Source organism: Diceros bicornis, chromosome 2 (assembly GCF_020826845.1).
Source record: "Diceros bicornis minor isolate mBicDic1 chromosome 2, mDicBic1.mat.cur, whole genome shotgun sequence".
Lineage (NCBI taxonomy): Eukaryota > Metazoa > Chordata > Mammalia > Perissodactyla > Rhinocerotidae > Diceros > Diceros bicornis.
The window spans coordinates 89,252,894-89,317,642 of NC_080741.1; the positions used below are offsets into that span (position 1 = coordinate 89,252,894).

At 52.4% G+C, this 64,749-nt stretch overlaps 2 protein-coding genes across 2 annotated transcripts; one reads left to right on the forward strand and one right to left on the reverse strand.

The window, feature by feature from the left end:
- Positions 1–6,203: 6,203 nt before the first annotated feature.
- On the reverse strand, positions 6,204–10,220 carry CFAP92 (cilia and flagella associated protein 92 (putative)). The gene is given in 4 exon segments (XM_058568057.1): positions 6,204–6,479; positions 7,057–7,253; positions 9,904–10,002; positions 10,005–10,220. Coding segments are annotated over 4 exon segments (729 nt in total). The 5' UTR covers positions 10,162–10,220.
- Positions 10,221–20,765: 10,545 nt separating this feature from the next.
- EFCC1 (EF-hand and coiled-coil domain containing 1) lies at positions 20,766–60,290 on the forward strand. Its single transcript, XM_058566281.1, has 8 exons — positions 20,766–21,687; positions 23,230–23,522; positions 50,513–50,670; positions 53,481–53,625; positions 54,680–54,845; positions 56,691–56,831; positions 58,367–58,436; positions 59,286–60,290. Exons 1-8 carry the CDS (start codon positions 20,971–20,973, stop codon positions 59,420–59,422), a joined length of 1,827 nt encoding a protein of 608 aa, XP_058422264.1. The 5' UTR covers positions 20,766–20,970; the 3' UTR covers positions 59,423–60,290.
- Positions 60,291–64,749: the final 4,459 nt, after the last annotated feature.

The following is a 64,749-nucleotide window of genomic DNA, read 5'->3' on the forward strand; positions in this document are numbered from 1 at the left end:
GGCTCTCCAGACACCTAGTTTAATACTCCCAGCGAAAAGACCAGGCCAAATCTTTGTACTTCATGAGGACCCTTCATATTTCATTTATCCAAACAAACGTTTACTGAGCATCTACTGTGTGCCAGGTACAAAGGATTTGGTGATACAGAAGACAGACAAGCCGACATTTGGGTGGAGACTAGGATATAAATGCAAAAACTCCAAGTAGTGATAAGTGCTATGAAGAAAAACATGAGAAAGGGTTGGTGAAAGATGGGGGCAACCCTACTTCAGATGGGGTGTTTAGGGAGGGCTGCTCTGAGAGGGGCTTACTAAAGATTGGTGAGAAGGGACTGGGCCTGTGAAAGTCTGCGAAGAGAGGGAACACAGCACAAAGGCACTGCCGTGGAGCCTGGCTCAGCTGTCCAGGGCATGGACGTCACAGGCAGGCAGTGAAGGGGAGCAGGCGGCAGGGCCAGGACCACGACAGACCTGGGCTGTGGGGAGGCAGTTGGATTTTATGCTAAATGTGATGGGAAGCCACCCGAGTGTTTCAGCAGGGGTGAGGAGGATTTGATGGAAGCTTTGAGAAAATCCTGGCCTCTGTGAAGATCTCGCAACAGGGAGACCCACTTCGAGGCTTTCTCGATGTTCGAGAGTAGATGGTGCAAAATGGGCAGGTCCAGATGCAGTGTAGATGTCAGAGGGTGCTCAGTCTCTCCCGACACTCTTTTTGAGGCTAGACAGCTCCTTTGGCTGTTTCCAGTGAGGCATGGTTCTGGGGCCCCGGCCTGGATGGACAGCCTTCTAATGGTTGTCTTCTGCACCCAGACAAGGGTGGCACATGTCCCAATGCCCGTCCCCATCCTGTGGCTTCTCTTTGGCCTTGCTCTCCCCTCCCCACGCCCGGCCAACTGGACAGATGAGGGGTCCAGTGGGACAAGAGCCCTGGACTGGGAATTAGACTCGGAGTGCAGTCGGCACACCAGGGCCCTCCCTGCCTCTCCTCTGGACCTGAGCTTCTCCATGTCACGTGGGGGCGGGGCAGATGGGCCAGCAAGACGGATTCCCGTTGGGCCTGAGTGGTCCCAAAGCATTCCTCAAGGGCCGCCTCTTTCAAGAATTATCTGATTAGAGGGGAGTAAAGGAAGGGAACACAGTTTTTGAGAGCCATTTATGTCAGGCTCTCGATGAGGTGCTGGTTGGGTTGGGTTTTTTCCTTTTCTCAAAGAAAACTGAGTTGGGCCTAGGGCCCAGGAGTTAGATTCGTTTCTAGATTCTCACCATTCAATGCTACACAAGACAAGGTCTTGGGGTAGGGGGACAGATATTAAGCAAGTAAATAAAAAATAACTCAGAGAAAACGTATGAGAAAAGGAATCAGGATGACAGGATTGAAGGAACTCGTGGAGATCAAGAGTTGGGGGGTTCCTGGAAGAGGGTTCAGGCCAGCTGGACAGCTGGCGCCACAGCCCAGCACATGGTGTGTCAGCGCAGGGTGTGCCTGACAGAGAGAGGCGGCCACAGGGAGGGCAGGAGCGCCGGGAGATCAAGTCACAGAGGTCTGCGGGGCCTGGGTGCTGCGGGGCCTGGTGGGGGAGTGACAGCTCTAGTTCACCTTGTAAAGGCTACTCGGACCGCCTCTAAGTGAAGGAAGGACTGGGTTGAGCTTGGGGAGGAAGGGGGAGGTGGCAGGGCAGAGGAAGCAGGGGACCAGACAGGAGAAGAAGATGGTGGTGTGGGCCAGGTGGCCGGCGGCCATCTGAAGAGGCAAGTCCCTCTGCTACACCCTACCTGATGTGGCCATAACGTCCCCCTTCTTCTGGTCCCCTCAGAGAATGGCCATTAGGGAGCAGGGTCGGGTTTGAGGTTGTGCGCCCCCTCTCAGGAGGAGATATCTAGGGCAGCTGTTAACCCGTGACTGACGAGGAGAACGTTTCAGGATTCCCAAGGTTGGACAAGCAAATAACCATGTGAATAAAATTCTGTGAGCCTTGCAAAGGTCACAGAAGGCTCTCCACCAGGCTTTTCAAAGGTGTCACAACCCCTGGGGGGGCCCCTGCCTGTTCTACCTGTCAGCCCAAGGGTGCCGGGGCACAGACACTTTGAGTCGGGACCCGGGAGGGTCGGTGCTGTGACGGGAGACACAAGTGCACTGAGCTGGACCTGAGTGGGAATCCCACCTCGTTCAGCCAACAAAGATTTACTGAGGGCCTACTATGTGCCAGGCCCTGTGCAGCAGTGAGGTAGACAGGGTCCCTGCTCTAGTGAGGGTGACAGGCCTGAGACAAGATAATTTCAGAAAGTGACAAGTGGTATAAAACAAAGTACTAGAAAGTGACATGCGTGGGGCACCTTGAAATGGGGTCAACAGCAAGTGCTTCGCTGTCTTTTCCTGGCCAGGGATTATTGGAGATGGTACCCCGTCTCTCTTGAGCCTCAGTTTCCTCATCTGGACAGTGGAGGAAGAAATGCCACCTCCCACAGGATGGTTCAGTTCCTGGCAAGTGGGCCGCGCTGCATGGTGCCCCCAGCTGTGTCTGCTGAGCGTGGGGCTGCAGGCTACTCTCACACCCTGTAGCGCTTTAACTTCTCCCCAGGAAGAATATCTCCACAAACGGAGGCTGCTTGTAAAGCGAGATAAAGCCAAGATGCCCGTGAAGGATGCAGTGCACACGCACTACACCGGCAACACCATCCATCTCTTCCCGACACAGTCTTGCACTCGGCTTGTCCTCAAAGGTCGTCTCCACTCGCCATGCAAAGATGAAGAATTTTCCTGATTTTTTTGGGTTTCCTGGTGCATACTCCTGGTTCCACTCCTCTTTGTTGTGCCTGCCCTGTTCAAATGACCTCCTCTGCCTTGGAACAACATCTCTCACTTCCTCTAGAATGCAGGAGAAGAAAGAATTGTTGAGTCAATCAAACAGAAATACTTACTGAATACCTACTATGCGACAATCACTCTCCTGGTGCTGGAGATGGATTAGATAGGCAAGGCCCCTGTCCTCCCGGAGTTGTTGCCGAGGGGGCTGCTTCAACATACCAGGAAACTCAGACCTCAACTGGCAATGGCTTCTTCCAAATAAGACCATTAAGTACTTGACATATGTCTTTCTGTTCAATCACACTTGACTTTAAGGAAGCCATTACCAATCGGATGCTAACTTTCCTGTGGTCAGAGAGCTGGTCCTTAAGCCAGGACCACACCCAGAGCTCCTTGTCCCCAGCTAGGGAGATGACCCCTCCATGTCTTTCACTTCTGTCAGTATGGGGCCTTGCATACACGTGCCAGCAACCAACATGTGTGGAATAAGGAACGAGCAGAGGTAGTGAGTGAATGAATAGAGATTACAGAAGCTACAAGAAGGACGCGCGAAAAAAAGGTGGAATTGGATTCAGTGTCCAAGGATAGATAAATTTTGGAGAAAGGGATGAGGCTAAGAGCCCCCTAGGCATGGCCAAATGCCTAAAGGCAGGCCCTACAATGAGGAAAACTCTAGCATCTTCAAGGACCAGGGGGTGGACCAGGTGTGAAGGTGGGGGTGGCAATGAGAAAGAAGCCTTGGGGAACAAATAATAAGATGGCTTCAAGGCAGGACTCAGAAGTCAGACTCGGTTCCCCAAGGCACTGGGCAGCCATGAAAAGTTGCAGAGCGATGAAGTGCCAAGGTCAAAGGGGTGATAGAGAAAGGTCAAGGAGCAATGGTAGGAGAGAAGAGACAGGAGAAAACCTGGGTGCAGAGAGAGGAGCCAGCTGAGGGATAGAGAGCTCCAGAGAGCGACACACAGGCAGAGACACCAACTAGGTGTTGGGTGGGGGGATGGCCAAGAGTGGAGGGCAGAGCCAGAGTCAACTGAGACGTGGGAGGCTTCCAGAATGAGGCAGTCTTTGTCCGATCCTGAGAAGCCAAGAGGCTGAGCAGATTCAACAGAAGAGAAATGCTGACTCTTGATTGGGATGTTCCATGTAAGACGAGCAGGCTGAAAGCTAACAGGTTCCAGCTCACGACCTACGGTGCATCCCTATAAATCTCCTATCCCCTTGTAACATGAAACAAACCTCTGATGGTGTTTCTGCACTCCCAAGAAACAAGAGTTGCAAGAAGATATCTTTCTAGATGAAAAAGGCAGGACTTAAGACAACATGCACACTAAACTTGTTTTTATTTTGTTTTTTTTTAAATATGTCAGTTTATTCAAGTAGTTTTATATACAGCATTTTATTTTATTTTTCCCCCCAAAGTCCCAGTAGATAGTTGTATGTCATAGCTGCACATCCTTCTAGTTGCTGTATGTGGGACGCAGCCTCAGCATGGCCAGAGAAGCGATGCATCGGTGAGCACCTGGGATCCGAACCCAGGCCGCCAGCAGCTGAGTGCGTGCACTTAACCGCTAAGCCATGGGGCCGGCCCCTAGACTCGTTTTTATTAAAATTATGTATCCACATATAAAATGCACAGGGAAATGTTAGCAATGACTGTCTCTGGTCAGGCATCATGTGATTTTGATTTTTTTCTCCCTTGTGCTAGTCTATTTCTAAACTGTTTTACAAAGTGAACATACCCTGCTTTTACTAATGGAAGAAGATGATTTAACATGAGAGCCAGCGACGCCAGGCTTGGGATGGGGCTCGAGGAAGAGCAGGTGCTGTCATTTCAAGGACACTCACAGCAAAAGGCCCACGGGCCCTCCCTGCAGGGCCTAGAACACCCTTCCTCCTTCCTGGTCTGGCCGGCTGGTTCCATTTACCCTTCCAAACTTGGATCCCGTGGCCCCCCCTCCAGGAAGCCTTCCTGATACACCCCCCCCAGCACCACTGCTCCAATGTGAGCCCATCGCAGGGCAGATGTTCACCAGGAATTCTGGCTCAGCAGCTCTGGGGCAGGCCCTGGAGTCTGCATTTAGGCGGCACTCCAAGTGCATCTGATGCAGGTGGTTTAGAGCCCACACTTTGAGGACATGGGTCTTTCCTTTGGTCCAAATGAGAAGAGTCACCTTAAATCCCACTTTCCCACACAGGAACCCTTCAATGAGTAGTTTAGGTATAAACCAGTGATTCTCAGCCTGGGGCGATTTTTGCTACCTGCCTCCCCCAGCCCCAGGGGACACTCGTCAGCATCTGCAGAAACTGTTGAAGGTCGCAGCTGGGAGCCTACCACTGGCGTCTAGTGGGTAGAGGTCAGGGGTGCTGCTAAACGTCCTACAGAGCACAGGACAGCCCCCCCCCAACAAGGAATGGTCTGACCCAAAATGCCAGTGGTGCCCGGGGTAAGAAACCCTGGATATACATGAAAGAGTGAAAATCGGAAGCCCCAAGCCCCCAATTCAGAAAGGCTCCTGGAGAAGACAGGCTGGAAAACCGGAGAAAGCAGAGGTTTCCCAGTCACAGAAGACTGGGCTCTGACTCTGGCACTGGCACTCACCTCAAGCAAGCGACATCCTCACTGTAAGATGGGGATAACCGTACTTGCTGGAAGCGGCTGGCAACAGCAATGAGAGCGCCACAAGCCATCAATTCCAAGATGCGCATTGCTTTTACCCCAACTTCTCTAAAACTGGGATGAATCTTACGACTAACACCCTGGCATAGTTTAATTGGCAGCATTTTATTACAGTTTTTAAATTCTCTACAGACAAGGCACACCCTCCTTATTGCTTATGCCTGGGGGGACGGCGCCCATCACCCTGCCTCGGGGGCAGATGACCAGAGGAGGCAGGACAGTGAGGTCACCAGCTAGTTCAAGATGGACACGGATTGAATTCAGCTGTCTAGCTTCAAAGCCTGGGTCTTTCCACTCCTCCCAGCTCTCTCCTTGGGAGTTCAAAAGGAGACTTCTGGCACTGATAAAATTTTTACACAAGTAAGAATCTAGAGGGTCTATAAGAAAATATTAACATGGTTGTCTCGGGATGGTGGGGTTTTGCAGTTTCCCTTTGTTTCCTCTCATTTTTTTCAGGGAATACACAATACTTGTCCAGGGAGACAGGCCAGTGGTGGGTGCTCACATTGGCGCTGCCCAGGGACAGGAGGTCCCAAAAGGTGCCAGAGGAGGAGGTGACGGCCACTGTGCACGCACACAACCCTGCTCACTCTCAGCCACAACTCTACTGGGCGGCATGTCCTAACACCCGCGCACCTCCTGGAGGGATGATGGGTCACTGACACAGAAACCAGTGTGTGCGCGGGAAACTCAGATGAAGGAAACAGGGGACGCTGGCTTTTATCCTGTTACTAAGGAGAAGCCACGAGCCTCCAGAGACATTTCAAATAAAACACGAATACCTGACTTACCAAGAGCTCCTGCATCTTCCAAAAACCCAAACGTCTCTGATAGATACTTCCTAACTTTTTTCAAAATATTCTCCTTAGTGTCCCAGAGCCTCAAAGTTATTCTGTGAAAATTTGTTTTCTTTAGTAACTCCTTTGTCATGTTAATGTTAAAAGTTTGGATCCATGACACCCAGACTTTGTCTCCTTCATGCCACGGCCTCACGGTCTGTGTAAAAGAACGACATCAAGAGACATTCAGTGTGGAAGGTGAGGAGGATCAGCAGTGTGAGTTGAACCGCCGCCACCAGCCTCGCCCTTACTGGCAAGGAAGCCAGGCCCTGCTCTCCACCTGCTGACTTCTGTGCCTGTCTCTCTCCCAGCTCCCAGCTCACATCAGGAAATGGGTGTCATGGACCGGGCCCATCACACCTCTGGGCTCCTCGGCGAAAACAGAGTCAAAGCAATTACCTGCAGATAGTGTGCCTTCCAATGACTTCCAAGCACCGATCCAGAGCCAGGCCACAGGCAAGAACATGCATGCATGTGGGTAGACGGGTGTGCACACACGTGCACTCACACAAAGACATCACAAGAGCTCCAAAATCTTTTGAAACACCAAAGAAATTACTAGGTAAAAATAAATCGAAAGTCATGTAATTGGTATTATTAGGTCAGTGCAGATTCTCATTTAGTAGGTCGGGGGTGGGGCCCAAGAGCCTGCATTTCTAACAAGCTCCAGGGGAAGCAAACATACTTCGTAGACTGACTATTAGACTCTATGCTATATGCAAGGCTACACACACACACATCTTTACTTCTGAATCCAGGAACACTTTGGCCACCGCTGGAAACAGCACAATGTCAACTTTTTTAGGCTCTCCATCATGCGGCAGAAGAAAATACTCAATGTGGTAGAAACGGCGAAGCTTTGCAGCAGGTTTGTCCGTTTTAGGGCATTTCTTACGTTTTTCAATCAAACTTGTATATTTTCCTTTATCACCTAGAAGATATAGATTTAATAGTGAGTCTTGTTTTAACCTCACATGGAAAAGCAGACCTGTTTCCACAGTTCCCTGGAACCAAGAAAGAGCCCGGTGCTGTGGGAGGCCACATACACCCATGCTGCTTGCCTGACTTGGGGGTAAGATGCAGGGCCAGTCCTCCCAGCCAGCAGAGTAGTGTTACCCAGCCCACCGACCCCATAAGCTAGGAACTGCAGCCCTGCTCAGAACAAGCCTGACGTGTTCTCTTCAGCTTACAGGAAGCCACGACAAGAGGAGGGAGGAGGTGGCTGAGACATCCAGTCAAAACCATTTAACACCAGTTGAAGGCAACATGGCAGCCTGACTTGACCTGACAGAGACCCTGCAGCTCAATATACGCTCATTGTAATTCATTACCATGCTACATAACACACCCACCAGCGCCATGACAGTTTACAATTGCCAGGGCAACGGCAGGATATGACCAAATAAGGAAAGAAAAGAGGTGGCACCCTTGATCCCCTGGCAAGTCTGCCCAGTTCTCTGAAAACTATGAATTTTCCTCCCCTTCATTACCTGGACCCCTTATTACAGCTGCTTATGCGCCCCACGAGCTGAGAAGTTGATTTGTGAACCTGGTTCCCACTTCTCCATTCTTTGGCCATTGAATAAAAGCTTCTGCCATTGACTGCTCAGCTTCGGTTTCATTTCAAATCCGCAACTCCAAACAGAAAAGAACCCTCCAGGGAGGGGACAGATTGCGGGTACAAGGCCCACCGGTGGGTCCCTCCTTGGAGCTCCTCCGAATATGGGTTGGAAGTCACCAGAGTGAGGTCAATTTGGTAACAGTAGCAGGACTGGGATGAGACACCAGGGTGCAAAATTTCAGTGCATGACTCTGAGAGGGAGCATCTCCTTAAACTTTTCACCTTAGGCGATTCTGCCTCACCTGCCTCACCCTAGACAGTAAGAAGCTGGTTAAAGAAAAAAATCACGGCACAATGTGATTTGTGTAACAGCAGCAACATAAACAAGGTTCCGAGGTGCAACAGAGGAGGCAGGAGTAAACTCTGCCCCGGAGTGCTGGGAAAGCTGCCCAGGGGACCTTAGCAGAGTCTTGTAGGAGCAAAGCAGGCAGACCTTCCCCGCAGAGGGCAGAGGGATGTCTATTGCAGAACTGTAACAGAAAGAACTTTGAAACAACTTAAATGTCCACCAATAAGGGGTAGGATAAATTAGAGACAGACAATAGAACACCATATGGGTGTTTAAAACAAAACAGCCAAGTAAAAACAAGTATGCTCATATCCTCTAAGATACCTAAGACATACTGTCAAATTTTTGTAAAGCAAGTTGTAGAACAGAATGTGTAGGATCTCATTTCTCCTAACTAAACAATTTATATAAACATTTATAAACAAATCCATAAATATTTAGGTATTGAAGGAAAAAACCTTGAACCTAGAATTCTATATCCAGCCAAAGACATGTCCTTCAAAGATATTGGCATGATAAAATCACTCCCAGGCAAGCAAAGTCTGCTCAAGTTTTGCTGCACAGAGATCTATTTTGTAAATGCCTTTGGAGGAAGTACCAAAACAAGAAAACAAGCCCAGCAGATGCTACAAGAGATGTGAGGATCAAAGAGGATCAAATAAGCACTGCTTTTCTTTTGGTTGGTATTTGCCAGATGTCTTTTTCCAGGATCTTTTGCTTGAAAGCAAAAGACCCAAGATAAAAAGCATCATTATGGATAGAGGAGGTCAGACATAATGACAAAAAGTTCAATTCACCAAGAAGATAGGTCAATTCTAAACATGGTATACACCTAACCGATAGTCTCCAAAATAGCTGGGGCAGCAATCGACAGAACTACTAGGAGAAGCTGAAATTAATCATCATGTGGGAGGGGGCGGGGACAGTTCAAGGAGACCAAAGAAAAATCGGATCAAAAAGTGGAGTACTTTTCTCTGCCCCTCATCTTGGGCAACCACGTGACCCGCTTTGACCAATCAAACATTAACAAGTGGGAGGTGCCCAGAGCCTTGAAGGATGCTTGGGTGACTGGGCTTGCCCTCTTGTGTGCCTCTGCCTTGCTATAAGAATGTGTCTGGGCCAGCCCACACATCCCGAGGAGGATGAGAGGCACATGAGCCCAACCTGGATCAGCCCAGTCGCTCATCCAGGAGAACAAGGGATTCCTGTTTGAAGCCACTGAACTGGGGAGCTAGTTTGGGTTCATTACACAGTATTTTTGTGGCTATAGCTAATTGATATACCTTTACACTCAGAGATTTTGCTTCAATACATCTGAGAATCCGTATTTTAAACAAAGAATTAAGTGATGCACAACCAGCTTATGGGAAGCAATGCCTTAACCTCTCCGTGGTTTATTCATCTGTAAAAGGCAGAAATAACACCACCTACTTCTTAGAGTTGTGGAGACGATTAAGTATGGGGAGCCCATATTACCACTTACTTGCCTGGCCCATAGAGGGCCCCCTAAACTTGCAATTTCTTTTCTGACCTCTGCTCCTGGGCATCAGCCACCCCACTTGGGGGAGCCAGTGGAGGGTGGAAGGAGCACAGGTGCCCTAAACTCCTGGGAGGAGGTCATTAGCGCACCCTCTTTCTGCAGAGGGTGTGGGAATCTGCTCCAGCACTTACCGACATTCACCGGGAAGGTCAGGGAGATGCTGAAATGCCAGGGGATGATCTGGGGCACGTCAGAGTCGCCAGTGCTGGCAGGCCCGTCTGAGGACTCGGACCGCTGCACTGGTGGCCAGAACCTGACGCCTGCGCTCTGGCCTTCAGGTGCTCCTCCACGCCACCCTCGCTCCCGGACTGGTAAAAGCTGCCCGTGGAGACCATGGGCCCCATGCTGGCCCTGTCCTCGTCCTCCCACTCCCTGGAGCGCACTGACATGCTGCAGAGCACCCCCAGGCCCGGCACTCCTGGCTGGAAGAAAATAAGAGCACTGCTGTCACCGCCCTCTGCTCCCAGGAGGTAAGCCTGCCTCTTTCCCCACCACTCACACTCCTCCTCCTCCTCCTCCTCCTCCCCCTCCCCCTCCTCCTCCTCCTCCCCCCCCTCCTCCTCCTCCCCCCCCCTTCCTCCTCCTCCTCCCTCCCTTCCCTTCCCTTCCCTTCCCTTATCCTCTTCTCGGTTGAACCGCCAAGGCCTCAGACGCTGCCTGGCACACAGCAGGCAATCAATCAACTTCGAGAATGAAGGGATGACTCACAGAGAACAGTGGCTGTCAGGAATCATGATAATGAGCAACCCCAGTTTCTCCAGCTTGAGTCTCTGGCCTCCCCCCAGCCCCCGCTGCTCCTCTTTTCACAATCGGAAGTCAGTCATCTGGCACTTCTGGAATGCCTCCCCCAGGCGAGTGCGTTCCCCAGGAGCCACAAGGGGCGGGGGGAGAATCCCCAGAGCTTCCACTCAGAGAGGCCTCGGCGACCTGCGCCAAAGCACAGGACGCGTTTGCCATTTGGGGACAGGCGAAGCAGGCCAGGGGTCAACATGTGCAAGCGCCCGGTGAGGTCAAGGAGGGTGAGAACCCCCGAGCGAGACACGCACGGGCATTGAGTGCAGGGCTCAGGGGCACAAGCTCAGGGTCCGTGGAGGCGGAGCCCGGGCTAGACGGCCGGCTGGAGCGGCGGGGCGCGGGGTGGGGCCGCGCGGTGCTCTCAATGCGCCGGCGGTACCTGCGGGCGGATGCGCTGGGCAGCAGCCCGAGCTCAGGCCACGGCGTCAGGACACAGTCCGTCCTCGGGGCAGGGAGGCCAGTGGACCTGGCCGTTCAACCCGGCTGTTGAACGGTTGCTAGGAGACGGGCGGGGCTCCGGCCCCGGGGGGCGGGGCTCCGGGGCGGGGCTTCCTGTCTGCCGCTGGTCTCAGACCAGTGCACAGACAACGTCCGGCAAATAGGTGTATCCAAATCCGGAAACCAGCTGCCTTCATTGATCCACTCATTCATTGATCCACTCATTCATTCATCCACTCAATCTTTAAGGAATTCCCGCTCTGAACCTGAGCACCTATTATACGCCTGACCTTGACCTACAGAATGGAGAAGAGGGGTTGCTGGCTCTTCCCTGCGGCTCCATCAGCCCCCACCTCCCATTCTTAGATAAAGGCAAAGGCAACAATGGACTCCGCAAACTCAGATCACCCCACCCTACCCCACAGCTCTCTCATATAGACTTTCTGCTTCTGTCGCTGATGTCCTTCAGCTATCATGAGAATTCTGTTTAGTGATTGTGAGCCCCAACTCAGAGACGAGTAAACTGAGGCTTAGAGAGGTGCAGCGATTTGCCTGAGGTCACACAGCGATCATATGGCGGCACCGAATTGAAATCCAGGCGATCTGACTCCAAAGCCTGGGCTCGTCGGCAAACCGCCCCCTACCCCCCCACCCCCCCCAAGGCAGCTGAGAGCCCTGGCTGCTGCTCCCGATGTAGGGGACCACAGAACACCCCAGGGGCTGGGGTGGAGGGACACACCGCAGACGTGACTGGAAAGAGGGGTCAGCAGCAGGCTTCACGGAGGAGGTGACAAAAGCCAAACTTTGAGGTTTGCCAGGAAGTGAAAGCAAGAGAAGGCATTCCAGGCAGAGGGAACAGCATATGCAAAGGCCCAGAGAGGTGAAAGAGCACGGCAAGTTGGAGGAAGGGATGATGAGGCTGGAGTGGCGGGCCCGGGGGTGCCCCAGTACATGGCTGGAGGGCAGGCAGGGCGCTAAGACTATGGGCAATGGGGAGCCATGTTAGATCTTCTGTTAAGGGAGAGCAACTCCCCTCACCAGTAATTTGTTTGAGAGACTGGAAGCTGAGACTCCACACACACACTTAACTCTTGGGGACACTGAGGCTCTGGGCTGAGCTATGACCTACCCACGGTCAAAGAGCAAAGCTGTGGCACAGCTGGAGCTGAAAGCCAGGTCCCCGGCCTCCCAGTGCCCACCTCCCTAGACCACTCCCAGGGGCTAGGGCCAGTGCTTTCCTGAATACTGCCCACTGACTGGGGCCCTCCAGTATTCCTCCGGTTCAATCAGTCTAAGAAAAACTGAGCCTGGAAGACAGCTGTGAGGCCAAGTCACCAAATGGCAGTGAGCCCCCTGGGGAGGAGGACTCAAACTCTCACCACTAAATGCCATCACCACCCTGTCCATGCCGTGCCACCAGCAGCCTGGAGGCCACGGTCTATAAACTAGGAGGTGCCAAAAAGATGAACGCAGGGGTGGAAGAAGAAAAGGCTGCCAGTTACACCAGCTCCCACAAGGCCCCGTTAACAAGAGCAGGTCAGCAACGCCACCCTCCCTCGGACAGACCGCAGGCCTCCTGCTCCTCCTGCTGGCCTGAGCCTACTTTCCCTCCAAAGGGTCCTTGATCATATTACCACCCAGGGCAGCAGCCAATCTCCCCAGCATCTCTTGTGGCAACAGGCTCGAGCTCAGCGTTGAGAGGCCATAGGTCTGGGATACAGGGCCAATGCCCAACCCTCGATATGCATCAGAATCACCCAGACGCATGTCAAAACTTCAATTCTGAGGCTTCAGTCCAGACCTGTGGAATTGACTCTCCAAGGGTGGAGCTTAGGAACCAGTAACAGATTGTATTTTCCAAAGACAGCCACCCCAGTAGATTCCCTCCCACATGCTCTTCTCACAGTGTGCTGTCGTTACGCCTCCCATCCAGTGGTGGGTCTAGTCCCCTCCCCTTGAACCCAGACAGACCTTTGTGACTGCCTCAGACAATAAAGAACAGCAAAAGTAAGTCACACCATGTGACTTCCAAGGCCAGGTCATACAAATACCATGTACTTCTGCCTTGTCATTTGGGGGCACTCACTCCAGGAATCCAGCCACCATGTTGTGAGGAAGCCCAAGCAGCCACATGGAAAGCCACATGTAAATGTTCTGGCCAACAGCCCCAGCTGAATACCCAGCCCAGTGCCATCCTCAACCACCAGATATGTGCGAGTGCCAGACTTGATTCCGAAGAATGACTCCAAACGATTCCAGCCCCCAGCCTTCAAACCACCCTGGCTGACACCGTGTGTAGCAGAAACCAGCTGTCTCCACCATGCCCTGCCAAATTGCAGATTTATCAAAGTAAATTATTGTTGTCTTAAGCCACTAAGTTTTGCAATGATTTGTTGCACAATTATAAATAACTGAACAGAACCCATATTTTAAAAAGCTGCCTCCACCAAGATTCCATTGCACAGCCAAGATATGGAACCACTGCCCTGAGAGAGGTGGTGTCCAGGTCAAGACCCAGGGCATCATGGGATGGAATGAGAGCAAGGTCATGGAATGAGTGCCACCTGGTACTCAGGTGTGAGAGGTGGGTCTACAAACTTCAGGGCTGGAAAAGTCAAAGGAAAGGAAAGGGGGCATAAGTTTCAGTTGTCTATTGCATAACAAACTATCCCAAAACTTAGTGGCATAAAACAACAGCCACTTGTTATTTCTCACAATGCTATGGATCAGCTGGGTGGTTCTTCTCTGGTGTCATTTGGGCTCACTCACTGGGCTATACTCATCTGGAGGGTCAACAGGGCTGGAAGGTCCCAAATGACTACATTCACATGTCTAGCATTTGGGGCACCCCTGTTCCCCTCCATGTGGCCCCTCATCCTCCACCAGGCTGGAGTGGCTTCCTCAGATGCATTCTCAGGACAGGGTTCCAAGAGGGCAAAGGTGGAAGCTGCAAGGTCCCTTGAAGCCTAGGCTTGGAACTGGCACAGCGTCACTTCTGCCATACTCCATTGACTAGAGCATGTCCCAAGGGCCAGCCCAGATTCAAGAGGATGAAGAACAGACTCCACCTCTGCATAGGAGGAAGGGCCAAGTCACATTGCAAAGGGGCCTCCCATGGACAGGAGCAGTCTGAGGGCAATCTATCACTGGTTCCTTCTTCCTCCCATGGTGGGGCAGCCCCAACGCTTCCATCAGCACCTAGAGGGCTTTCTAAAGTTATCCAAGACTCTGGCAGTTGGAAGCATACTGGGAAACAGCTCCACCCATCTTCTTGCCACTCTAACCTAGCCAAAGCAGACTCTCTTTTTTAACAGGTTTACTGAGGTATCCTTTACATCATAAAACTCACCTACTTTAACTGTAGAATTCAATGATTTTTAGTAACTTTACCAAGTGATGAAATCATCACCATAAATAAGTTGTAGAACATTGTCATCTCCCTAATAAGACCCTTCATGCACATTTACAATTAATCTCTGTTCCCACCCCCAGCCCCAGGCAACCACTAATGTACTTTCTGTCTCTAAAAATTTGCCTTTTCTGGACATTTCATATAAATGGAGTCATCTAATACATGGTCTGGCTTTGTGACTGGCCTCTTTCACTTAGCATAATGTTTCTGAGGTTCATTCACATGGTAGCATTTATCAGTACTTCATTCCTTTTCATGGGTGAATACTATTCCATTGAATGCCATACCACACTTTGTCTATCCATTCATCAGTTAATGGACGTTGAGGTTGGACATTTGTGAAAAATGCTGCTATGAACATTCACATGCAAGTCTCTGCGTGGACAGATGTTTTCACTTGTCGTGGGTAGACACCGAGGAGTGGAATAGCTAGGTCACGTGGTAGTTTTATGCTTATCTTTTTGAGAAACTGCCAAACTGTTTTCCAAAGTGGTTGTACCATTTCACATTCCCACCAGCAACCTGTGAGAGTTCCTGTTTTTCCACATCCTGGAAAACACTTATTGTGCATCTTAGTAGAGCCATTCTCATGAGGGTGAAATAGTAGCGCACTGTGGTTCTATTTTGTATTTCCCTAATGACTAATGCTACTGAGATCTTTTCATGTGCTTATTGGCCACCCAGAGATCTTCTTTGGTGAAATGTCTGTTCCTATCTTTCACCCACTTTTTTTTTTTTTTTTTTGTGAGGAAGATGGGCCCTGAGCTAACATCTGCCAATCCTCCTCTCTTTGCTGAGGAAGACTAGCCCTGGGCTAACATCCGTGCCCATCTTCCTACACTTTATATGGGACACCGCCACAGCATGACTTGCCAAGCTGTGTGTCGGTGCGCGCCTGGGATCGGAACCGGCGAACCCCGGGCCGCCGCAGCAGAGCGCGCGCACTTAACCGCTTGCGCCACCTGGCCGGCCCCTCTTTCACCCACTTTTTGATTGAATTGTTTGTCTTCTTATTGAGTTGTAGTTCTTTGTAAATTCTGAATATGACTCCTTTTTTGGGCATATGTTTTGTAAATATTTCCTCCCAGTGCCTTGCTTGTCCTTTCATTTTCTTAATGGTGTTTTTACCATTGTACTTTGAAGTGCAAAAATTTCGAATTTCGATGAGGTCCAATTTATCGATTTTTTCTTCTTTGGACCATGCATTTGGTGTTGTAGCTAAGAAATCTTGGCCTAACTCAGGCCCATTTTTAACAGAGAGAAGTAAAACTTGGCGTCTGAACACTAAGCAGATCCACTAAGACTCCTAACAATATAAAAAAGCTTTGACACTAAAAATGGCCTGAGAACATTCCCAGACACTCCCGAGGACTGCACAGAATGACACAAACTTTCTGAAAAACAGTTTGACAAAATCAAGAGCTTATAAAATGTTCATACTCCTTAACTAAGCAATAAATCACTCAGGGTACAGAACCAACAGTGTTGTTTTAATGGAGAAAAACTGCAAACCACCTCCATGTGCATCTGGGGGGGGTGATGAAGCACCTCGCAGTCCGGTCATAAGAGGGAGAATGGAGCAGCCCGCAAGAACGTCTGCAAAGCAGTGTTAATGATGGCGCAGCTGTTTAGGAAGCGTGGTGGATGTGCAAAGAAAGATCCGGACAGCAGCATTTCAACTGTGTTTCTTTGTCAGGTTTAATGAGGTACAATTCGCGTCCTATAAAATTCACCCTTTTTAAGTATTTTGGCAGATGTATACAGTCATGTAAACACCACCCCAATGAAGACAGAATATTTCCATTACCCCTAAACGTTCTTTCATGCTCAAGTGCATGGAAAAGCTCTGGAAAGAAATACATCAGAAGTACCCTGTGGTCCCCGTTTGATGACACAATGGTGGATTATTTTTGCTTTTTAGCATTTTTCTGGGCTATGTAAAGACACTTTGAACAATATACTATTTGAAATGGCTCAAAAAAGACTGAACTGACTTCAGAAAATCATTTCTTTGCCGGGGCCTTTGCTCTCCCCACGTAGACCCACCCCCACCCCCAGCTCAGATGAAAGAGCACAGGGGACCTCTCAGTTTGCTCACTTCGAACTTTAAACAAAAACCTTGTGGGCCCAACTGGAATGGTTTCAGAGGCACCTGGTAACACTGCCCCACAGACAGACAGGCCTGACAGCGCACCATTATAAACTCTGACTTGCCCGGCCCCCGCTGAGCTGCAGGGGGTCGAGGCTGGGCAATGGCTGCATGGCAAGATATTTAAAGACTTTCTTTTCAATACTGACTGGCCCAGGAAAGTTGCTGTTCAAAGGATCCCTTCCCCAGAAGCAGTCGCACCTGCAGCGGCGGGGTAGGGTGAGCGCTGCAGGCTTACCTGGGCTGCCAGCTCTCAGCATTAACGTGAAATGAAATCCAATTCTTAGTCCAGAGCCCACTCCCAGAGTCCTGTTCTAAATGCACACAGCAAACCCCAAGGCGGTGGGGCTCTGGGCCCAGAAGCTCTTATGGTCCAGCTGTGGATCCAACCAACTATCAACATTTAGAGTCTCGCTGACTCCAACATCGCTGGGCGAAAGGATGCCAGAATCCCACCGATGCCAACTAGGGGGGGTTCCCTTTCAATGCAGTGAGTTCATTTCTACATGTGTGTTCATCCAAACCAAGATTATTAGTGCCTCGTTTATGCCAGGCCCCGTGCTGTGCTCTAGGGGGCACCAGGTCCCTGGCTTTGTGAAGCTCGGACCTCATGGGAGGCCCCCAAATAAATGGCAGTGTGGTGCAATGGCTGCTTTTATTTTATTTTTTAAATTTTTTTTGTGAGGAAGACCAGCCCTGAGCTAACGTCCGATGCCAATCCCTCTCTTTTTTCCTGAGGAAGATTGGCCTTGGGCTAACATCCATGCCCATCTTCCTCTACTTTATATGGGACGCCGCCACAGCATGGCTTGACAAGCGGTGCGTCGGCATGCCCAGGATCCAAACCTGCGAACCCCGGGCCGCTGAAGCAGAGCGCACGCACTTAACCACTGCGCCACCAAGCCAGCCCTATTGGCTGCTTTTAAAAAATACAAATTAAAAAAGTACACGGGGGCCGGGCTGGTGGCATAGCAGTTAAGTTCACGTGCTCCACTTTGGCAGCCTGGGGTTTGCAGGTTCAGATCCCAGGCGCCAACTTACGCATCACTTATCAAGCCATGCTGTGGCAGGTGTCCCACATACAAAGTAGAGGAAGATGGGCATGGATATTAGCCCAGGGCCAATCTTCCCCAGCAAAAAAGAGGAGGATTGGCAACAGATGTTAGCTCAGGGCTAATCTTCCTCACCAAAAAAAACAAAAACAAAAACATATCATCTGTAGGCAAAGAAAGCATGTGGAAGGCAACACAGTACACCATTCCCATGGTGACTGTGGGGAGGTGGCTGAGATGGGAGCTGGAGATCTTCTTTCAGTGTGCCAGACGCCATTCCAGGTGAACAAGCAGACAAATATCCCTACCCTCATAGCTGACAGCTTACTGCAGGGAGACAGACAATACACACAGGCAAGATAGAATCTGTTAGAGGTGCAGAGTCCTGGTGATGTCACCAAAGACCTCACTGAGGAGGTGATGTTGGAGCAAAGGACTTGGAGGTGAGAGGGTGGGCTGTAAACATCTGGGGGAAGCAGATGCAAAGACCCTGAGGTGAGTCAGAAGAACAGCAAGGAGGTTGGGGAGGGAGGCGGTGGCAGTAACTGAGAGGTTACTGGGGAGTGCGGTGTCGCCTGTGCCAGGCCGTGGACCTCTAGTCCCTGTGAGAGAGAAACAATTAGGGGGTCCTCTGCACAGGAGGGGATCCTCTGGCTGTGGAGAACAGACATAGAAGTTCAGGGGCAGTTCTTGGGAGAAGGCTGTTGCAATAATACAGGTGAGAGATGCTGGGGGCCTGGCCCAGGGAGGTAACAGTGGAGCAGGGAGAAAGAGTCAGACTCAGGATACGTTCCGAAGGCAGAGCGCTGGGCAGCCTGACAGCCTGGAGGTGGGGGGTGAAAATGAGAGAAGAGTCCAAGCTGGCAGGGATTTGCTGAGGAAGGCTGGAGGCACCGTGAGCTGAGATGGAGGCAGCCGGTGGGCGAGCAGGAGTCCTAGACCGAGAACATCTGTATTACTTTATGTATCAAGAAACACACGGCTGGTAGGAATGAAAATGGTACAGCCACTTTGGAAAACAGCAGTTCCTCAAAAAGTTAAACAGAATGACTGTACAAGCAGCAATCCCACTCCCAGGTATATATCCAAGAGAAATGAATGCATGTGAACACACAAAACAAAGCCAAAAAGTGGAAACAACCCAAATGTCCATCAACTGATGAATGGATACACAAAATGTGGTCTCTCCATGCAATGGAATATTATTCAGCCATAAAAAGGAATGAAGTACTGATACATTCTACAGCATGCATGAACCTTGAAAACATTGTTAATCTTTTCAAAAAGGAGCCAGTCACAAAAGACCATACATTGTATGATCCCATTTATATGACATGTCCAGAATAGACAAATCCATAGAAAAAGAAAGTAGTGGTTGCCTAGGGGTGGGGGTTGGGAGCAGAAGGTGGAACGGGGGAGGAGGGTGGGCTAACTAGCACAAGGTTTTTTGGGGGGGTGGGTGATGAAAATGTTCTAACATTAGACTGTGGTGATAGTTAAATACTCTATAAATACAATAAACCCATTTGTTTATACACCTTAAATGGGTGAACTTTGTGGTTTGTAAATGCAAATAAAGCATGTCCTCTCCTAAAAAAAAGAAAAGAAAGAGAAGAAACAACTAAAAACATCACCTTGCAGAAAAGGGAAATGTTCCAGTGAAAGCCGAACATGTCGGATCCCCAGGAATAACCACGGAATCAGTCTGTGAATCCTCCCATCTTTTCCTATGCACTTACATACACGTCCTCATAGAAAATATTTCATACTGTTTTGTGGGGTTTTGTTGTTATCGTTATGTAAGTACGAACATTGCACATAATATGCTGCAACTTGTTTTTCCTCACTCGTCCTTTTTTGGTGATTCATCCTGGCTGATGTACTGACAGGCGCCAGGTTATCTCCAGTTTCTCACTGTTATAAACAATGATGCAATGAGCATCCTGTGCACGTGTGTTTTTCTAAGGTAGAAGCCAAGAAGTGGAATTGATGTAAAACTTTTTGTCAAATTGCTATTACTCTTACGATTTTAATAAAATGTATGTCCAAAATGGTTGGGGAGGAGCATCTAACTCCTTCTTGGCAGAGGTGTACCTTGGACAAAGTCTTCAAGAATGAGTAGGAATTTGCCAAATGGACAAAGTACTGATTCTGGGATACTGCAGCAGAGAAGACAGGGTTTTAGTGCTTTTTCAAATTACAAGATTTAACATTTAAATTCCTAGAGTTATAACAAGGCCAGACTCGCCCATCTTATAGCCCAAGACAGTGGAAGCAAGTCCGCCTCTTGCTCCCACGTGGCTGGATAACCGTTCCCAGTGCAGGTAACAGGTGCAGGACATCTCTACACCTCTCTTGTGAAAAAGAAAGGAAAAACAGCCTAGCACTCACCTGAGAAGCTGGTTTTTCTTTCACCTTCCAGAAATGTGTTCTAAGGCACCAGAGAAAATGTTGGCCAAACAGCAACGTGTTTAGTCTAACTCCAGCTCAGAGATGGAATTCAGGTGGCATCGCCAACTCACCATCCCCAGGCACAAAGGTGGAGACGGAAAGACCACGACTTCGCTATCCCCGCCCTCTCCCCAAACACACACAGAGCCTAGAGAGCCAGGGTCCACCTGAGATCGGATTCTCACCAGCGGAATGTCCCTAACGCAGCCCCTTCACTTCTCTCAGCCTGTTTCTCCTCTGCTCTAGTTATCACGTGAGGCTCTTGGACCATCTATCGTGGAGCGAGATGTGGGTTGGGCAATCCAGTAGCTGAATTTAAGGGAAGGGGGAATTCGCACCTACGGGGTAAAGGACTGCGGGTGCAAATTCGCGGGGACGCCCTCAAAAGGCTGTCTGGGGACGGGGTGGAGTGACGCGTGGGCGTAGGGGACACGTCCCCAGCAACCGGACGAAGCTGCCACTCTCCGGTCCCTCCCCAGCTTCCCATCCTGTGCCCACCCTCGCCCCGTCTCAGGGCAAACTCTCCGCGCAAGGCGGGTGGGGCGGAGGGTGGGGACCTGAAGGCGGACAGAGCCGGGAGTGGGAGGAAAAGGGAGATGCCAGGAACGCCCCGGGAGTGACGAGAAGGGCGCGGGGTTCACCCGGAGAAGCGAGACCTGGAGGAAGACCCGGCAGCGGCGGCCCTGCGGGGGGATCTCCGGGGCTTCTGAGCCCCCTACCCAGCCCCCTCCAAACCAACCCGGGTGAACAGACGCCCTGCCAGGCCAGCGCAGCTGCTGGACACGGTCCTCGGCGACGCTACAACGAGACCGCGACCGCTAAGCCCCTCCTTTCGAGCAACTCTGGGGCCGCCCCTGGAAGTGGCGGGGCGGAGAGACCGAAGGAGCGACGCGCGGCAGCGATGGAGCCGAGCGGCCTGGGCGCAGAGGCCGGCATGGAGGGCGCGGCGGGTGACCCGTACCGGCCACCCGCGCGGCGCACGCAGTGGCTGCTGAGCGCCCTGGCTCACCACTACGGGCTGGACCGTGGCGTGGAGAATGAGATCGTGGTGCTGGCCACGGGCCTGGACCAGTACCTGCAAGAGGTCTTCCACCATCTGGACTGCCGTGGCGCCGGCCGCCTGCCCCGCGCCGACTTCCGCGCGCTCTGCGCGGTGCTGGGGCTGCGCGCCGAGGGGGCCGCCGCCGCCGCCGGGGAGGCCACCGGGAATGCGGCCGCCAGAGACGCGAGCTCCGGGAATGTGACCGCCGGGGACACGGCCCCTGGGGTGGCCACCGACCAGGACGCAGATGACGAGGAGGAGGCGCGCCTGGCCCTGAGTTCTGAGCCGCCCGAGCTAACCTTCCGCCAGTTCCACGCGCGCCTCTGCGGCTACTTCGGCACCCGCGCGGGGCCCCGGCTGCCGCGCGGCGCTCTCAGCGAGCACATCGAGACGCAGATCCGCCTGCGCCGCCCGCGCCGCCGCACGCCCCGCACGCCCCGCACGGCCGGCCCCGACGGCGGCCCGGACAGCGAGCGCTTGGCGCGCTTGGAGGAGGAGAACAGCAGCCTACGGGAGCTGGTGGAGGATCTGCGCGCCGCGCTGCAGAGCAGTGACGCGCGCTGCCTCGCGCTGCAGGTGCGCGCCAGCGCAGAGCGGGGTGGGGGTGGGGGTGGGGGGTCTGTAGTGACGGGATGAGGGGGCTCGTTTGAGCAGCCGGCTGGCTGCAGGGCTGGCTACAGAGCCCGAGCTGGGCAGAGGAAGAGGAAGGGGAGAGAGAGGGCAGGCCCACTTGCTGCGGGAAGTGGTTCGGCCTGCATCCTGTCTCTATCGCACCCCATTACACTCCAGACCCCACTCCTATTCTCATCATCCATCCCACCCCCCAAAACCCCAGTCCCACCCAGGTAACCATCCCACACCATCCCTGTCCCCCGCCTTGTCTTGCTCCCTCTATCCCAGCAGTTGAACCCTCCCAGGAAACCTGGGCAGTCTCACATTCAGTCATTCAGCGAAAATCTTGGGCTCTCTGTGGTGGCAGGCTTCTGGGAGGTTTGAGAGAGAAGGTGGGAAGAACGCCCTGTCCCCACCCTTAAGGAGCTCCCTGCCTAATGGGGTAGATGGGCAGCTCTGTGCAATCGTTCAATACTGGTGAGCCTCCCTCAGGGCCAGGCCTGGTGTCCAGGTGCTAAATAGATGGTGTCACTGTCGGTCAGGTAGTCACTGGACACCGAGTGCCTGCAGGGGCCTGGCCTACTCTGGGACATGGAGAAGGAAGCACTGACTGAGATATGACCCAACCCAGCATCTGGGATCCAGTCAACAAACACTTCAGCGTGGTGCCCAGGCGTGTACCAAAGGTGATTCAGGGAGCAAGGGGTCAAATGAGGACAAGAACAGCCTCTGCCCTAAGAGACGATGGGCAAGGAGGGAGCTGACCTTGTTTTAGCCTCACTCCCACACTGGCCAGTCACCAGCCCTGTGCAGCGGAGAGAAGGCTGCGGGGTGCAGAGTGGCAAGTGCCGCTTTCAGTGCCCATGGCTGTGGACCGGCAAAGGCAGGCAGCCAAGGGACACGGGATAAGCAGACGGTGGGGCGGGGAAGTACTCCCAGGATGTGGAGTAAGATCGTCCAGTTCCATTCATGCTCCAGGTATTTACTGAGCACTTACTGTATGCCAGTCCTGTTTTAGGCACCAGGGACACAGCAGTAGACAAGACAGGCAGAACCGTCATCGTCAAGGACTGTCTAGTGAGTAGACACTGGGGAGGGCCAGAAACGCTAATCCGAGGCCCTTAGATTGTTCCTCCAGTCTAGAGGGTAGAGGAGCCGCGGAGGGTTGAATGCTAGGAAGGCATTCAGAGGCAAGCAGAGAAGAGATGTGAGGTTTGGGAACCATTGATACTGTGCAAAGAACAGAATATGGGCTTTGTGCCTCAGTTTCCCTCATCCATTAAAAAAGGGGGATAATTAGAGCGCCTGCCTCTTTAGAGTTATTGCGAGCGTTAAACGAGTTCAGACGCGCCTGGCACCGGCAGGCAGTGCGCGCAGTAAACTGCACCGTTGCTTTGCTATCGTGCTTCCGGGGCCGCGGGAATGGGGGCCGCGGGCGTGGCGGGCGTTGGCGTGGGGCATCCGGCGCTCACCGCTCCCGCCGCCCTGCTGCCCTGTCCCCCACAGGTCGGCCTCTGGAAGAGCCAGGCGGGCGCCGCGGAGGCGGGGCGCGGCGGGCCCGAGGCGGCGGCGCGGGAGCTGCGGGAGCTGCGGCAGGCGCGGGGCGCGCTGGCGGCGGCCGAGGCGCGCGCGGGGCGGCTGCGCCAGGGCCAGGCGGAGGTGCGGCGGCGCGCCGAGGAGGCCCGGCAGGCCGTGCTGCGCAGCCTGCGCCGCGTGCGCGAGCTGGAGGCCCTGGCGCGCCAGGTGCCCGGCCTGCAGCGCTGTCTGCGGCGGCTGGAGAGCGAGCTGCGGCGCTACAGGTGAGCAGGGCGCGCGGGCCGGGGCCCCAGGTCCGCGCCGGTTCCCCCAAACCTCGATGTGCACCCCTACTCGTGCCTGTGGTCCCGCGTTTGTTCATGCGTTCCTTCGTGTGTCCCGCCATTCGTCAGTCGGTTCTTCGTTTTTTCAGTCACCCATCCACTCCATTGCTTGCTCTTCACCACCCACCACCCATTGTCCATCCATCCATCTATCCATTCATGTGCCGGATCACCACCAAGTCCCTCCATTGGCCCAGTCATGGGTTGCAATAGGATTTAGTTATTCTTATTTTCTCTTTGACTTGATCAACACAGTAATAATGATGACAATGGCTAACAGTTACTGAGCACTTTATGTGTGCCAGGCTCTGAGCTAAGCACTGGTGGCTTAACTCACTGAATCCTCACAATAGCCCTGTGAGGTAGGTACCGTCATGTCCCCATTCTACAGATGAGGAAACAGATGTACAGCGATCCTTTGTGCTAGCTCCACCAGGCAGGAACCTGGGCTAGGGACCACAGTGCAAATCCTGGCAGGGCCTCTGACAGATGTGTGACCTTGGGCCAATCACAGCCCCTCTCAGAACCTCTGTTTCCTCTGTAGTGGAACATAGATCCGAGTTTCTGCCTGCCAGTGTGGCTGTGAGGAGGCAGTGAGGTCCCACCTGGCACACAGTAGTTGCTCAGTAAACAGAGCCCTTTTGGAAGGCACACCCGCCTGCCTGCCTTCCACGTGTACTGAGCACCGACTCTGTACAGGGGCTGTGCCAGGTACCAGGGATGTGACTGTGCACAAGACAGCCCGAATCCCTGCCCAGAGCAGCCCCTCACGGGCGTGTGAGGTCATCAGGTGACTGGAGCTATGGCAGTAGGCTGGATGAAAGCTGTGGCGGCGGGGAGCGGGACCCTTGTCTTGCTTGCTGCCGGCTCAGCCAGCCCCTGAGGAAGTGGCATCTTTTCTGAGAGCTGAGGATGGGATGTTACTTGGCAAGATGGGCCAGGGAGGCAGAGAGGGGAGAGCGTTCTAGGAAATGGGCACAATATGGGCAAAGCCCTGAGGCAGGAGGGACCCTGGCACACTCCACACACTAAAGGGAGGCCAGAGTGGCTGGAGGGGTACAGCTGGAGAGGCAGGCAGAGTCCAGGCCGTCCAGGGCGTGGAAGGTTGTGGCAAAGACTTCAGTCTTTCCCTCGAGAGAGCATGAAGCCATGGAAACGTTTTACGAGAGGGGGTGATGGGAGCAGATTTGCATTTCAAACAAAAATGACCCTGGCTACAGCTGTGACAAAGAGATAGGAGAAGGGGAAAGAGCAAGAGAGAGTGGGGGGCCCAGGGGGGCAGCCAGAAGGGGGGCTCCCGACTTAGCTCCTCAGAGGAGGGGCGGCGTCCTTGCCTTTGAGGCACTCATAGCTGGGGGATGAGAAGGCATGATGGCGCAGGGAGGCCTCCGAGGAGGCCCACTCTGGGCCAGCCTCCTGCAGCTCCAAATGTTTGGAATAGTCACTTCCTGTTTGCATAGCTGATCCGCTAAAGAGCAGGGCTGGTTGGCTTGAGGCCCATGTCCAGCCTTAGAACTTTCTCCAAGAGGAGAAATAAAGGGTCTGGTCTTTGTTTTGCTCTAAAGTAACTGTCCTTTACAGCATGATTGTAAAAGTAACTACAAACGTGGGGCTAGCCCTTTACAGTAGAAAAGGTGACTTTGTATCCATTGCACCATTTAATCCTTACAAGATCTGTGCAAGGTAGAGGTTTTATCCCCATTTCACAGATTGTGGGAAGTGAGGCTCTGAGAAGTTAAGTAATGTACCCAAGGCCACTTCCACCCAAGCCAGGAAGTGGAAAAATAAGGCCTGCCTGCCCCCACAGCTTGTGTTCTTTCTCTCCACTTTCCCTTTTTTTTTTTGGTTGACTCATGGTTACAAGATGGCTGCTGCACCTCCAAGCCTCATGCCTGCTGTTCAGGCATAAGAAGAAGGACAGGCAACATTGGGGATGGGGAAGATTTTTTTCTAGTGAGCTTTGCCTGTGTATTCAGGGAGAGAAACCCCTTCCCCACCAGAACTTGCACCTCCTCAACTTAGCCAGAACTGTGTCATGTGGCTGCTCTTGTCTACATGAGAGTCTGGTCATGTTGATGCCCCAAACAAAATTGGGGCTCTCTTAGTAAGGAAAATGGGGAGCAGATATTGCAGAGGCTCCAAAGGAGATGCCTAGTGAATAAGGAAACTGAGGACCAGAGAGTGAGTGACACTGTGTGAAAGTCACATGGTGATTAGGTGATGGCTCTGTCACTTGTTCCCCTGCCCCTGTAAAAATGTGCCCCCTACACCTTGCCCAGCCCCAGTCTCTATGGCCAGAGCTTGCAAGTTAGTGGGTTGACTTGCTCCAAAGTTCTCTCTCTTCGAAGAAAGGAAAGGAGAGAGGAGAGAGCAGCCGAGGACGTTTATCGAGCATCGGCTGTGTACCAGGCATGACGCCAGGCACTGTCCCCATGTTAGCTCAGATGAGCCGCTCAACCAGCAGAAGAGAAAGGTATTACTATCTGCATTCCACAGATGAGAAAACCAAGGCCAGAGAGGAAGCACCTTGCCAGTATGGCACAGCGAGTAAGTGACAGGCCTGGATTCAAACTGCAGCCCAAGTAGCCCAAAGCCACACACCCCATGCCGGTTTGGTGACACGCACAAGTCCTCCTGGATTCTCCCACCCCAGAAACATCTGCAGGACGTTTTACAGGCTAGAGAGGGCCTGTGGCTACACTGTTACCTCCACTTTTGCGTGACAAGTGTCAGGAACTCAGACGTCCCACCTCCGTCTGCACTGGACCCTGCGTTGGGGCTGCAGTGTGGAAGAACTGGTGGGAGTAAGAGGCCCCCACCCCAAAGACTAGAGCGCCATCACACGCTGTTAAGTGACATCGCTCTGGAATCCCTCCAGGTGTTCTGCAGCTGTGTCTTTGGGGGGGAAGTGCAATGACTGAAATCCCCTCTGGGAATGACAGCTTGAAGCCATTTGTTTAGAATAAAGGACCTGACTCACACTTTTCCAGCATCTTCCAGTTTTCAAAGCACTGTCGCAGAAACCGACTCTCTCTGATCTTCTGGTGACACTGTGAGCTTGGTGTTATGCCACCAGTTTTCAGATGAGGAAATAGAGCTGCAGGAGTGGGGGCGATGTTACTAAAGTGACACAGCCAGACTCGACTGACCTAGGACTCGGTGGAGTTTCCCGACTCCGAATCTGCCGCGTCCCTAAAATGATACCTCAACGACTCTCATTCCTCGGACTCGTGTGTAGTTCTCTTTCAAGCCTGCGCACTCTCCTCTGTCTTGCCCTGTCCTCGCGTTGTGGGTTCTGTCCAATCCTTTTCCTCTTTCCCATTTAAACGTCCTTCTTTCACAGTCTCTTTGGGACTGCCGTAACAGCTGAGCTTTCTCTGGTGTCTTCCCCCTGCTGTTTGTGTTGCAATGATGAGTTCCCGGTGGCTTTTGTGATTGCTGACTGCGAGCCCATCTTTGGCAGAAGCCGTGATCCTGGAGAGTCCCATCTGTCACCAGAGTTGTGGAATTCTCTTCAGAGCTTCCCCATCTGCCTCCGCCAGGGCCTGGTTCTGAGCCGGTTTTTAAATTTGTTTTTAGTGTGAAGTTTCCTAATTACGCAGATAGTGAGAAGTGGCGCTCCGTAGCTGGGGGCAGCATCCCAAGCGGGTAAGCAGAGTTTTCTCGCTTCTGTTCATGGATGAGACAGCCCCTGGATGGCCCCGGCTTTACTAGGGAGCCTCCTTCCGTTAACTCACCATGCAAGGCCTTCTGTACCTGAACCCACTTGGGCATCAAAACCCCAGTGCTGACCCCTCTGTGGGCATTTCAGCTCCATCTTCTGCTCCCCGTGCAAGCTGGGGGTTTCTTCTTCTTGTTTTTGACCTTGACTCTGTATTTGTTTAAATGGTTATACTTTACCCAGCACTTCCGTGTATTTGTAGATGGAAAGGGAGCTTCCCGTAGCACCTGAATCCACCATCCGCACCAGGAACCTAAGAGAATAGACAGGAAATATTTAAGCAATTGGAGACACTCATTTACTGGTTTTAGAACATTTCCTAAGCACCTTCCATGCACCAAGTGCTGCATGGATACCTTGGGTACACAGAAATGGCACAGACGTGTCCACTGCCCTCAGAGGGTCTCCTGGGCCCGAGGTGAGCAAGTCGTGAACACGCGTGTCAGGACACAAATGTGCTTTGTGCAGAGGGGCCCTGAGGGAGCGGCTGCTGCTGTCAGAGATGTGGGAGTCCCAGATCAAACAGATACATTCCATGAGTCAAAGGGGTCTGCAGGCCTCCTGGGACCCACGGGCTCACTGGGCCCAGCCTCAGCCTGCCCTTGAGGATTGCCTGGCCATCATGGCCACCTCAGCCTGGGCCGCTGCTTCCCCACACACAGCTGGTCTCGGTCTGTTACCATCTCATCTCAGATGAGAGACTCAGTTCCTTCTTCAAATCCCACAAAATATTCCCTCCCCACAACATATTTTTGAGCATAGTAGACCTTACTTGTGATTTGTGGGGAGAGGATGTGGGATATGTTAGAATGATGCAAATAGTTTCATATGGAATATTTGACATGACCATTCATAAAATGTCATTTAACCTCCCATCCAACCAGGGTATTTCATTGTCACTCCTCCCAACCTATACTTCAGCCACACTCCACCTTTCTCTCCTGTTTTCTCTTTCTTTCTATTAACCAGCTTTCTTAGATGTTTTGAGGCGGAAAGCCTGACTCAAAATGACTTGGGTGAAAAAGAAGTTGGCTCTTAGAAAAGTCTAGGCATGTCCAGCAGGCATGGCTGGATCCAGGAACTCAAACAATGTCACCAGGATATGGAAGCTCTGCTTCACTCTCAGGCAAGTTCTCTCCCCTGGTAGCCCCTGGGGCATTTACAGCTCCAAAGCTCCAGGAGTCCAGGAGGAAGATCGTCTCTCGTCTGAGCCATCCCACTTAAGTCCTGGAACTAAGCCTCACTGGACCAACTTGGAAACATGTTCATCCCTGAACTCCTCAGGGGGGCCAGGATGAGTTGAGGCTCTGATTGGCTAAACCTTAGTCACATACACACTGCTGGAGCCAGAGCCAGAGCCAGCCCCGTTAAACTCTGGGACTGAGATCCTCCCAGGAGAATGAAGGGGGCTTGTGTCCCAGGCATGTTAAACCACACACACACCCTGCCTTTGCCCCTCTCTGGAACTGCAGCCCAAATCCCCCTCCTTGTCCCGGGACAGCCCCCCTGCGGCAACCGGCGGATCCCTGATAGCAGAGGCCTGTGGAGGAAGCCTGGGTGGACGTGGGGCAGGCTTATTTCAGAGTCAGCTTTTCCAAGCTACTCAACGCTAGTAGGTGGTTGGGGGCACTTGCACCCTCGCCAACTTGTGCCTGCTCAGAGGCTTCAGCTGGGAGGATAGGCAAAAAGAATCGTTATTGCCGGTCTCCCCCAGCCGGGAACCCTCCTGGAGGAAGCACGACGTCTGGGAGTTTCTCTGGCCCAGCGCCCAGCCCAGCAATGGGCTCGCAGCAGGCGGTGAGTGAACAGATGAGTGGACCAAGGAGCATGTGTGTGGGTGCTGACCTCAGAAACGTCTTGGTGACTCCAGCACAAGGCAAGCCCTGAGTGGTCCGGTGGCCTGATGCTGCTCCGAGGGGAGCGGTGCTCCTGAAGGAGCCACCCTTGACTCGGCTGGCTGTGGATTCGTAGTGTCTCCACCTTCTCTTGAAGCGCCTGTGTCTCAGCCATTTGCGTGCCCTGCCACCCCCTGCTCTGCGCAGAGGAGCCGCTGGGCCTTCAGGACACCTGCGCGGGCAGCCTAGGGCCGGCATCACTGGGCTGGGCTCAAACGCTCAGAGAAGAAGGCAGAAACCCAGCTCAGCTGGAGTGGGGAGGAGGGACACTGGCCTGGCCTCTGTGGCTTTGTTGTGGGGACGGATGAAAGGGCCGGGATGGAGAGAGGGAGGCGGGAGGGCAGCTCATTTGGCCGGCCACCATGGAGGGGACACAAAGATGAGGCCATCAGAGGGCCACCTCCTTGCTTCTGCTCATTGCAGCAGCCCAGCCTGACCTGGGGGCCACAGTCAGTGGGTCAGGGGAGGGAGGGAAGCAGATGGACAGGGGCAGGGCAGTGGGGAATGGGGGTGCCAGCTGGAATTGGGAGGCATCTGGTCGTGGATTCCATTGTCCTTGGAGGCGGGTGTGTGGGTCGCCACTGGTGGGAACCAAGGCCTTTCTCCCAGGGACAATGCCCGGGGCTCACAGAGGGCCAGTCCCTCTAGAGCACCTGCCATGTGCCCCACCTGGGGCCCTTGAGACGCAGACCAAGCTCAGGGGTGGGGCCAGGCTCAGGAGGTCCAGCTTGATCTGAATTTGAATCCCAGCTTTTCCACATATTTACAGTGGGACCTTGAGCTGTTCCCTTTCCTCTGTGAGCCTCAGTTTCCTCATCTGTTAAGTGGGGATGAGGTTCTGTTCCTCCGGGTCTTAGTGAGTATTCAGTGAGATGGAGGAGGCAGTGTGGTGAGGCGGCTGAGAGTACAGCTCTGGGATTGTGACCTGTGACAAGTCATTCTCACTTCCGTGGGCCTCAGTTTCTTCATCTGTAAAAGGGGAATGACGGGAATAATAATAATAATAATAATACCCACTTCATAGGGTATTTGAGGATTCAAAATGCTAATATGTATCAAGTTCCTAGAATGGTGCTTAGCATTGAGAAAATCCTTAATAAATATTGGAAACTAGTATTATTATTTGTTCCTTATCACAGTACCGGCCATAAATAGTAATGGTGGTGGTGGTTGGTGGTGTTAATATTAACAGTCTGGCGCCTAGAGAGCCCTCTGTCTGTGGAGACCGCCAGCAAGCAATGGGCAGTGTCAACTGAGTGTGGGCAGGGCCCTAACAGAGAGTTGCAGAGTGTGGGCAGCCACAGAGGGGGCATGAGTGATGCTGGCTAGGGGTCCGGGCATCTCTTGAGGGAATGCTGTTGTCTGAGCTGGTTGTTGAAGGATGAGTAGGAGTTTTCTCAGGCATTGCAGGTTTGAGTTGCAGTGAGTACAAAGGCCTAGAAGTGTGCAAGGCCTTCGGGCCTCTCGGGCACGGGGAAACTGGTTGTGCCTGGAGTGTTTGAAGCGGAAAGTGGCAGGGGAGGAAGCTGGAAGGGCAGGCAGGGGAGGGTAGAGGGCCGTGGGCACAAGCTGAGGCACAAGGCCCTCACCCCAGAGGGAAAGGGAGAGGGAGAAGGGCTGACGTAGGCAGTGCAGTGATCAGTTTGAGCTTCATGGAGACCGCTCAGGCTGCGTGTGGAGGACAGATGGGGCAGAAGGTGAGGCCGGAGGCAAGGAGGCTGGTGAGGAGGCTGATTCTGGGTCCAGAGAGAGAGGACGAGGCCTGACCTCCGTGCCTGAGAAAGGGTGGACCATCAGCCCCACTACTGGAGACCTTGCCTGGGGCTGGGGGCAGCCTCAGCCCTGCCGTTCTCTGTTCCTCGAGGATAGAGTCTTAGGATTTGCCGGCTGAAACAGACTCTCAAGCTGGATGCAGCAGCTGAGTGGACAATGAGGACTTTCCTCCGGGCGGAGGAGCCAGCGAGGGGTCACCCAGGACAAGTCTTGGTATTCTCCCCTCACGGTGGCTCCGGGAGCTGGGTACAGCAAAGACATCTGGATGTCACCCTGGCGTTAACACAGACAGCACTCTGATACAATTGTGACATGCTAGAGAGACGTGGACAGAGAGTGAGCTGGGACCTCAGAGGTCAGTGGGAATGAGCACCCTGACTCATGAATCTTTACAGCGACAGACGCAAATTAGCCCACTGGGCACAGGCTGGGGAGCACGTGAGGTGCTGGGTGAATGTGGGGTCCTGACTCCTCAGGGTCCTGTCAGGGCACAAGGAGCCCTGAGTGGGGGCTTACCAAACCTTTTATCCCCCAGCTACATCACCGTGAAACTGCAGCCAGAGTTTGCAAAGCTGTTTTTAGCAAGCCCTGCCACCTGGATCCAGGTACAGTTTCTCACTGCACCCCTGACGCCTCTTGCTACACTGTCCACAGTTCACACAGTATGGCCAGGTAGCACACGTGGGTGGTCACACCACACCTGTGTCAGGAGGGCATCCTGTGGGCAGCTGGGATGACGCCTCTCTTGGTGGATTGATCAGCTGCAAGTCCCAGAGAACCCCCTCACAGTGGTTTGAACATTGGAGTTCATGTCTGCTCCTAACAGAAGTCTGGGCGTGGGCTCTGCAGTGAGTCTCTCCAAAATTCCTTCAGACGTGTGGCTTCCACAACTCTAACAGAGGCAGAGTGAAGGGGGACATCTGTCCTTTCCTATCCAGAAAAGGAAATTCCTGCCCAGAAACCACTAGTGGATGTCCATGTGAGCACAATGGCCAGAGCAGGGTCACAGAGGGGCAGAGGGGCCCAGAAAATGAGCGAGGCCTTTTCAGCCCCGAGAGTGGAGGCAGCGAGGGAGGAGGAGCCCTGGATCATGTGTCACCTGGAGAAATCTCCCCTCATCCAGATGTGTGCCCCTGGCCGGGTTTCTCTGAGGACGGAGCCTGAGCCACAGTTCTGGCTGATAGCCCACGATCTGGGGCTTTGTGTCCCTATCAGGGAGAGGGATCTTGACTGGACAAGCTAATAGGTTCAGGAAATGCGTCCTTCAGAGAGGAGGCTGGAGCCCAGAGAGAGACGGCCATCTGCCCAAGGCCACCCAGTAAGTCCAGTTTCGACTCACTTCCTGCGTGATTGGGTTAGGAATGGCTCTGAGATCCCCTGCTGTCAGGTTCCTGGCTTTTCCATTTCCAAGCCAAGCGGGTGGCCTTAGGCATGCAGATGGGTTATAAGTGAACCACAGTATCCATTCCCTGGGTCAGGGGCAGCCACAAAGGACCTGGGGTAGCCTGGGGTGCCAGACTGTTGGCCTTTGGCTGTGACCCGCCTTGTCCACTTAGTTCCATATGCTGTCCATTTTCTTTGGTGCCTTGACACTTCTTGGGAAGCTCTGACTTAATCTGCTTGTGCCTCAGTTTCCTCATCTGGAAAACGGGGTCAGTTTTAGTGCCTATGTCATAGGGTAAGAATTAAATGAGATGACATATAAAAAGCACTTTGAATTGTTCCTGGCACGTACTAAGCGCTCAGTAAATGTCACTGTCATCGGTTGGCTCCACGCTCCGGAGCAGACTTGAAATCCCCGTGCCACCAGCACCCCCCCTCCATCCTGCATCTCTGCTTGTCCCTGCTTGGTTGCACTCGTGCTCCACACAGCAGGGAACGTGGCAGTGACCCCAGAGTTACATCTTTTCAAATTCAGTGACCCAACATACTGCTTTCCAGCACCAGTAGATCGGGTCCCAGGGAAGACCGCCGCCTGGCCCAGCCTGGGTGACAGGCCCATCTACGGCCATTACTGCGGGCAGGTGCTGGGATACTCCACTGGCTAGGACTAGGGCACACGCTCAACCCTGTAGTCTGGGGGCGGGACGGTTCCTCAAAGCAAGGGGGGTGCTGTTACTAGGAAAGAGCAGGAGGACGCAGGTCAGGCAGAAACAGCAAATGTCCGCCCTGGGAACCTCCCCTGGAAGTGAAGGTCCAAGCTGTGTAAAGGCAATAGCAGGGCACCAAGCAAAGGGGAGATGAAAAAGCGGATGCTTGGGCCTCTGAGCTAGATGCTGGAAGTTTCTCATGCAGTGTAGTGGTTTTCCGGAAAGAGGGCCTGGCTCATGTTGATGGTTTCCCTTGTCTAGGGTGGTCCCATCCACATAAGAACGTGCTGCTTACCCACAAAGAGACATTGGAAGAAGACATCAGTCCCTGGGTGGAGGCCTGGCATGTCTTGTAGCTCTGGAGGTACTAGAACCAGGATCCTAACATGGCCTGGCCTCGGGTTCTGGGTGGTATAGATGGCTTCTGCAGACCCGAGCCAGGGAAACTCTGGAGGATGCAAGGGAGTGAGCACCATAGCATAGACAATCAGAGTGGTCCTTGTAGGGAAAATGCTGAGAAATAAATATATGCTTTCTTTGGATGAAGGAAGTTCATATTATACTGCATATTTTAGTTACTAATCACTGAAACCAAACTCAAACTGCTTTAAGCCAGGAAAAAAAGTGTGGTATTTATTTATCAAGTAAAAAAATCTCAAAGAGTATGTGGCTTCAGGCATGGCTGGATCCAGGAGCTCAAGTATTCACACCTGAAATCTTTCTCTTTCTCTTTCTTATCTCTACTTTCCTCTGGTTGGCTCTGCTTTCAGATGTTCTTCCTATATCTGTGGCAAGGTAGCTACCAACATCACTAGGATTAGCACCTATCCTCCCAATCACCCTCAACCTCAAGAAAGAGCTTTTCTCTCCCAGTAGTTCAACAAAGTGCTTAGGCTAACTCTGATTATCCTGACATGAGTCACCCCCATCCTTGAACCAGTCACTGGTACCAGGGATACAGAATATGCTGATTGACCAGGTGGGGTCATGTGACTACTCTGGACCAATCACTGCCACTGTGATTGACCAGACCTGGGTCACATGGACTAAGAGAAGGTGGATTCTCCAATGAACAACAGGCCCCCTGGACTGGGAGCTACTTGGGGGCAGGGCAGCGATGGCGCCCAGTGCCCCTCTTTTGCCACCGAGCCTGGCAGAGGGCCTGAGCGAAGAAAGGTGGGTGTTTTCTTCCTGACTGGAAGGTGCGTGGACTGTCGAAATCGTCTGAGGCTTCTCCTCGCCTGCTCTGAATCTTCCTGAGAGGACTGAGTTGGCTTGGAGAAGCTTGGAGCCACCGGAAGTCAGACCCAGTGAGGGGGGACAGAGATTCTTCACTTTGTCTCTTCATGATTTTCTGTCAGAAATAGCCACTGCCTTTTCTTTATTCAACCAAACTTTGTCAAGTGCCCAGAGAGTGCCTGTGCTGCCTTGGGTCTGAGGGAGACGGCCACGAACAGGACAAAGTCCCTGCCCTGGTGGGGCTGATGTCCTGACAGAGAGACAGTCGACCAACAGATGGCAGTGAATGCGATGAATGTGGTGGGGGGGAGGCTGCTGATGTACACTCAGGGCAGTGTGTGAGTCAGCTCAGGCTGCGTGACAAATACTACCAGCTAGGCGGCTTAACCCACAGACGTGTATTGTCTCACAGTCCTGGAGGCCGGAAGTCCAAGACCAAGATGTGGGCAGGGTTGGACCCTACTGAGGCCTCTCTCCTTGGCTCACAGGTGGCCGCCTTCTCCCTCTGTGTGTGTCTGTGTCCTCATCTCCTCTTCTTATAGGGACACCTGTCAGATTGGATTAGGGCCACCCTAGTGACCAAGTTAACTTGATCACCTCTGTAAAGACCCATCTCCAAATAAGGCCACATCCTGAGGGTCTGGGGATTAGGACTCCAACATGTAAACCTGGGGGACACAATGCCACCCGTGACAGGAAGCTTCTCAGAGGAAGTGCCATCAGAATTGAGACCTGAGTGATGAGATGGAAGCAGTGACTGTGAGCTGTGGGGTCAGGGTGAAGCCAGCCGTTAGAACAGAGACGGGAACGAAGTTGGCTTGTCCGCGTTTACCTGGAGAGGATGAGCAGGTTGGAAACTGACCCGATGAGGATGGCCAACCGAGGGGCAGGAAAAGAGCCCAGGACGCCCCCTCCCCTCCAGCCACCCTGAGTCCTGCTGAGTGGCCTGCTCCCCTCCAGCTGCACCCACCCCCAGCCCAGCCCCAGCACCACACCTGGACATGACTGGTGTCCCTCGCTCCTCTCTAGGCCACCGACCACGCAGTGGCCAGGGGGTCTTCTCAATACCACATCCACCCTGGTATCTTCCCATCACTCTAAGAATGAACCCCGGCCTCCTTGCCGTGACTCTCACGGCCCTGAGTGATCTGGCCCCCGCACCCCTGCTCCAGCCCCAGCTTCCTCCCCTCTGCCCACTGTGCATGCTGCTGCAGCCACGCTGACCCTTCTGTTCCTCCTCCAACCTGCCAAATCCCACCCCCCACCCCCACAGGCACTTTGGGCGTAGGTTCCCCACTCGCCCCAGCCTGCCCCTGACTGCTCCACATCCATGCTGCTACATCTCACGTCTGCAGAGCGGCCCCTGGCCCCATCCAGTCTGCTCCCCTGTTGTCTGTCACAGCCCCTGGCCTTTTCCGTCCTTTATTGACTTTTGTGACAGCTTCATTAAGGTTCGCCTTCCGAGGGGGAAGGTAAGTTCCGTGAGGGCGGGCCCTTCTGTTGCGGAGTACAGTATCTCCAGCACACAGCACGGTGGCTGGCGCCATAACTCATCTGTCGGATGAATCACAGAGCACAATCGGCAGCTCCGGCTGCCAGGGGCCTTAGAGATCACTCAGGTGTGGCGGGGGCCTGCATGGGACCCTGAGGGACAGGTGTGCAGGTCTGCGCGGACACTCGCCTTGCACCTGCCCCCCAGTAGATGTGGTCAGGCCCGTGTGCAAGTGGCGACCAGAGATGAGGAACCGTAATGAAGGCTTCCCCGGCCCAGAGCACCCCGAGGGATGTCCACACGCTCCCTTCTCCACAATTTATTTCCAGCTCGTCCTCCGCGGCCCCCTCTCCAGCTCTTCTTCCTACTGTTGTTCTCGTGTTTTCACACACTGGGCTCTGTTTCCTGCCAGCGAGGCTCCGCTCAGGAAACGCCCCACAGCAGAGGAAGTGCAGTGTCTGAGCCTCCAGGCCCAGGGTGGCTCCATGCCTGACAGCCCCCACCCCTCGGTGGCCCAGCCGGGCTCTAGGTGTCCTGTCTACCCTGCAGTTTCTCCAAGCTCTCGGAGTCATTGGGTGGCTCGGAAGGTTGAAAGCAGAGAGAGAAGCAAATGCGAGTGGCATTTTCCATCCATTCCAGAAAAAGCTGAGCCCAGGGGGTGTGATGGTCTTCTGATGTGTCACCTTGATGTGTCACTTGGTTACGGCCCCAAGTTGTTCAAACACTACAGTTGCTGTGAAGCCATTTTGCAGAAGTAATTAAAGTCCGTGATTGGTTGACTTTAAGGAAAGGAGTTTATCCTGGATAATCTGGGTGGGCCTGACTTAATCACTTGAAAGCCCTTAAAGCAAGGCTGAGGCTTCCCTGAAAAAGAGAAGAGGCTCCGCCGGTGGCTGTGGGCTCCAGCCTGCCTATGATCTCCCCTCCTGGGGATCTCAGACTCTCTGAGCCAGCCTCTGTCACAGAAGCCACTTCCTTGTGTTGAAGCTGTTGAGATAGTGCTGTAGCTATTGACAGACATAGATGGATATGCCCTCCTGGGCCTGCTTCTCTGCTTGAACCCTGGCTCCCCCAGGGGCTGAGGCAGGAGGGGAGCAGCACCGAATAACAGAGGCCAACACTTCTGAGTGACTGCTGGGCATCAGGCACTGTCCTAAGGACTTCATGAACACAACAAGCAGTGCTGTGTGTGGTTTATCAATGATAATGCTGTAGGCTGCAAGTAACAGAAAACCCAACTCAGAATGGCTTAAACCACAAGGACATTGATGATTCCACATAAAAAAATCCAAGGGAGAGCAGTTTCTTCACAGCTCAGTGATGTTTGCAAGGATCCAATTCTCCATCTTCCCACTCTGTCTTCCTCAGCTTGTCATCTTGGCCTGTCAGCAAAGGCCCCTCATGGTCACAAGATAGCTGCCATGGCCTCAGTCATCACTGCCACATCCAGAGACAGAAAATAACTTCCTCCTTGGACTTCCCTCTTCCCAGAGATCCTCCTGGCAGACTTCTCCTCACCTCTTATTGGCCAGAATCACATCACATGCCTGTTCCTAAACCAGTCTTTGGTAAAAGAAAGGAATCACCATGATCAACTTAGACCAATCAGATTTCCTCTCTGGAAGCACATGGCCACTCAGTGCCTGAGGAATAAGTGAGGTTGTGCCAATAAGACGGACAGGATGTGACTGTTTGGGTGGTTGTATTTGGTTTCTATGCAACCATAACAAATTACCACAAACTTAGTGGCTCAAAACAACACTCATTTATGATCTCACGTTCTGTAGGCCAGAAATCCAGGCAGGCTTGGCTGGGTTCTCTGCTCAGGCTCTCTCTCACAGGCTGAAACCAAGGTGTCATTGGCTGGGTCTGGAGGCTCAGGGGGAGAATCTGTTTCCAGGCTTATCCAGGTGTTGGCAGAATTCAGTTCCTTGTGGTTGTGGGACTGAGACCCTGTTTCCCTGATGGCTGTCAGCCTCTGCATCCCATTCCCGTGGTCCCATTCATCTTCCAGCCAGCAAGGACTGGCGTTCTTCTCACACCTCGGATCTCCCTGACTGCCTCTTCTGTACCAGCCAAGAAAGTTCTCTGCTTTTAAAGGGACGTGTGTGACTAGATGTAGATAACATCCCGGCATAGGGTCACGGTACTGTGTGACATGATACCATCATGGGCGTGATACCACACTGGAAGGTTGCAGGAATTAGGGGTGGAACCTTGAGGGTCATTCCTAGAAACTCTGCCCACCCCCGCAGTAACCATGGTGGCTTCCACAGTGAGACAGACATTGCACTGGAAAGAACGGTGAAGTTCAGAGAGGTGAAGTGAATTGCTCAAGGCTGCACCAGCCAAGGGTTCGTGGTTAAAACAACAGAAACCGACACTGGCTCATTGAGGCAGGAAAGGGATTGGTTGGCAGCACATCTGGAATCCATGGGCAGTTTGGAGGGCCAGACTTAGGCAGAAAGCAAGGGAGGGCAGACCTCCGGGGTAGAGGAGCAGTCTGCTGGGTGCCCTCACACCACCCCCAACTCTGCTGCTGCTGTCTCATGCCCCATGCCATGAGACCCCACGTATGCGCTGGCATGAGCCTGCACCTGTGTATGACCGTGTGTCCTGCAGACTGTCAACTGCCTACCCCCGTTAGCACATCAGCAACAAACAGCCCTCCCTCCTGCTTACCCAGGTGGATACACTGTCCTGCCACTCAGGAGGGTCGCCAACCCCTCAGGGGGGCCTTTCCACCTCCAGCCAGATGGTTGCTTTGTTCTATAACCTCCTTCAGTGCTCTTAGCAAATCCAGAAGGTGCTGGCTGGCCTTGGGCGTAAAAGTGGGACCTTAGTTCAGCAGGCTGATTAGTTTTCCCTGGGAGAACAGATTCTCCCCCTGAACTAAACTTGATCCACCAGGGGCAGAAGCCATCAGTTAAATAGGGGTTTAGCAAACTACAGCCTGTGCGCCAAATCTAGCCCCGTGCCTATTTTTGTACAGTATGCAAGCTATGATTTTTATGTTTTTAAATGGTTGGAAAAACTCAAAAGAGAATATTTTCTGACACAAAAATTTCATGAAATTCAAACTTTGGTGTCCATAGATAAAGTTTTGTTGGAGCACAGCCGTGTTCATTTGTTTATGTGTTACCTGTGGCTGCTTTCCCTCCCTCACAGGAGAGTAGGATAGTTGTGGTCGTGACCATGAGGGCTGCAAAGCCTGAAATATCTACTACCTGGCCCTCTACAGAAAGAGTGTGCCCACCCCTGAGTTAAATGGTAATGTCCTACAACTACTCTGCTGGTCATGAATGGCCGTTTATTCTGACATTCAGATACCTGGTGTATTCTGAGTAGGAGACTAGGGTTAGGGCAGGGGCAGGAATGGCTTTTCTCACATTTTTTCCCCATTCCCCTTCCCGCCCTGTAGGCAACCATTCTCCTGTGATTCCTGCATATCTCCTTGTTGGTATGTGTTTTTGCACAATGTGTGTTCCTGTGTCTCCTTTCTGTTTACATGGATGGCACTGTGTTCTGTGTCTCACTATGCTTCTGGCAGTTTTCGCTCAGCTTGGTGTGTTTCAGGTGCATTTGCTGTGTGCACATCTGCCCGTTGCTTCCCCTCCTGGCACGTCCCCCACCCACCCCCAGAGTCGGACCCCAAGCTGCCTCTCACCTCCCCAGAGGACCCTGGTGAGCATCTTCCTCCATGCCACCCTGCAGACTGATGTGAGAATTGCCAGGTCGCAGAAGACTTATACATAATTTGGCCAAGGGACACCAACCGGCTCCAGTATGTTGTTTGAAGTAACCAAACTCACCAAATGTTTTTAGTCTTATGATTTGTGCTTTTGAATTTTTATTTGAGTTGCCGCCCACCACTAGGTCACAAAGCTATTCCATTGTATGTTCTTCTATTTTAGTTCTACCCCTCACATTTAGGTCTTGAATCCACCCAGAGTTCAGGTGGGGAGATGGGAACCCACCTGAGTTTTCTCCCTGTAATGAAGGGCAGCTATCTTCATTCCTGTGGGATTTAGGAGCCCAATCAGACCCTTATCAGTGTTCACTGTAGTGGTTTGAGTACCAGTCAAATGACTCCTGTGGGGACTTAGGACTGGCAGGAACCTTACTCATGATATATTTCATGTTTATACAAACAAGAGTCAAGTTCTAGGTTCAGATGATCACAGGATAAGCAAGCTTTTCACTGCATGAATGTAATAATGAATTGAACTGGTGGCTTTCAAGGGAGAATTATAGTTCCAAGCAAAGTGACTGTCAACTATTAATTTAACTTTTAACATAACCTTGGACCAGTGCCGTCCAATAGAACTTTCTGTGACGCTGGAAATGGTCTGTGTCCGCACTGTCCAGTATGGTAGCCACAAGCCACATGCAGCTGCTGAGCACTTGGAAGGTGGCTAGTATGGCTGAGGAACTGAATTTTCAGTTTTATTTAATTTTAATTAATTTAAATGTAAGTAGCCATATGTGACTAGTGGCTGCCATATTAGACAGCGCAGGTCAGATTAAGAGACTGTTTTTCTGCCACTACTGAAATTCAAGCATTTATTTAACTTTTTTGGAAGAAAAAAAAGAGACTAGAGAAGGAAAGATCGACAAGAAGGAAGCTGTGAACAGAGGATGGGAACTAACGCTTGTTGAGTGCCAGTGCCAGGCACATACGTCCCTCGTTTAACCTCCTCTCTCATCCCAGGAGCTGAGGAGACTTACTCACATTTAAAAGATGGAGAAGCTGAGTCTCAGTGAGGTGAAGGGACTTGATGAGGGCAGCCTCTGTTGAGAGGCTAGCCCAGGAGTAAGCCAGATCCCCCATCCTGCACGGCTATGCGAGCCCAGAGGCCACGTGGAGAGGGGGCAGGATGGTTGCAGGCCAGCCAGGCACTGGCAAATGGTGACCCTGGACACCACCCTTCCCTGGGGCCATGGCGGGGGCCAGTTGGCTGACCTGGCAGTCTCCGAGTCCAGATCCATGGCTTGGACACCTCATAGTCCCACCATTAGGCAGCCTGCAGGCCGGCCCGGGCTGAGGCTCCCCTGGCCAGGGGGACATGAGGCCGGAGACCAGGGGACAGGGTCTAGAACAGGGCGTCTCCATGGGAGGAGTATTTCCCTCAGAGACGTTCTGGAAATTTGGGAGGAGTGAGTGTTTGTCTTAATGACTAAAGGGGACAGGGTTCCTGACACTTGGGGGGCCTGTGAGGGATACAGTCCTCCAGGCAGGTCCCTGCACCCAGGATTGCCCTGTACCCCACGTGACTTCCAAATGTCCTGCGGGGTGTTCACTCTGAAAAACTTGCTTCCACTGTAATTAACTGAGACTAGAATCTAACTCTGCTTTATTTACATATAAACACACTTTTTTGGACAGTTTTAATGTACAAAGAATTTTCCATGAATGTAATGCTGTGTGAGTTGAGGAAAGGTTATATTATGTTTTGTTTGGAATTTTCCAAGAGGTGCTCATCATTGCAGAACCACACCACAGATAGTGACAGCACTTGTGGTGTTTCACCAGCTGGTAAGGACTGCCTGTGTCACCTGGTATTCATTATGCTGTGTCCCATCGAGTCTGCATGTCTGTCTGTCTATTCATCCATCCATCCATCCATCTGTCCATCCACCCATCCAACTGTCCATTCCTCTATCCATCTATCTCTCTATCTGAATATATTTTCTTAGCTCTTATTTCAAAATTTCAAATAAAGGGAAAGAGTGTCAACAACATTCAATTGAATATTACCTTACCTCCCTTAAATTCAAACTTACCCATTACAAGTAGCTTTAAGCATATGAAAATTTCATTATGTCTGAGTATTTACATATTGAAATATATATTATATTATCAAACTTTTCTCTCTCCTTTAAATAACTGTTAGGGCATTACATTAATTTTTTCAAAGTATATGTAAAGATAGCATATATTATTTATCCAGCTCATTTGGAGATAGCACAGGAACATTCTAAAATATCGTGTCAGTATGTTAGAGTTGGGGTCCTCTCCTGTAGAGCGGAAATGAGTGGCAGAGGGACAGGAGAAGAGCTTGGCTCTGACGGTGCCCAGAGCTTACTGTGTGGGGGTCTAAGCGTTTGCCAAACTTCAGACGTTCTCCTAGGATCCGTGTCATTTTCTCCATATCTGCATAGCACCTGTATTATTATTATTTAATATTTTCCCTTAAGTCATCTCGCTCTTTTTACTTAAATAAATTTATTTAAATGGAAGTTATATCACAGTCATAAAGGCAAAACTAAGATTGTTTGTTGTGCTCATTGTTTTTAGGACACATCAGAATAACTGCTTAGCTGTCTAAAACACACACACACCTGTTCATCTGAGCGCCACCTAAAATCGCCTCGAACACTAGTGGAGGCAGGAGCTCCGTGCGTTTGGAAGCGCTGTGTCGTTTCATTTCATCTTCACAGGACCCAGGGCCCGTCAGTGTTTACTGATGAATGAGTGGGGGACCGAAATGGAGGCTCAGAGAGGCAGAGGAAGTTGTGGAGGGTCACGCCACAAAGCCACGGTCCTGTGGGGTAGAGCCCGGATTTGGCAGCTCCCGGGACCCTCTCTTTGCTTCACAGAATGAGGGAGGGGTCTGTCCATTGAAGACCTGGAGCCAGGAGCCAGGAGCTGGGAGGAGCAGAGGAAGGGAGGGAGAGCAACATCTGGCCTCGTCAGAATGAGTAAGCCGCTGGGCTGGTGGCCAGATGTGGCCACTGGGCTCCAGCAGCAGGAAGACATCAGAGGCTCACCGGGGGCTCCAGGCGGTGTGCAGATGTGGCCAGCTGGAGGGAACACCCAACCGCCCACGAGGACTCGGGCCTGTCCGGAAGTGAGGGTGGGAGGGGACAGTGGGCAGCCCCCAGGACCCACCTTGCCCCAGAACCGCCTGGAGCTGGGACGGAGGTGCCTCACCAATGCCTGTTGGGTGACAGGCGTCTCTGAGGTCACAGAAGCCCCCCACCGTGGTCCCTCCCCAGCAGGGAATGAACGGGGGGGCCCTTCGCGGAGCATCTTCAGTCCTGTTCTCTCAAGTCGTGGTTTGGAAGGGGTGAATCTCTAACACCGCCTAACAGTGCCACCCTCCCTTTTTAACAGAGAAAGAGCAGCAGACAGAAAACAAGACTTAGGTAAAGTGACTAACTTTTGTTATGCTGTTTTTTATCTATTTTTCTGGTTACTTTCTATCTAAGGCAAGAGATACTGGCTTTTCACTGGGGGTGATAATGTTTCCTACTAAAGGAAATCTGTGTTGTCAACAGGAGGCCCGTGATCAGCAAGGACTACAGTTGGGGAGGCCCGCCCTCTGTGAGGTGGCAGGCAGTTAGCCCCATTCCGCAGGAAAAAGCCAACTGGAACTGGGAAGTGATGGAGCTGGGACTCGGCCCAGGTCGGGTGGCTCCAAAGCTAGTGCTCTCCTCTCTGTCCTTTCTAGAAAAATCCAAGAGCAAAAAGTGATGGAAGGAACCTGGGCTACCCGCCTGGGCTCTAGGCTTGCCCCAGCCTGACCTACCCTTCCTCTTTCTCACCTGAACTACTGTCAATTGCATCATTCATTCCTTCCCTCATTCATTCATTCATTCAACAAACCTTTACTGGGCCACTCTGTCCCTGTGCTGAATGCCCTCAAGGAAATCCCAGTCTGATGAGGGCGACACAGCATAACGGGCCACATGAGACAGTATGAGCTCTGGGAGTCCAGGTGAGGGAGAGGTTGAATTCTGAGGGGAAGTGACATTTTCCTGGGGGAGGACCAGTAGGATTGTCCAGGCAGAACTGGCTGGGGTAGGGGTGCACATTGCAGGTGGAGGAATCTTTGTGGTCTTGGGCAAGTTACTCTAGCTCTCTGCACCTCAGTGTCCTCATCTGTGAAATGGAGGTAATGAGAATTAGTCCTCCTTAGAGTTGCTGGGAGGAGTGGATGAGTCTGTTTGCATAAAAGCACTCAGAGCAGTATCTGGCACACAGGAAGGCCTATAGGTGTTGGCTGTAGTTATCACATGCAAAGGCCCTGAGGGCGCCGCCCTGGAGTTCAGTGGGTCTGGCTGTGCCGTGCCCAGGGGTCTTCACCAGCAATGAGGCTGGAGCGCTGGGCCAGGTCAGATCCTGGCGGACCCTCAATGCTGTATTAGGACATTGGAGTTCATTCTGTTGGCCGTAGGGAGCCACTGAAGCATTTTGAAGGGAAGAGAGATGGGGTCAGCGCTGAGCCTCTGCTCCCTGCAGCAGCCAAAGTAGAGTGGGGCTGGAGGAGCAGAAGTAGAGGCGGGAAGGGGTCAGGGGGCTTCTCCTCACCCACGGGGCCCTCCTGAACAACGTGTGTTCTTTCCTCCTCAGGATCTTGGCTTTGTAACTTCAGAAACTCCCTTGTGGAGGGGCTGAAATGTCAGGGAATCTGGACTTTTCTGGTTGGCCGTGGGAAGCCACAGAAGGCTTTGAGCAGGGTCAGAGCTGTCTTCCAGAAAATGGCCATGATAGCAAGTGCTGATGGCCTGGAGGAGGAGGAGAGGGTGGAGATATAACATGTTACAGGTTCAGCTCTGTGAGCTTGGGGCAGGAGTTTCCAGGAAGCTGGCCCACAGGTCACGACAGGCCATAGCACTCAGTCCACCCAGTGAGGCTGCCGGTGACCCTCTGCCCTGTCCCCAGGCAGTTCCATCTCCTCCCCAGAGCCAAGCCCAGGGAACCCATTCTTATGGGAAACCCTAGTGAAACCACTGGGCCATGTGGTCCAGTCCCAGGCCCAATGGCTGTCAGACTTCTAGGCCCAGAAAACTCTTACAAACCCTTTCACAAACCGGAATACCCATCACTGCAGTGACAGATTTGTAGCCAATCAAGAAACATTATATGAACATGTTCTATTAGATTGAACTATTTTAAATTAAAAAGCAGTAAAAATCAGTAATTCCATATGGTTCAACCTAATACACGCAAACCTCCACTGGCTTCCACCATCTATGAAATAAATAAGGGTGAGACTTCCCAAGGCCTGGTGTAACACAGAGTGGGACAGTAGGACAGGGTCAGCCTTTGGAGGGCGGGGACCCAGGTCCAGATCCCTGCTCTGCCCCAACCACCTCTGTGACTTAACCTTTCCCTCCCCTGAGAGAGATCAGCCCCATAAGTTCCGGGGATGCGCGTTACCCATTCTGGGTACCCATTCTGAGCACATATAAGGGCCAGCCCAGAGTTGGGGTACCAGTCAGGGCCTGCTCAGCCCTTTCTCCCACCTTCTTCAGCCCATTTCCGTCTGTTCTGTGAGTTCTCCGCTCTGGCCTTGCTGCCCCCGTCTGCCCCCAAACATACCCGCTGTGTCTTCCTCCACCCAAGCCTCTTTCATTCTGCTCTGCCCCAAGTCCTGCCTCCTCCAGGACGCCTTCCCTGCTCTGCAGACCCAGCGCCCTCCTTGTCTGTGGGGGGTCTGGCCCTGAGTCCAGTGGGCATGACCCTAAAGAGCAACGGCTCCCTCTGCAACCCCACCCAAAGGTCTACTGAGGGCAGGGGCTGTGCTCCTTCTCTCCTCCTCCCCCCTCCCTCCTCTCCCTGCCCACATCATAGGTGCCACAAAATAGCATGTATACAATGGCTCTTTGCCAAGCATTCTCACTGCGGCACCCCTGGTCTGGGCGCTGGGCTGGGAACTGAGCGATGGGTCAGATCTGAGCCCTCGCGTATGACTTCCAGGTGGCCACAGCCAATGGCCACTCTCTGGCCAAGTGGGAGATGGTGCTTTTCACTAGGGGGAAGCAGGAGGAGCAGAGGGAAGAAGACAAGGATGACGGGAGACATCTGAGATGCCTGTGGACCATCTAGCGGCACAGCGGTGGTGGGTGACACGAGGGGACTGGAGCGGCTGCGTGGTAGAGGCAATTCTTCCAAGAAGTTCTGGGGTGGTGAACATGAGAACGTGATGTAATCCATGCAGAAATAGAAGTATAATGATGTACACCTGAAATTTATACAGTGTTATAAACCAATGTTACCGCAATAAACAAAAAATTTAAAAAAAAAAGTTCTGCCGTGAAGCTGGGGCGGCCGCACGTGGGGAGGATTGTTGCGTGTGTGTTGCAGGTGGAGGTACTACAGCACGTCACGTGACTGTGCGAGTGCTCCTGCAGACCGCCCAGCAGAGGGGGCAGCGACAGAAGCCGTTCACCCCCAGCTCCTAGGCAGGAGGAGCACGCCCCAGACCTCCCCGGGGAGACGCGCTGTCTGCAGCCACATGCTATTTCTCAGGAAATTCCAGAGTGTGTCCTCATCTGTCCCGCTCTCCAGACTCTGCTCTCCGTGGCCCCTCTCCCCAGCTCCCTTGCATGTGATCTGGAGTCACCTAATGAGGACAGCAGCTGGGCTGGGGCGTTCCAGAGCCTGCCTTCCCAGCTTCCCTGCCGCCTGGCAGGGCCACTGAGGTGCGGGCCTCAAGCCCCGGGCCTGAGTCGAAATCCCAGCTCCTCCATTTCCAAGTTGTGTGGCTTGAGCAGGTTCCTCTCGCTCTCTGTGCTTCCGCATAGGGCTGCTGTGAGGAAAATGTTGAAAGCGCTGAGAGCAGGGCCTGGCACCTGGTAAGCGCTCTGAAAAATACAGTTGTTGTTGTTGTTGTTAATGCAGAAGTTGCTCTTGCAGCAGGGCTTCTAAGACTCCAGTGGCTGTGGGGAGCAGGGAGGGTAGGGTCCAGTCTACCCAAGCCAGCCTATGCTAGGAAACTTTTGTTTTGTGTGTGTGTGTGTGTGTGAGGAAGATCAGCCCTGAGCTAACATCCATGCTAATCCTCCTCTTTTTGCTGAGGAAGACCAGCTCTGAGCTAACATCTATTGCCAATCCTCCTCCTTATTTTTGTCCCCCCAAAGCCCCAGTAGACAGTTGTATGTCATAGTTGTACATCTTTATAGTTGCTGTACGTGGGACATGGCCTCAGCATGGCCGGAGAAGCGGTGCATCCGTGCGCGCCCGGGATCCGAACCCGGGCCGCCAGTAGCAGAGCGCGTGCACTTACCCGCTAAGCCACGGGCCGGCCCCTAGGAAACTTTTAAATGAAGGCTGTTCCTTCATCTCACTTTGCTTGTTGAAGCCCTTAAATAATTTAGGAAAGAAAAGAAGAAACTTTTCATATTGGGAAGACTTGGATATTGTCTAGGTCAACTCTATTCAAAATTCCACCCATTAAAGTCCCTTACCTGCTTACATACCTGCCCTGCCAGGAAGCTCACTACGTTACAAGGCAGCCCATTCCATTCTTGGTCAGGAATCGTTGTGAGAAAGTTTTTCCTCAAAGTGAGATAAAACTGCCTCCTTTTGACTCTCCAACTCTCATCTTTGTCCCCCCTCCCCCATCCTGGTCAAGCACTCCCCTCTGGGGGCCATAAAACAGGCTACTCGCCTCCACCCTTGAGTCTTGGAGACAGTGACCTCATACCCCTGTGCTTTCTCTTCTTCAGGCTGTGAGCTGAGCCTCTGGAGTAGAGAGGGACAGTCACCTCCCCAGTTGGACCTCAGCTAATATGACCTAAGCTCCAGTCACACAGTTTCACATTGAAACAAGAATCCTCACCGAGGGGGTTTTCACACTGACTGCTGCCAAGCCACATCCTCATTTTCGGCTCGCCTTGAGGGAGCTTGAATGCCAGACTTTATCAGAGTTATTGGCTCATAAAACGCAGAAGTTTAAGGTTAGTCCTGGCTTCAGGCAGAGCCTGATCCAGCAATTCAAATAATGTTAACGAGGAGCCAGTTTCTATTGCCGTCATCTTTCGGCTCTACCCGTAGCCCTCAGCATCTTCAGTCTGTCCCCTGAGAGTCACAAATGGCTATCACAGCTCCCCACTTCATCCTCACACCTCACCAGGCATGGAGCAAGCGGTCGGCGGCAGGAGAAGCAGCTTCAGTTTTGCGGCACCCCCAGCAGACAGCCCCTTGCGTCTTACTGGCTGCCTGTGCAGCCCTGGAGCCATCCCGGGGGGCCAGGGGTGGGATTGTGCCGGTCGGCGTGGGGACGAGCCACGTGCCCGCCCTCCTCTGAGCGGGGGAGCTGCCTGCGAGGAGAAGGTGAGCGGGTCAGATAGCCGGACGGCAATCGGGGAGCTGTCACGAATGGGGAGGCCAGGGAAGGCGCATGCCCCGCCCCGCCTCCGTGCGGCCCCGCAGCCCCCTCCTGTTTGGCTCCGGAGCCGGTCCTCGGGGTGCTGAGTTCGCCCGACAAACCCTGGGCGCCCGCGCCTGCTTGGCCTCTCCGGGCGCCTCCGCCTCCGTGCCAGTCACTGCGGCACCGCTGCCGTGGTCTCGCTGTCGTGCACGCGGCCAGCCGAGCTCCTGGCTCAGCTGACGCGTCCTGGCTCCTCTGCTGCCCTCACAGCCGGCGCGAGAACCCAAGCCGTGGCCCGTCTCAAGATGCGGCCCGGGGCCCTGCCGGTTCCTCGCTGGCAGCACTGGGTTCACCCTGCCTGCCTCCTGGCCGCCGTGTGGCTTCTGCCCTCACGCTGGGCCTGTGCGGTCCGGGAACTGAGTACCAGGGTCCTTGTTTTCCAGTAATGTTCGGTCCTGAGAAATCCACTTAAGTGGATCCACACAAAATGGGACCAGAGAGAGGGGCGTGTGCGCGCGCATGCGTGTGCGCGCGTACGTGCACGTGCAAGGTTGGACTGAGACTTTTATCTTGAAAAATAAAACCAAAATGTATTAAAGTGAGTTTACCGTACTATTTATTTAATAAAACCAGGTGACATTTTCAGCTATTCATTCTTTTTTCAAAATTATGGTAAAATTTATACATGGCGTAAAATTTATACATGGCGTAAAATTTACCATTTTAACCATTTTTAAGTGTACAGTTCAACGGCATTAAGTACACCCACACTGTTGTGCAGCCCTCACCACCATCCATCTCCAGAACTTTTTCATCTTCCCAAACTGAAACTTGGTCCCCATGAAACACTAACTTCCCATTCCCCTCTCCCAGCCCCCCGCAACCACCATTCCACTTTCTGTCTCTGTGAATTTGACTACTAGGGACCTCGCGTAAGTGGAATCATACAGTATTTGTCCTTTTGTGACTGGCTTATTTCATTTAGCGTAATGTCATCAAGGTTCGTCCATGTTGTAGCAGGTGTCAGAATTTCCTTCCCTTTTAGGGCTGAATCCTATTCCACTGTCTGTATAGACCACATTTTGTTTATCCATTCGTTTGTCGATGGACACTTGGGTTGTTTCTACCTTTTGGCTACTGTGAATAATGCTGCTCTGAACATGGATGTGCACGTATCTGCTTGAGTCCCTGCTTTGAATTCTTTTTGGTGTATGCCCAGAAGTGGGGTTGCTGGATCACACGGTAATTCTATGTTTAGTTTTTCATTCATCTTAAAAAGTAATCTTCATGGCTGAAGTGTAATGCACTAATTCTTATACCGAGGATGATTCAGGGTTGATTATTCCTTTTGGAATAATTTTTCCAACAAAACTGGGTGAGAACACAATGGTGCATCCTTAACTTTATGCTTTTTCATTTTTGCAGCTTAATCATGAAAAGGGTCTCTTTTGCAAAAGTATTTGAGATCTTAATTAGTTTTTCTAAGGGCTTTGCCCAGTCCTGCGAGTCTCTCTGGTGCTCCAGCCCTTCCTAATCCTGTTGATCTTCTCTCCTTCACTTGTAAACTGGCCCGGCTCTGCCACGTCGCCAGCGTCCGTGGTTTTGCCTGTGATTCGCGCAGTTCTCCGGCATCCCCTTCACTGACATCACATAACCTCCCCTTTTTCAAGATGTGCAGGTTCACCTTGCAGTCTGTTTGTGTTAGGTTGTGTCTGACAATCAGGGAGAGATGGAGTAACAGCAGATGCTGAAGAGATGACGGAGGGACAGGTGTTGGTGTACAATGGCAGGAGGGGCACTGAGGACTAGTTTAATAAGTGGCCAGTTCATTAGTGAATATTTTCGTGTTATGATAGATTTTTTTTCTTTTTTCCCTTGACCTTGTAACTGCAGGGACATGGAAAATGAATACTCAAAAAGTGAGGAAACTGATTGATAAGGATGAAGTAGTTTCTTCAAAGCCCAAAGAGGAGAGATGATTCATTTAAAGGCTTTCAGGGACAAGCAACAGAATATGCAATTAAAAGTAACTGAAACAATGAAGACTTTTTTTTAATCTCACCTATAATAAGAAGTCCAGAGGCAGGTGGCTCCAGGACTGGTTAACTCAGCCACTGAAAGATGTCAGGGCTCTTGTTCAACTACTCTGTCATTCTCTCAGCCATTTCCTCATGGTCACAAGATGACTACAGCAACTCCAAACATCATATCTTCACATGACAATGTCCAAGGGCAGGAAGTAAGGGCATTTCCTTTTCTGACTCTCTTTTTTCATAAGGGATAAAAATCTGTTTCAGAGGCTCCTCAGATTTTGCCTTTGGTCCCACTGGCTAAAATTGGGTTACATGTCGGTGCCTTAGCTTCAAGGGAGGCTGGGAGCATGAGTATCCAGCACTTCCCCTGGATGGTGGAAGGCTGACTCTGCCATGCTGGCGCTTGGGTAGGGAGCCAGTAGGATCAGCCACAGAGATAATCCAGGGTCTCCTTCAGGCACATCAGAGACAGCTTAGCAGTGCAGAGTAAGGATGGAAGAGGCTGGGCCCACATCCCACACTCTGCTGCAGGAAGTTGGCCAAGCCCTCTCCCCCTCTAACATATGTGTCTTCCACCTGCCCACAGGTCAGAGGGCACCCAGCTCCCAACCTCCCCACGAGCCAGCCCAGAGCCAGAAGCCAAGAGTGGTGAACCTGAGGACTGTGGGACCAGAGGCCCAGACCCCCCTCTACGCGGAGCCTGGCCGGCAGATAGAGGCTCCGGGAGCAGAGCCCTGGATGAAGGTTGGTCCCTGCACACTCAGGCTTGCTGCCAGGCTCACAGTCCGTCCGGCGGAGCCCCAGCCCTGCTCCCAGGGTCCACACTGATGCTGCCGTCCAGTCTCCAAACAGAACTCCACTCCCCCTACCTCTGGAGGCTGGGCTTCCTGAGCCCACAGGGGCCCTCTTCCCCAGGCCGGAGAGCACAAAGACCTAGCGGGGGAGGGGGTTCCAGGGAGGCCGCTTCCCACTCAGCACGCGGAAAACATGTCTCCCATCAGCTCCATGCAGAGACGAGTGGGCGTCCAGCGAGCTGGAGTGGAATAAGCTCCCTGTCATCAGAGGGTGTGAGCAGGGGCTGGGTGGTCACCCCGCAAGAGAACCACACAGAGGCCCATCATCTTAAACTCCTTAGCCTGGTGCTGGTGGAGTCACCAGCAGAGGAGAGAAGAGCTGGCTGGCCGGTGCCCCAGGGCTCTCCCAGCTGGTGGGCTGGGGCCGAGGGGCTGCTGGGAGCCATCACTCTCACACAGCGTCAGAGCCCCTCGCCTGCCCCTGCCTCAGGCACCAGGATGATGTTAATGACTATGACAGTAATGACACCACACACGCATGCACACATACACACACACACATACATGTATACACATACGCACACACATATACATGTACACACGCACATATACATGCACGCACATATGCATATACACGTGCACACATGCATGCACACACAGGTACAGCATCAGGAAATTCCCAGAATGAAAAACAAATTGTCAATATTGGAAACACAATCAAAAGTCCTGGAACAGTTACCCGGACCCTGGTTATTTTGGGTCTGGGGCACTTTCTACTGAGACAAAACAGAAGCGCCCTGAGCCCACCCGGCTGGGAATGGTCAGGCTGGAGAGATGGGTGTCCAAAATCAGGACACTTCAGTCGGTGTTCCCAAACCAGCCAGGCGGCCGTGATCGCCCAGGAGCCTTTTAAAATACAGATGCCCAGGCCCACCCCAGATCTGTGTGACCCTCCAGGGTCGGGTGGTACACTGCTGTGTCAGTCAGGACGTGGTCTGCCTGAGAGTGGCAGGCCATTCAGCCAGAACTGGCCCAAGTTAAAGGGAGTTATTGGTTCACTTAATTAATTAAAAAGTCCACATAGGCTTCAGCCCCGCTGAGATGTCGGCAGAACCCCACCTCTCGCTGCCTGGCCTTCTTCCTCTGCGTGGACTCATTTTGCAGAAGGCGCTCCCCTCATCTGACAAGACGGCCCCCAGTAGCTCCGGACGCACCCCCTCAACTCCCAGCTGGACGACTGGAGGCCTTTCTCTTCGCGGGAAGCCTGAGTCAGACATCGCCCGACTCTCCTTGGCCCACGCTGGGTCCCCAGCCCTGCCTGACCAGTCACGTGCCAGCCAGCGCGCTCTGACGGGCCAGGCGGGACTCGTGGCCCCCAAGCCGGTGTGGAGTGGAGTGGAGATGGGAGGGCTCCTCCAAGGAGAGCCGGGCCGCCTCCTGGGGTCGGGGCCTGACGCTGGCAGCTGTGACGGCCCCGGGTGTCTGACGCTCAGTCGAGGTGGAGTGCACCGACAGGACACAGCCATGCTGGGGTCACAGGTGGTCACACGTGTGACACTCCTCGCTTCACACCCCAGGTGCTGGACACGCAGTTCCCTGAGAGTTGAAAATCCGTTCAGCTTGGTACCCATGCCCTGCAGAGCCCAGCCCCGGACAGAGGGCCTTGGCCTCCCTGGCTGGCATTGCCATGTCCTAAAATGGAAATAAGACACACCTCTGAGGACACACACAGGCCCTGGCTTGTTGTGTCATCTTAGAAGCAGAGAAGAGAAAGGGCTTCTCTCTCCCAGTGTCCCCATGTGAAATGCCAGGGAGGGGTTCTGATTGGCCAGCTCCGCTCCTGGGCCAGGCACGTGGGAAGGGCCTGCACAGGCCTTGGTGGCCACACCTCACAGAGGATGGGGGGACAGCTGTCTGGAGGAGGGGGAGATGGATGGGGGACAGCTGTCTGGAGGAGGGGGAGATGGACGGGGGACAGCTGTCTGGAGGAAGGGGAGATGGATGGGGGGACAGCCGTCTGGAGGAGGGGGAGATGGATGGGGGGACAGCCATCTGGAGGAGGGGGAGATGCACAGGGGACAGCTGTCTGGAGGAGGGGGAGATGGACAGGGGACAGCTGTCTGGAGGAAGGGGAGATGGATGGGGGGACAGCTGTCTGGAGGAGGGGGAGATGGATGGGGGGACAGCCGTCTGGAGGAGAGGGAGATGCACAGAGGACAGCTATCTGGAGGAGGGGGAGATGCACAGGGGACACCTGTCTGGAGGAGGGGGAGATGGACGGGGGACAGCTGTCTGGAGGAAGGGGAGATGGATGGGGGGACAGCTGTCTGGAGAAGGGGGAGATGGACGGGGGACAGCTGTCTGGAGGAGGGGGAGATGCACAGGGGACAGCTGTCTGGAGGAGGGGGAGATGGACGGGGGACAGCTGTCTGGAGGAAGGGGAGATGGATGAGGGGACAGCTGTCTGGAGGAGGGGGAGATGGACGGGGGACAGCTGTCTGGAGGAGGGGGAGATGCATGGGGAGACAGCCGTCTGGAGGAGGGGGAGATGCACGGGGGACAGCTGTCTGGAGGAAGGGGAGATGGATGGGGGGACAGCTGTCTGGAGGAGGGGGAGATGGACGGGGGACAGCTGCCTGGAGGAGGAGGTGATGGTGCCAGGGCCTCTCCCCCTGCCCGCCCTGCCCACACTTGCCCCTGGGGAGGGCTGCCTGCTTCTCCTCCCTTTGTCCCATGTCCCCACGTACTGTGCTTCTCCAGCTGTGGATGAGCAGCTGTTCCGCTCGGTGGAGGGCCAGGCCGCCTCTGACGAGGAGGAGGAGGACGAGGAGAAGTGGTGGGAGGAGCAGAGGCCGCAGGCCGAGGTGGAGACACTGCTGGCTCACCTCTCCAGCTGCGGGAGTGGGTACGTGTGTCGGGGGGCGGTGTCCGAGACTTGCCCGCCGGGGGCTGCGGGCTCTCACACGTCGTCCTGGGAGCCCAGAGCGCAGGAGGGCCCCTTCATACAGGGACAGAGCTTGAACTTGGAAGGCTGACCGGCCTGATTCAAGTCCAGGCTCAGTCACCTCCCAGCCCTCCGAGGCTCTGTCCCTCATCCCTTGGAGGGAGGCGCCAGGACGGCCCCAGCGTGTGAGGATGGAACAAGCGCGTCAGTGAAGGCACGCTTCCTGGGGCTTGAGTTCCCATCGGTTTTCTCTCACTCCCTCGGCCGCTGTCCCAAGACGTGCTCCCAGCACGTTTGTGAGGATTTGCAATCAAGAATCTAAAATGCCTGACGGTGTCTGATCACAGCAGGTACCCCGCTGTGACCTACTGTGGGGGGCACCGACCTTTAGTATTATGTTGTAAGGGCTGTAGAGTTTCCAGGGTTATGTTATCACCAATCCTTAAAGTCAACAACGAGCATTTATTAAGCACCTAGTATCTGCCAGGCAAACTTAGGGGCACTGGGAAAATAGCAATAGACAAGACAGTGGTCCTCCTCTCCTGGAGCCTCTATTCTAGCCATAAATGTGAGGAAAAGAGATGAAGCAGAGGGACGGGCAGAGGGAAGTGCTAGGAAGGCCTCTCTGAGAAGGTGCTGTTTGAGCAGAGACCTGAAGGAAATGAGGGAATAAGCAATGCAGGTGTTGGAGGAAGAGCAATCCAGGAAGAGGGAATAGCAAGTGCAAAGGCCCTGAGGCACGCTGGAGGGGCAGCAAGGAGGGCACTCTGGGTGGAACAGAGTGAGTAGAGGTTGGGGGGAGGGCGGTTGAAGAGGTCACAGGGCAGATCAGGTGAGACCTCTGGCTTTTCCTCTGAGTGAGATAGGGAGCCATGGGCGGGTGCTGAGCCAAGGGGCCCGGTGGCATGGCTTAGCTTTCAGGAAGAGACAGACTCAGTGACAACACCTACTCTCTGAGGCTGGAGCAGAATCTGGAAAGCAGCTCTCACAGTGCTGGCACTCTCCTTTGCTGCAGGTGTGATGACCAGATGGCCAAGAAACTCAAGACTTACTTCAGCCTCTTTGGCTCTGCCAACCATGCGCACACCCTGGGGGAGCTGGAGGCCCACATCGCCATGCTGGTGGAGCAGCTGGGGACCCAGGGCTGCAGCGGGAAGACCCTGGGGTCACCTGGGGAGGAGGTCAGCTGAGCCCCAGAGGTCAAAGGGCTGGACCAATTCTAGAGTCTCTGACAGCTGGAAGGACCCTGAGGGATCTTAGCCAAGTCCTGTGCCCCATTCACAGAGGAGTAAACCAAGCCTCAGAGAGGAGATGTGATTTCCTTTGATTTAGATTTAATGGAGAGTATTTTGGTTGCAAGTTAAAGGATGCATCTCAAACTAGCTTGAGTGCAAAACAGGAATTTATTAGAACGTGGAGCTAGGAAGAACAGCTTCGGAAGAACAGCTGAGGAGATGAGCTTCAGGCACAGCTGGATCCAGGGACTTGGACTAGATTGTCTCCACCTGTCTGCCCTGTGTTTCTCTGGGTGCTGGCCTCACTTTCCGCTACCTCAGAGGGACTTACCTCATGTGGTAGGGGAAGGGCAGGCAGGATCACAGACAGCTCTAGGTTCCCATCAGCCCATTAAGAAACCCCAGGGGGACAACAAAAGCCTCACTCCCAGTACATTAAATCTCAGGGAAGAACTCCAGTTGGCCCAGGCTCAGTCTTAGGCCTGTCCCTGGGCGTCCCAGGTAGGCAGGCAGGGGTCAGTGATTGGCAGCTCCATCAAAGTCAGATGAAGTGGAGAAAGGACACTTCCCCCGAGGAAAGGCCGGGGTGGGGGCGCCTGGCAGGCAACACGAACAGCAAGGTGTCTCCATTTCAGTAAGACCACTTAGCATTTTGTGCTCATCTCTCTCCTCCACTCTACCGCACAGTAATCAAAGGCGGAATGCTACTGGGAGTTATCATTTCACTAAGCCCCAGCCTACTGCACTTTTGCAAACTGGCTTTGATATAAGATAGCTTTATATTTATATACCTGAAATACTAAGCGCATACTGGTTTTTACACATCTGGGGTCTGGTGCGGCTCCAAAGGGCATAGGCACCACCCCTTTCCCAAGTAATTTCGTGGAAATAGGAGGCAAGGGAGCTTGGTTCCTGAGACTTACAGGCTGTGTTCCCAAGCCCCCTTCCAGGCCCACCTGCAGTGGGCGTGGGCGCTGCGCCTTCTCTCTCCTGCCCGAAGCCCAGAGTGGACCCTGAGTGCCCCAGGGCACCATGCCTTCAGCTGCTTCTCCTTCCCTCCATGGGTGCCAAGAGTGGGGGCTGCCTCACTCCTTGCATCCATGCTTTAGAAGGCAGGTGGCCATGTACATTTGGTGGCTGCCTGGCATCTACCCCCTGGTATTGTGGCAGGATCGACAATCTTGATGCCCCGTGGCCAGGTGTGGGCAGTGACTCAGGCTGGGCCAGTTGGGCCCCTCTCCTGCGCTCTCCATCTTGGGGGAGGTGGGGGTGGCGGGAGAGTATTTTCTCAGCTGTGGCCCCTGGGCAAGAGGCTCGAGACATTTCTGCTGTCTCAACCCCTGGTGCTGCCCCATTTCTGAGGTTCACCAGCTGCCAGTCCTTTCTGGGATCGACCCACTAGCCTGCCAGTAAATTCCTTTTCTGTTTAACCTAGCCAGATCAGTTTCTATTGCTTGGAACCAAAAAAAATTATTAAAAAGAAAAGAAAGCAGATGGATAGAGAAGGGAGAAAGGAGTCCCTTGACTAGAAAATAAAACATGCGTGTTCTTATATCAGCCCGACTCTCTGTGTGGCCTTAGGCCGGGTGTTCAGCCTCTCTAGGCCTTGGTAGAATCACTGGGGAGACAGGGTGGCTGTACCTGCCCAGTCACCTGGCAGACTGAAGGGGCCAGATGAGATGACCTCCGTGAAAGGGTCAAGGCAGCTCACGGGCTCTACCTAGGGATGATGCCAAGAGTACGGGGCAGAGAGCAGCAGGGCGGGCGCTGAGCCCCTGTTGGTCCCTGCAGGCAGAGCTGCAGCGGAAGGTGGATGAGAATGAGCACTTGAGGCTGGAGCTGCAGATGCTGGAGACGGAGCGGGTACGGCTGTCCTTGCTGGAGGAGAAGCTGGTGGACGTGCTGCAGCTTCTGCAGAGGCTCCGAGACCTGGTATGCTCACGGGAGCTGGCACACCTGGGGCAGGGGAGGGACCTCTTAGGAGGGAGCCCCTGGCCTGTGTCAGGCACCAGCTGTGAGCTATCCTTACAGTGAGCAGGTGTCATCTCCACTTTCCAGATGCACAAACGGAGGCTCAGGGAAGCTCATCCAAAGGAGGGGAAGGCTGTCTGACTCATTTTATGAAGCTAATATAACTTTGATCTCAAAACCAGAAGGGGATAAATGTATAAGCTAACGTCACATTTAAACATGAGTGCAAAATTATTAAATAAGATATTAGCAAACCAAATCCAGCAGTGTTTAAAGAAACGCAACATGACCAAGTTGGATTTATCCCAGGAATTCAAAGATGATTCAACATCAAAAAATCTATTAACATAATACAACACATTGCAGATTAAAGGAGAAAACCATATATTCATCTCAATAGATGTAGAAAAGTCAATAACAGTCTCCTTTTATTATAAAACCCCTCAGCAAATTAAGAACAGTAAGGACCTTCCTTTACCAGACAAGGAGCCTCAGCCGACTGCCTCTCACAAACCTCAGTTATTGTGAAATGTTAGAAGGAATCCTCCTAAAATCAGAATCAAGACAGGCATCCTGTCATCACTGCTTGTATGCCAACTAGAGGCTTTAGCCAATGCAGTAAGACAAGAAAAAGAAAGAAAGGGTGTAAGGGTTAGAAAGGAAGAAATGAAGCTATCAGTAATTATATATCATATTTGTGTACACAGAATACCCAAGGGAATCCAGAGGCAAATTATTGTAATTCCTTGGCAAGGCTGCTGATAAAATATTAGAACACAGAAATCAAATGTGTTCCTAAATAGCATCAACAAACCATTAAAATTTTTTTTTTCTAAGAGACGGTTAACTTGGCTGGGATTGCACAGCCACTGTGAGGTGGAAGTAGGATTTGAACCCAGGTCTTCAGGGTTTGAAGTGGGCTCTTGCCTGCACATCAGGCTGCCCAGGACACATAGCTGCTGAGTCCCAGACCAATGTGACACAGCCTGAGGGAGTGACCCAGTGGCAGCCCAGCACTGGCAGACAGTGAAGGCAGTGGTTCCCAGCACAGCTCGGAGCCATGCAGCCTGGGCGCAAATGCTGCTTTTTCTACCTGCCAGCTGGATTGCTTTGGGCAAATTTCTCATTCTTTCTCAGCTTTGCTTTTCTCATAGGTTAGAATGAGCGAAATAAAATAGGTTGTCGCAAGGATTAAATGAGCTAATAATGCATAAAAATGCTCTCACTTTCTCCCAAGTATCTCCTTGGGCACATGGACGGTAATCCATAACTACGGGATCTTTGATAGGATGGATCCTGCACACTGCTCCATCCACCCACCAAGAGTCTGAGAAGCCCAGTGAGCAGTGCGACCAGCCTAGGTGCAGGGGAAGGGATGATTGGGGGGGTGCCTGTCTGCCCCCAGAGAGCCACACAGAAGCCCGTAGGGGCCACCAAGTCCCACCTGCTGAATGAGGACACCGTCCGGTCCAGCCCTGTCTCCATTTCTTTTTAAGAACATATCGAAAAGAGCCCTGGGGAAGATTTTGCTGGGCACACTGGATGCTTGCAGGGACCTCGCACATGGTAAGAGAGCTTCCCTATCTTTCGGGGCCTGGACAGTGGCTGGAGGGAATCCTGATCCAGCACCTTCTGTCCTAAGTGTCTTGTCTGCAAAACGCCACCATCGTTCCTGCCCTGACCACTTGCAAAGGGTCTAGTCAGGAACAGGCTTCGGAAAGTTAAAAGTTCTCTTTGACAACAGCAGGGGAGCAGACACCCCAGGGAGAAGCACCAAACAGAGCCAGTGTGGTCAAACCCCCGAGGGAGCTGCCGGCGATTCAGACTTGCCCACAGTCACTGGGTTTACCATGGGCCAGGCAATGGGGAGATGCCTCAAGAGTTTTTAACCCCCTAAGTCCTTACAACAGCCCAACGAGGAAGTGCTGTTATTATACCCGCTCCACAGATGGAGAGACTGAGACACGGAGGAGTCAAGTGCCGGCCACACCTGAGGCCTTGGATCTCTCCCTTAAGCACTAAGCTACGTGGTCTCCTTGGTTTAGACAGTTCAGGGCAGCAGAATTTCATCAATGCCAGTTCACGCCCAGTTAAATCAAGACGAGCCAGGCCGAGTGCCTGCCTGAAAAGGCCTCACAGGCTGATGGGGCGACTGACTGGTGATAAATTTTTGCTCGCTGGCCTCACCAGGCATCGCTGGGCAGGGCTCAGGTACGTCCACTGCCCAGAATGGCCCCTGGCATCACGGAGAAATTATGCGCTGAGTACCCCTTCTCCAGGGTACTCAGTGGGAGAGGGACAAGAGGGGCAGATAGCTGGACAGGGCTGGGGAAGGCCCCAGGGAGGAGAGTGAGTGGCTCTGTGGGCCAGAGTGACCAAACTGACCCGCCCTCCCTGCCCACTCTTTCCTTCCAGAGGGGATATCTGGCCCCTCGGCCATCCTGGATGCCCTGCACCAAGCTTTGGCTGGCTGTGAGCTCTTGCGTAGAGAGCCCTCAACACCAGCCTCTGCAGCTCCCGTGCTCACCAGCTCCCTCCTCATCTCCTGCTGAGGTCACTGGCCCAGCCTGGGGGCAGCCTAGTCAGCCTGGCCACCGTCAGACCAGCCTCCAGGATCAGCCTGACCACCATCACATCCTTGGAACCCTGGAGGCCCTGGCTCCTTTTGAGGCCTTTTGAGCCCTCACACGGCAGAGCCTGGCAGCCATCTCGTCCTTGGGCTTCTCCCAGATTCCCTTGCAGCCCCTGCATTCCTGCTGCCAGAGACCACATTCAAGCCCTATGGTTGCTGGATCAGCCTGCACCTGCTGTTGCCTCCCCTGCCCTTGGAGCAGAGGTGCCCACTTTTCCGCCCAGCCCAGAATCCCTTCCCTAGGCTCCCGGGATCTCTTCTCTTCCCAGCACTGTCCCCTTCCTCCCACTAGTGTGCCTGCTGCAGAGACTCTGTGCAACCTTCAGGCCACACTGTTCCATGGGGAAACTACCCATGTGTCCAGAAATGTTGAAGACCAGGCAGGACTGAGGGAAGTGTAAGGGGTGAGCGATCACAGCAGGCTTCCTGGTGGAGGCTGGCCTTGAACCAGTTCTAGAAGAGAGGTAGGATGTAGACGGGCAGAGAGAGGAAAGAAGGGCATTGAACATGAGGTAACAGCAAGCACAAAAGTGTGGTGCCAGGAAGAGCCCCATTAATATGGTACCCAGAGCCCCTCTTCTCAAGCACGTAGTAGCTACTGGGCCTCATGGAGTCACAGGAAGGAGCAAGGCAAGCTGCCTGGTCTCACCTACCTTAAAGTCTCATGGAGAAAAAGATACTTTGTCAAATAGTGCATTATGGGTGAAATCAGTGCTAAATCGAGGTAAAATAGAGTGGTCTGATCCCAAGAGGGATCTGTCTGTGCTGAGGAGGATGGATGCACTACAGAGGGGAACGGTGGGGGGTGGGGGGACAGGGCCTGGAGGGGGCAAGGGCAGGTCATGGGGGGCCTCAACGGCAGATGAGGATCTGGGACTTGGTCTCACGGGCAATGGGGAGCCATGGGAGGATTCTGAGCTGCCTCACGGAGAGTGGGCTGGAAGGGAGTGGAAAAGAGGCAGCTGCAGGGCTGTAGGAGCAAGGGGTCACTAGGGGACTGGAGCCAGAGCCATGGGAACACAGAAGGGGGACCATGGGGGAGGGAGGATCAAGGGTGCCCAGAGGGAGCCCTGGAGCAGCAGGCACTCCAGGGCAGGGGCAACAGGGAGGGCTCAGGGACAATGCCTGACCTCATGTCTGGCCTCAGACGCTCAGCAGCCTGGATGGGTGCCAGAGGCATTAGGGAGCCACTGCAGGCTCCTAAGCAGGCAATGCAGGCCCAATGCCCAGTTTCCAGATGGTTCCTCTGGAAATGGAATCAAAGGGACCAAGGCCAGTGTGGAGGGACCACCCCATCCCTGGTCCTGTCAGATGGGCCAGGTCTGTTTGAGAAGGTCCCTAGGACCCCTCAGGGGCCAGTGAGTTGGGCTGGGCATTGAGGAGGCTGGTCTGAGCAGAGGGGGCTCCCCTAGCTTGCTCGTCTCAGCCCAGCCTGAGCCCACTGGGTCCTACTCACTCTGCTACTGATGACTGCATGACCCAGGTGAGCCCCTCATGTGCCCCCTGCCCAGTAGGAGGAGCTGGCTGTTCTGTATGCTGACCATGGTGGTGGTCCCAGGAGTCTAAGCATGTGTTAAAATCATAGAACTGGAAGCTACTGTCAAAAAAGTCAGCTTTACTGTATGTTAATAAAAAATAAAAGGGGCCAGAAGAGACATTCCTGAAATACCCTCAGCTCTGGCTACCTGGAATCTGCAGACAGCAGGCAGAGGGGGTTCTTGTAGATTACAACTACACTAAGCCTCATCCTCAGAAGTATCTTAATAAAAAGCTTCTCTTACCACTGGCCGATAATCCCAAATTCATCATCGCACTCGTATGCCCCTCATTCCATTGAAGGCAAGTTTATGAGGTGGACTAGGATGTAGAGGTGCCCAGAGAGGCCAGGTGAGCTACCCAGCAACACACAGCAAATTAGCATCCAAACCTGGAGTGAGGCCTGTTTTCTGAGCCCACGTCTCATGTTCTTTCTACCACTGCCAGCTGTCTCTGGCTAGGAAACTCCAGGCTTGATAAGGGCTTGGGGTCTGGATTAGTTATGGTACAGGCCAAACTGCCTTGATAAAAGGGTCCCAAAATACTGAGTCAAACAGGATAGAACTTTATTTCTCTCCTGTAACAGTCCAGAGGTGAGTGGCCCTGGTTGGCAGAGCAGCTCCGCTCCATGTGGTCACCCAGAGATGCAGGTTCCTTCCACTTTGTTGCTCTGCCATTCCCTAGAGGGATGTCCTCCTTTGCATGGTGGAAGCCAATCCACCAGCATTGCATCTGCCTTCCAGCTCACAGGAAGGAGGAGAGAGGAAGGGAAGGGTCAGACACTGTGCTCACATCTCTCCTACTCTCATCCCATTGGCCATACCTAGCTGCAAGGGAGGCTGGGAAATGTAGTCTATAGCTGGGCAACCGTGTGTCCAGCTAATGCTAATATGATTAAAAGAGAAAAGGCTTCCAGTTTCCAGTCCAGTAAGGAGCTTGGAAGTCATCACTTTGTCCTAACAGCAAGTAGAAAGCTGAACTGAAAAATCAACAGTTCTTAGATCCATCAGAGAAGTGAGGTCACAGGGCAAACAGTTGCCCTCAAAATTGGAGAGACAGACAGGTGAATACAGAGAATCAGAAAAGATATATGCACTTCCATGTTCACTGCAGCATTATTCACAATAGCCAAGACAGGAATACAAGCTAAGTGTCCATCGGTGGATGAATGGATAAAGAAGATGTGGTATATATATTTATATATATAAATATATATTGGGTGTATATATATATATACACACACACATACACACACACACAAAAGAATATTATTCAGCCACGAAAAAGAAGGAAATCCTGCCATTTGTGACAAGGATGGACCTTGAGAGTATTATGCTAAGGCAAATAAGTCAGGAAGAGAAAGATAAACACCATATGATCTCACTTATATGTGGAATCTAAAGAAAAAACAACCAAGCCCACAGATACAAAGAACACGGGGTGGGGGGGATGGGTAAAGGGGTCAAAAGGTACAAATTTTCAGTTATAAAATAAATAAGTGATGGGGATGTAAGGTACAGCATAGTGACTATAGTTAATAACATTGTATTGTATATTTGAAAGTTGTGGGCCGGCCCCGCGGCTTAGTGGTTAAGTGCGTGCGCTCCACTACTGGCGGCCCAGGTTCGGATCCCGGTCGCGCACTGACGCACTGCTTCTCTGGGCATGCTGAGGCAGCGTCCCGCATACAGCAACTAGAAGGATGTGCAACTATGACATACAATTATCTACTGGGGCTTTGGGGAAAGAAAAGGAGGAGGATTGGCAATAGATGTTAGCTCAGAGCTGGTCTTCCTCAGCAAAAAGAGGAGGATTAGCACAGATGTTAGCTCAGGGCTGATCTTCCTCACAAAAAAAAAGAAAAAGAAAGTTGTTAAGAGAGTAAATCTTAAAAGTTCTCATCACAGGAAAAAAATTCTGTAACTATGTGTGGTGACAGATGTTAACAAGATTTTTTTTTTTTGTGAGGAAGATCAACCCTGAGCTAACATCCATGCCAATCCTCCTCTTTTTTTGCTGAGGAAGACTGGCTCTGAGCTAACATCTGTTGCCAATCCTCCTCCTTTTTTTTTTTTCCTTCCCCTGAAGCCCCAGTAGATAGTTGTATGTCATAGCTGCACATCCTTCTAGTTGCTGTATGTGGGACGCCACCTCAGCATGGCCGGAGAAGCGGTGCGTCAGTGCGCGCCAGGGATCTGAACTGGGGCCGCAAGTAGCGGAGCGCACGCACTTAACTGCTAAGCCACAGGGCCGGCCCCTTAACTAGATTTATTGTGGTGATCATTTCACAATATATATACAAATATCGAATTATTATGTCATACACCTGAAACTAATATAATGTTATATGTCAATTATATGTCAAAAAAAAGAAAAGAACCTTCAAAAAAAAATACAGAGAATCACAGTTTATCCAAGCAGAAACCTACCTCTGCAGGAACCAGTCCTACAATAGGAAACTCTGCACTGTAATTAACAAACTGCTGGAGGCTCACTGTGGACAAGTGTGCCAGTTACAAACTCTAGGGGGCTCAGTCACAGGGGGCCCCACACCTGTGTGAGTTTTCTTTGACAGTTCTCTGAAGCTCTACCAGGTCCCCACAGTGAATATCAGAGAAAAATCCCCTTATGCTTCTGCTCGGGGGAGGGGAAGTAACCATTATGAAGTATGCCAGAGCATTCTGTTCTTCTTAACAAGGCCTGCCCTTAAGAGAAAGCAGACTCCAGAGCAAGGAAAACTGTCAGAGATAAAGAGGGGCACAACATAGTGATAAACTAGCCAATTCTCCAAGAAGACGTAACAATCCTTAATGAGGATGTGCCTAACAGCAGAGCATCAAAATATATGAGGCAAAAACCAATAGAACTGCAAGGAGAAGTAGATGAACCCACTATTATATTTGGAGACTTCAACACCCCTCCAAGAGAAATGGACAGGTCCAGCAGGCAGAAAATCCGTGAGGACACAGTTGAACTCAACAGCACCATCAATCAACTGGATCGAATTGACATCTATGGACGACTTCATCCAGCAACAGCAGAATACACATTTTCTCAAGCTCACATGGAACGGTCACCAACATAGACCACATTCTGTGTCATAATACACCTTAACAAATTTCAAAGAATAGAAATCACACAATGTACGCTCTCAGACCACAATGGAATTAAAATAGTAATCAATAACAGACATACAGCTAGAAAATTCCAAAATATGTGGAGATTAAACAACACACTTCTAAACAACACATGGGTCAAAGATGAAATCTCAAGAGAAACTTAAAAATACTTTCAACTAAATGAAAATGAAAATACAATCTATCAAAACTTGTGGGATGCAGTGGTTAGAGGGAACTTTATAGCATTGAACATACATATCACAAAAGAAGAAAGATCTAAAATCAATAATCTAAGCTTTAACCTTAGGAAACTAGAAAAAGAAGAGCAAATTAATTTCAAAGTAAGTAGAAGAAAAGAAATAACAGAAATTAGAGCAAAAATCAATAAAATTGAAAGAAGGAAAACAATAGAGAAAATCAATGAAACCGAACTCTGGTTCTTTGAAAAGATCACTAAAATCAATAAGCCTCCAGCCAGGCCAATTAAGAAAAAGAGAGAGAAGACACAAATTACTAATATCAGAAATGAAAGAGGAGATCACTATAGATCCCATGCACATTAAAAGGATAATAAAGGAATACTATGAACAAC

Bases quoted from the DNA above. Each gene is read 5' to 3' on its own strand.
- EFCC1 (XM_058566281.1), top strand. From the start codon at position 20,971: ATGGAGCCGAGCGGCCTGGGCGCAGAGGCCGGCATGGAGGGCGCGGCG. The intron at 21,688-23,229 runs GTGCGCGCCAGC...TGTCCCCCACAG, and splicing joins CGCGCTGCCTCGCGCTGCAG to GTCGGCCTCTGGAAGAGCCA. The intron at 56,832-58,366 runs GTATGCTCACGG...TTTCTTTTTAAG, and splicing joins TGCAGAGGCTCCGAGACCTG to AACATATCGAAAAGAGCCCT.